Raw genomic sequence first — 72,089 nt, forward strand, 5'->3', positions numbered from 1 at the left:
AATTACTGCAATTTACTTTATCGCAATTTAAATTCTGTCATTTATATTATCGTCATATATCTTTACGCTTTATTTAAAATCGACAAACCGGTCATTAAACCGTAAAAACCCCCTTTTATAATAATATTACTATATATAATTATATATATTTTATATGAATATAGTTGTTAAAAATATAGCGTTAAACTCAGCTAGCTCCGTGTGGAACGAACCGGACTTACTAAAAACTACACTACTGTACGATTAGGTACACTGCCTATAAGTGTTGTAGCAAGGTTTAGGTATATCCACTATATAAATAAATAAATAACTTGTGTAAAATTGTATCGTATTTAATAGTATTTCGCAATAAAAATATAACTATTTCATATACACCTCTGCACACATCAATAACCTTACTGAGGTAGTGTGTGGTGTCCGATTTGTATGCTGATGTTATTTGATGGATATAACTTGTTAATAACCGTGTCATAACAGTGTAAGGATATCCGTTAGTACAAATCATTGATGGTATGATTGAAAGTAGTCTGAGAATCGTGTTTGTAATAATTCTTATTGTTGAAGAGGTGATCAGAGATATATTCTAGTCGACGGATTATTGAGTATATATAATAATATTCTTGCGAGAATTGTGGTTAAATTCTTAAATACCGGGTTAGTAATGGGTATGTAACTAAAAATTTGGGTAAGTTTAGTAAACCAGTGTTGACATTGTGGTTCAGTAATTGCGGGAATTGATTGAACAAGTGTTTTCAAGTAATGTGATGACGACGAATTGATGGTTTAGTGGAATTGAATTGGAAAATTCGATGGAGTCATCTAATGGGTATTCTCGTAACCTGATGATATGGTTTACATATGATGGATTAAAAGTGGATTTCCATTCGTCTTTATGATGTGCGATGTGCAATGGTCGTTCTAATGTAGAACTTTTTATGGAGAATTGACGGAAACCAAGATGCTAGTGATAATTGATGGGTTACATGGTGAACAGTTACCTATGACTGGGGAAAAAGTGTGAAAATTTATTAGAATCGATGACGGATCAATGTATTGTCTATGTGTTGTTTCCTGTTTAAAAGGAGTTTAACGGTAGATGGTATTGAACTGGTGAGTTGTTATCCTTTTATCTTAGAACTCGGATAGAAAATGACTTGTGCAGTTTTGGAATATGATTGACCAAGGGTACTTACATATGTGTGCAAGAGAAGAGTGTGATACTATGGTCAATTGTGTAGTAAATTATCTGACTATTGTGTTGTATGATTGGAATTTAGTGAATTAGATGAATATATGTTGCATGTACTTAAAAAATTTTAAGAAAGATAACTGCGTAAAAGAGATAGATGCTATGACAAAATGAGTAAATTGTTGATAACAGATGACATAGTGATTTGATATGGACCTTGATCTATGAAAGGACAGTGAAAATTGAGAATGCTGATTGTTAAAACTACGAACTTTGTGGTGACCATAATTATTATTGACGGTGTTTGTCATGAGAGTTAGTTATCCTTTACATCTTGTTAGAAACGGTGGTTGGTTTTAAATGATAAGGGTTTTGATTTGATTATTGATTTTGGTGAGTGAATTTGTTGATTTTGTTGATGTGAAAGACCCTGGTGGTGATTTAAACGACTATGTGTGTTAGAGTACATGTGTATCGTACGTTTGACTAGCACTTAGAATGGAGAACAGTTAATGTGATTAGAACCCGTGACTTTGTTTGTTGTGGTAGACCGAATTCCAAGGACAGAATCTCTTTAAAGGGGTAGATTTGTAACATCCTTGAATCGGGCCTAGTTGAAATGGTCTATATTGCTCTTGAGTGATTTAATATGCTTTTATTTTTAATTAATGTTTACTATTATTTAATGATTTGGTTAGGACCAGTTTGTGACAAGGGTCACAGAACATGTTTGTTTATTTAATTTAGACTTCATTTGGGTTGCCAAATGATTTACGAAAGATATCAGATAACTGATAAATACCCGTGTGTTACACAGTGTGGGAATTAAACCCATTTAGATCACTAGTGCAGCTCATTTTCTCCATTCTTCCATATTATTCCCAAACACCCCGTTCTTCATCTTCTCCACCTACACCAAACTCTAATTGCTAGATCTTGTTCTTGAGCTCAAATTAATCATATCTTCTTGTTCTCTGTGATTTTATGATCATTTTAAGGTAAGCATCTCTTTGATTCATGTCTTGATTCTTGCTTAAATTGAGTTTTTTGTGTTCTTGAGTAAAAGTGTGATTTTCATGCTTGATTCTTGATCTTAAGTGTTTGTTGTGCTTAATTGATGTTAGAAATATGTTATATATAGTTTATATGATGTTTTGGAAATGATTTTGGTGTTAGATCTTGCAAAAATCTTGATTTTTGGTCAAAAAACGCGAAAACATCGAGCTGGAATGTTCTAACAGCTCCCACACTTTTGACAGGTCACTCGTACGAGTGACCACGCATTTGAGGCTCAACCACGCAGTTGAGGACTCACTCGCACGAGTGAGGTCTCATCCGCGCGAGTGAGCACTGGTCAGTTTTTGGTAAAATTGAAAAGGATGTAACTTTCAAACTGTAACTCCGTTTTTGATGAATAAACTATCGTTGGAATCGTCTTGAAGTTTACTATCCAATTATATGGTTTTAAAAATCTAGATCAAACTTTATTTTCGTCAGAAGAAGACATTTTATTGTGTATGTCTTGTTTTGTACTCGTTTAGTGTCGTTATTGATTGAGTTTATGATGTAGGCTTATCATATAGTGAATATATGATGATATGTGTTAACTTACTATATGAATTGATGTTTATGTTGTACATTTTGAGTTAAAACCCCTTTAAACAGCTGCTGCTACTGTTCTTCATCACTCGCACGAGTGAGCCTTCACTCGTACGGTTGGGGTGGTCAACCGTGTTATGAACCGTGCATGTGAGTGGTTATGGAGAACTATTATTTTGGGTAAGATGATACGTACGATTAGGATGTGACTCATACGAGTCACTGGTCACTCGTGTGGTGAACCATACGGATCATTTAATTCTTTGATGGGTGTTCAGTCATAGACCAAACGTACTAGTAAGTTATCAACTGCACGGTTGAGTGTTCTCAAACGTCGAGTGAGAGTGTTACTCGTACGGTTGGTGGACCAGTCGCTAAGTGCTTAAGTGTTGGTATTTGGTGTTATTGTTTTGTTGTCGAGTTGTTATCGAGACATTATAACTGACTGTGTTATGTCTATTCTCAGGTGATAAAAACAACGAGAAGACTCGGTGACATTAGACTACCGAGTGATGCGGGTATCGGTGAGTGGGACTAACTGGAGAACATAGTATAGAGTAGCATGTTATATTATGATTGCCATGCTTGTTAGCTATACTTACTGATACAGTTAGTTAGTACGTTGTGATGACTACATGTTGGTTGATGCTTGTCTGCTGGAGCCTAGTGCGTCCTTATTATGTGGTGGCCTCGGTAGGAGAGATCAACCTGCGAGTTGGGTTCCTCATGTGGTGGCCTAGACAATCGTGATGTATATATATGTGAATGACGCATCCGTCGCGTGTGGATTATACATATACAACATGGTGATGGAGGAACTTCTGGTAAGCCCCAGTCCGATCAGCTGGTGGTTAATGGTTTGGCCGAGCCGCCGGAGTCTCTGTAGACGGCACTTGGGTGATGTTTGTGTGTTAGCTTTTGTGACATGATTAGTATGACAGTTCCTGTATACTATTACCTGTAGTTAGTCGTACTCACTTAGCTTCATGCTAATCCCCCACATCTACTTCCCTGCAGGTTTAGGTACTGCTGTTAGAATGAGAATGGACGGTTGGAAGATATGTTTGACAAGTCAGAAACTCTGATGTCGTGACTTTTGAGATAAAAACTATAAAGCTAATGTTTTAACGTAATACCGAAATTTATATAGTAATGTGTAATACAGAGGTCTGTTTTGTATTTGTATGGAAATAAATAAATAAATCTTCGACTGTGATTTAAAAAAAATATACGGTGTTACAACGCCATATCCTCCTCAACCCCTTGAATTGTACGCAATCGGATGTTTTCAATTCTCAAGACCTCGGTACTCGCATCTTTGTTTGAAGTGGCTTGATAAAGAACACTTTGCGGTGCAGGAGTGACACAACCAGACGTTATCTTCTGAGTGTTTGAAGTAAATGCTGTCTGAGGTGGTGCGTGTTTCTTATCAGCATAACCAATTTCAGGAGCTTTACACACCACGGGGTTTTGAACTCTCTCCAACCTTTTCAACCTCTCTTGAAATTCAAGCTCTTTTGCTTGTAATTTAGTAAGGAAAGCACTAAACGAGTTATCTAGAATTGCAAAGGACTTCTCAATATCTAGAATAATGGGATCCCATTTTGTCAGTAGACCCTCACGAAAACACTGTACTATCTTCTTATTTGGAAACACAATATCAACACGTTTGAGCTTTGTCAATAAGTGCGATATCTAGCAACTTCGTCTTTCAATGATTCATCAGGTTGAACGGCAAAATTCTTCCATTCTTTCTTTAGAACCTTACCCTTTGTTTTCCTATACTCGGCAGTGAAAGGACCCATCCTAATCCATCCGGACGAAGTCCATATCGATTATAAACGATTCACAATAGTTGATTACATCGCGAGGTACTTGACCTCTATATGATACATTTTACAAACATTGCATTCGTTTTTGAAAAGAAAATCTTTCGTTACATAGGACGTTGATGACATGCATACCATTTTATAATATATCTAACTATAATTGACTTAATAATAATTTTGATGAACTCAACGACTCGAATGCAACGTCTTTTGAAATATGTCATGAATGACTCCAAGTAATATCTTTAAAATGAGGAATTGCACAGCGGAAGATTTCTTTAACAACTGAGAATAAACATGCTTTAAAGTGTCAACCAAAAGGTTGGTGAGTTCATTAGTTTAACATAAATAATCATTTCGTAATTTTAATAGACCACAAGATTTTCATTTCTCATAAACATACGTCCCATGCATAGAGACAAAATATCATTCATATGGATTGTACACCTGGTAACCGACATTCACAATATGCATATAAGAATATCCCCATCATTCCGGGATCCTCCTTCGGACATGATATAAATTTTGAAGTACTAAAGCATCCAGTACTTTGGATGGGGCTTGTTGGGCCCGATACATCTATCTTTAGAGTTCACGTCAATTAGGGTTTCTGTTCCTTAATTCTTAGATTACCAGACTATATAGGGTGATATTCGATTTGATAATCCAACCATATAATGTAGTTTCGATTACTTGTGACTATTTCGTAAAAACAGTTATAAAAGCAGCGCATGTATTCTCAGTTCCAAAAATATATATTGCAAAAACATTTAAAAAGGGATTAATGAAACTCACCTAATGTATTTTGTAGTAAAAATACATATGGCTATATTGAACAACTGAACAATGCAGGGTTGGCCTCGGATTCACGAACCTATATCATTTGTATATATATATATATATATATATATATATATATATATATATATATATATATATATATATATATATATATATATATATTAAAACATATAATCGTAACTGAGCCAATTTATTTATTATATCCTTAATTTATATATATTATGTATATTTAATGTGTGTGTATATTCAAAATGGTTAATATTTATATATTTATATTAATATATCTATATTTATATACATAGTTGTTTAATGTTATATTAAAATTTAATAGTTTGTTATATGTACGAATTTAAATAAATAATATTAGTAAGTTTGATTTATATAGTTATGTGAAATATTAACAATTATAGTATATGTAATAGGTATATTTTATGTACAAAATATTTATCAGTTTAAAATGATAGTATTGATATTAATGATTTACTGATAATCATAATAATAACCTTATTAAAAATGATAATATTAATAATAATAATATTTATATTATTAATAATAATACTAATAGTTACAAAAGTGTTACTAATACTAATATTAATGAAAATAATGATAGCTTGTATAATTTCATAATAATGATAATAATAATGATCTTAATCATGATAATAATAATACAACTGTGAGTGATAATAATAATAATATTCATATTTGTATTTATAATCATAAAAAATGAAAATTTTATACTAATACTATATTAGTGGTAATAATAGTATTAATAATTATAATACTTGTAGTAATAACATTAATTAATAGTGATAATCATAATCCTAAAAATGATAATAATACTAAAAATAATAACAATTATATATACTTATACTAATACTAATACTAATATTAATACAAATGATAATAATAATAATAACAATAATATTCCCAATACTTAATAATAATAATGTTGATAATAGTAACAACAATACTAATACATAATAATAATAACAATAATAATAATAATAATGATAATAATAATAATAATATTAATAATTAAAAAGAAAACTACCTTCAAAAGGATTTGTTAAAAAGAAATGCCTAGGACGGGACTCGAACCCAAGACCTCTCGAACACCCAACAACATACCAAACCACCTAACTGTCTCAGCTTTTCTTCTTTTATTCCTAACTTAATCTATGTAATTCCGTAATCTGCTTTTGATCCAACAGCAATTCCCCTCCATTTGGTTCATTTACGGCCCAATTACATTACTACGGCCCAACCTTAAATTAAACAAGTCTCGGCCCAATGAAAGAAAAAATGCAACATCAGCCCAACAGCTTCTATTTATATTTCAAAAAAATTTGTGTAGCCGACTAGGTTCGATCCCAGGACCTCTCGCTCATCAACCCATAACACCCCTTAACCATTACACCAATTATGTTTTTCTGTTATACTTCAATATCCATACATAATTAACCTATTAACATGACAGGTCTACATCTTCTTCCTCATAATAATTAAAAACGAGCGAGATACAAACCAACATCACAACCAAATTCCATTTCGATTTTTAGACTTATGAATTTAAATAACAGCGACTTGTGTGATAATAGAAATCAAAAAAAAAATTAAATAAATAAATCAAGTGCTGCTGTGTGCGACGAAGGGAAAAAAGATAAATAAACTCCATATTTGATTTTTAATTCTAAGCCATTTTAGATCATAATTTCTACATGAAAAAGTTTATAAATCACACATTAAAACATATGAGATCATTAATTTGGTTAGAATCTCAACAGATAATTCTAATTCGTTCGAAGAAAAATATTTGACTTTTTATATTACAAACTTTGACTCAATAATTCGATAACGATTTAGAAAATTGAGACCTGAGATTTCACACACACGTTCACAAGATGAATTGCAAGGTATCTGAAATTTTACTTTTCTTCAAATTGTTCCGAATCAGATTGGAGGTTAAATGGGTTTGAGAGAATAAAAATATAAAAAAAATGAACCTGTTGTTCTTCATTTAACTTTATGTTGACTTCTCTCCCCTTCTTCAATCACGGCAATGAATGGCAATATATAGATAAAATTGATGATAATAATTGAATGATTTATTGTAGCAAACAGGGATGGAGGATCACGAGTATAACAGAAAAAGAAGAAAAAGAAAGGAGACAGTGATGTAAAAAAATCAAATGTATATCTGGTATCTATTATCAATAATCAATATCTATTTCTATATAATATAATATAATATAATATAATATATTAATATTAATATTAATATTAATTATTAATTAATAATAATAATAATAATAATAATAATAATAATAATAATAATAATAATAATAATAATAATAATAATAATAATAATAATAATAATAATAATAATAATAATAATAATAATAATAATAATATCCATATAATAACTATATAATAGTTTATAAATATTTTCATAAAAAAATAGAAATTATAAATTTTTACATACAATATTTATAAATTACAATATACATATAATAATTGTGTATAGAACTTTTATATAATATAATACACAATACAATATATATATATATATATATTTATATATATATATTAATCTACAATTATTTATATATAATTATTCGCTTATTAATTTCATACTTTAACTTATTTAATATCAAACGAGGTGACAGACGAGTTTTAAAATTATTTAATAATTGTGTTCCATATATACTTTATATATATATGTATATATAGATTCATTTTAAATAATAAAATTTTATTATATCTTATTTTATCTTACATATTTATTTCAATCAATTAAATCGTATATTACATCAAATTACATTTAAATTTTAATATTTATATATATGTATACATATTCAAATATATATTTATCTATTTACAAATAGCTGTTCGTGAAACGTCGGAAATAGTCACAGGGTAAATTAATATATGAAAGTAGTTCGAAATTTTGAGACTCAACTTAACAGACTTTGTTTATCGTGTTGGAAACATATTAAGATTAAGTTTAAATTTAGTCGGAAATTCCCAGGTCATCACAGTACCTACCCGTTAAAGAAATTTCGTCCCGAAATTTGAGTGAGGTGGTCATGGCCAACAATAAAAATGTTTTCATGACGCATATGAGTTGATAAATAGAGTTTTATCATTATTGAGTAATATTGATAAAACAATTTGATTATTCGAAGAGCACGAATGAAGCTATCTCCAAAGAGTGAAATAGGAAAGTAAAGATTCATCTTAACTTTTGACAGAGTCAGGGTTGAATTCCGGAATTCAAGGGATTTAAAGAAAATATTCGAAATCTAAAAGATTTGATTCTTCGGCAAGTAAGGAAATTAAGATCTCTATAATTAAATACGGTGATCTGCCCCGATTACTACGTCTGATATTACCTTTATAAATTTACCTTTTTCGTTCCATTTATTTTCACCACTTCTATACTAAATTCTCAAATTCAAAAGATTTATGAAAATGCTTAACCCTATTCTGATCCTTGTTCTTATTTTAACTATCGCAATGATCGTTCTTCTTTTCCAACTCTGACCTGAAGAATCTGTTTATTTCTATTATGCTCTAGGGATTATTGTATTTATAATCCTCCCGTGTCTTTATGTTGCTATACGTACTGATATCCACGGTTTGTAATTTCGGTGTTGTCATTGGGCTTTATATTTTCTCTTATATTTTGGATCTCTTTGCCTTTTTATTATTCTCCCGACCTCTAGTAACGCGAGTAATGGTCCAGAATTCGTAAGTATGGAATTTCGAATAAACATCATGTTCTAAATAAGAAAGAAGGTATTAGCACGATTTGATTTGTCAAATTATCAGAATCACTGAGTGTAGAACTATCAAGAATATATATTTTTGATATGTTCAGAAGTTACGCAGAATGAAAGAGTTATGTAACATGGCACGTGATGACGTTATGATCTGTGAATCATCACGTCTCATTAGAAACTCAGCATGACTTACTGTAATATAATCACGTTGATCAAGTGTCATTATATTATACTAACTCCTGCATCAGTTCCCAACATTACTTCAATAACATTCATATTTTAAGCTCGAAAGTTTACAGAATACAGAAACTAACAGTTTCTATATGATGTAATACTGATAGCACGAAGAGATTAATGATTTTAGATAAGAATAGTTATAAAAATATCTCTAGAAATATGGAGGATATTTATAATGAAAGATACGATAATATCTTGGAATTTCTAATATCGATGGATGATGAAGAAGATTTATCCGTAAGGTTTTAGATTCGGAAGCAAGGTATTCGCTAAAGATTTCATCAGAAACAGAATCATTTGGATTCTTTGAAGTCAAACTTATTCTTTGTGATTTGTCCACGGCTTCCTTCATAGTTTCGCATAATCTGCTTTTCGGTACAAAATTTTCTATTGAATGTTTCCAATATAATGATACACAGGAAGCACGAAGAGGTATATAATTTCGGACGAGAATATTTATGAAAATATCCTCAGAAATATCGAAGATATTGATGATGATATTTTGGAATTTCTAAGTTCGATGGTTGATGGAGAAAGATTTTCCGCAAGATTTTAACATGACTTCGGAGCAAAATATTCTCTAAAGATTTCAACGGATCCAGAATTATCTGGATTCTTTGAATATAGGGTATGGTCCTTGTATTTGTCCTTGGTCTCCTTCATGGTTAACTTTATCCGTTTTCTAGTTCTAACGTTTCTGAGCTTTTTCAACATATTATTCTTTATCATCAAGCTTTCGACGACTAAGGTCGTTTACGGTTGCCTACAGTTTCCGCTGCTTCATTCAGCCTTTTCAACATTCAGAGTATCGATTCGTAAACTGGGTGCCTTTTCAAAATTTCAGAAATGAAAATTGTAATTCTAGGAGATAATTGTTATATGGATACATATAACTGTTGATGTGGAATTGTTGCGAGGCTCACAATACAGATTTGCTGATCCCCGGTAATTGGTATGGCAATTCTTGTTACAAGATGCGAATGAGTACATGATGAGACTTCAATAGATAAATATAGTGATTTGTCGGAGAGATTTAAACCAAGGAGCGACGAGGTTGCTGGTATATCTGCTGGTAATATGGTGGAATATAAAAGGGTTCCCCGGTAACAATAAAAGAACACACATATAATTCAAGGTTATAATAAGGTTGTTTCGAACAAAAAGTCAAAGTTGATTTGCTGGAGCTGTGATAAAATTGACTAATTTGGAAAGGGATTGCAAAGTTATTTTGGGTAATAATAACGCTAAAGGGATTAACACAGCTATGTGTTAAACGTTTACTCAGTTTTCGAGAGTTTTCAGGTGCATAACAATATGCATCAATCTTTTCTTCCGAGGATGAAGTGCCGTTGGTTCCTCCTCTCATTTGAGGTGTTTTCAAGGATCATGAAAGGTTTGAACGCATATTATAATTGTCAAGATACAATGAAATTTGAGATGAAATCAAGTGGCAACTTAAAGAAATGTTTAGTTTCATATGTTATAATTAATATTTTAATTCATTTTAATTTTCCAATGTTATTAGTTCACAGTCGATAGTCCACAGTTGACAGTCCAATATTTCATATATAGTTTAATATATAATATTCGAATTAATTAATACGTGTCGTGACCCGTATACATCTCAGACTCGATCACAACTCAAACTATATATATTATTTGAGAATCAACCTCAACCCTGTATAGAGAACTTGATCATTACTGCATATAGAGTGTCTATGGTGATTTCGAATAATATATATAGATGCGTCGATATGATATGTCAAAACTTTGTATACGTGTCCCGATATTTAAAGTGCATAAAATAAATACAGGAATTAAATGACGATAAATAAAATGCGTAAAGTAAATAACAGAAATTAAATGACAATAAATAAAATTGCGAGAATTAAATTGCGATAATTAAGATGTAATCAGTTAGCTAGGAATGGTTAGCTAGGATCAGTTAGCGTGGATTCTTAACAAAATTTTCGATTAGTTAATTCGTTTGTTTCTAACAAATTTTAGTTTGTCATATGTTTTCTTCATTATGCCACTTGTTGGATTCTGATAGGTCAAAATCAGAATATGAAATTGAATAAAAATAGTTATTCTGCGGTGAACGGATACGTATATTGGTGGTTGTAAGTAAGATAGTAAATGATTGTTGAATCAGATTCGAAGAATGTACAGTATAACTTATTAATGTGAAATCTAAATATTCCTTGGGTATTACCTACCCGTTAAAATATTTTCATCATTAACAGTTTGTACAAAAAAAAATAATTTTAATTACAATCTTTATGAAAATATACTTGCATATATATTTTCCTCAGATGTAATCATGGATTTAATGAGTCAATATGATATTAGACTCATTTGATTTACCGTTAGAATAAGAATATATAATCTCTAAAACATTAAAGATTATATAATTGCCATGTCGAATGAAGATAAATAATGTAGAATGATTCGTAGAACGATGATTATACTCGAGGTACAGAATGAGATGTTGAGCATGTAATGTTGAAACTTATGTTGTTGGTTGTACTGTTGATGCAGGTGATGTTGCTGGAGCTGGTACGTTTTGCACCATTATTCTCCAAATTGATTACTCGAGCGCGAAGTTCGTTGACTTCTTGTATTACTCCGGGATGATTGTCGGTTGGAACAAGCGGATGAATAAGGTTGGAAATTTTGGGATATCATACAATCATTGTGAGATATCCTGGAATTGAGGGTAAATATGGAGTTTCGGACTGGTTCGATGATATGTGCTTCAGGTTCATCGCCAAGAGATAAATTCGGTTGGTGAAAAGGATCGCCTTCTTCGCGTCTCCATTGATTAAGTCAACTACGAACCCATCTCCAATTCATCCAGAATAAATGATGGCTAATTGGTTGATCCATTCCGGTCACACTGCTTCCGGAGCTTATGTGAACATCGATGTCGGAATAATTATCGGACTAACTATCGGAATAGCTATCGGAATCTGAGGGACTCGAACTGGTTAAGGGATTCATCTTGTACGATCAGATGAAGGATTTTCGATAAGAAATAGGTTATAGGATGTAGATTAGTACCCTGCAATACATAATTTACATATGCATATATAATTACTAAAATCCCGTAAGTTACGGAGAAATATACGGAAGTTGTCAGGCAAAGGTAAAAATAACAGATACGCTAAGATATGAATTTATCTATACACTGTCTATGCAATTGAGGCAGTAAGACGTGTCTAGACTTTAAGGATGATAAGCAAATAATTTTTCGACACTAAATGATAAGCAAAACTTTTGACATGCAGACACGGTCGAAGTCCAGACTCACTAATGCATCCTAGTGACTTATCAATTAGACACACTAATGCAGACCTGGTTCGCTAAGACCAACGCTCTGATACCAACTGAAAGGACCCGTCCTAATCCATCCGGACGAAGTCCATATCGATTATAAACGATTTACAACAGTTGATTACATCGCGAGGTACTTGACCTCTATATGATACATTTTATAAACATTGCATTCGTTTTTGAAAATAAAATCTTTCGTTACATAGGACGTTGACGACATGCATACCATTTTATAATATATCTAACTATAATTGACTTAATAATAATTTTGATGAACTCAACGACTCGAATGCAACGTCTTTTGAAATATGTCATGAATGACTCCAAGTAATATCTTTAAAATGAGCAATTGCACAGCGGAAGATTTCTTTAACACCTGAGAATAAACATGCTTTAAAGTGTCAACCAAAAGGTTGGTGAGTTCATTAGTTTAACATAAATAATCATTTCGTAATTTTAATAGACCACAAGATTTTCATTTCTCATAAACATACGTCCCATGCATAGAGACAAAATATCATTCATATGGATTGAACACCTGGTAACCGACATTCACAATATGCATATAAGAATATCCCCATCATTCCGGGATCCTCCTTCGAACATGATATAAATTTTGAAGTACTAAAGCATCCGGTACTTTGGATGGGGCTTGTTGGGCCCGATAGATCTATCTTTAGAGTTCGCGTCAATTAGGGTTTCTGTTCCTTAATTCTTAGATTACCAGACTATATAGGGTGATATTCGATTTGATAATCCAACCATATAATGTAGTTTCGATTACTTGTGACTATTTCGTAAAAACAGTTATAAAAGCAGCGCATGTATTCTCAGTCCCAAAAATATATATTGCAAAAGCATTTAAAAAGGGATTAATGAAACTCACCTAATGTATTTGGTAGTAAAAATACATATGGCTATATTGAACAACTGAACAATGCAGGGTTGGCCTCGGATTCACGAACATATATCATTTGTATATATATATATATATATATATATATATATATATATATATATATATATATATATATATATATATATATATATATATATATATATATATATATATATATATATATATATATATATATATATATATATATATATATATATATATATATATATATATATATATATATATATATATATATATATATATATATATATATATATATATATATATATATATATATTAAAACATATAATCGTAACTGAGCCAATTTATTTATTATATCCTTAATTTATATATATTATGTATATTTAATTTGTGTATATATTCAAAATGGTTAATATTTATATAGTTATATTAATATATCTATATTTATATACATACTTGTTTAATGTTATATTAAAATTTAATAGTTTGTTATATGTACGAATTTAAATAAATAATATTAGTAAGTTTGATTTATATAGTTATGTGAAATATTAACAATTATAGTATATGTAATAGGTATATTTTATGTACAAAATATTTATCAGTTTAAAATGATAGTATTGATATTAATGATTTACTGATAATCATAATAATAACCTTATTAAAAATGATAATATTAATAATAATAATATTGATATTATTAATAATAATACTAATAGTTACAAAAGTGTTACTAATACTAATATTAATGAAAATAATGATAGCTTGTATAATTTCATAATAATGATAATAATAATGATCTTAATCATGATAATAATAATACAACTGTGAGTGATAATAATAATAATATTCATATTTGTATTTATAATCATAAAAAATTAAAATTTTATCCTAATACTATATTAGTGGTAATAATAGTATTAATAATTATAATACTTGTAGTAATAACATTAATTAATAGTGATAATCATAATCCTAAAAATGATAATAATACTAAAAATAATAACAATTATATATACTTATACTAATACTAATACTAATACTAATACTAATACTAATACTAATACTAATGATAATAATAATAATAACAATAATATTCCTAATACTTAATAATAATAATGTTGATAATAGTAACAACAATACTAATACATAATAATAATAACAATAATAATAATAATAATAATGATAATAATAATAATATTAATAATTAAAAAGAAAACTACCTTCAAAAGGATTTGTTAAAAAGAAGTGCCTAGGACGGGACTCGAACCCAAGACCTCTCGAACACCCAACAACATACCAAACCACCTAACTATCTCAGCTTTTCTTCTTTTATTCCTAACTTAATCTATGTAATTCCGTAATCTGCTTTTGATCCAACAGCAATTCCCCTCCGTTTGGTTCATTTACGGCCCAATTACATTACTACGGCCCAACCTTAAATTAAACAAGTCTCGGCCCAATGAAAGAAAAAATGCAACATCAGCCCAACAGCTTCTATTTATATTTCAAAAAAATTTGTGTAGCCGACTAGGTTCGATCCCAGGACCTCTCGCTCATCAACCCACAACACCCCTTAACCATTACACCAATTATGTTTTTCTGTTATACTTCGATATCCATACATAATTAACCTATTAACATGACAGGTCTACATCTTCTTCCTCATAATAATTAAAAACGAGCGAGATACAAACCAACATCACAACCAAATTCCATTTCGATTTTTAGACTTATGAATTTAAATAACAGCGACTTGTGTGATAATAGAAATCAAAAAAAAAAATTAAATAAATAAATCAAGTGCTGCTGTGTGCGACGAAGGAAAAATAAATAAATAAACTCCATATTTGATTTTTAATTCTAAGCCATTTTAGATCATAATTTCTACATGAAAAAGTTTATAAATCACACATTGAAACATCTGAGATCATTAATTTGGTTTGAATCTCAACAGATAATTCTAATTCGATCGAAGAAAAATATTTGACTTTTTATATTACAAACTTTGACTCAATAATTCGATAACGATTTAGAAAATTGAGACCTGAGATTTCACACACACGTTCACAAGATGAATTGCAAGGTATCTGAAATTTTACTTTTCTTCAAATTGTTCTAAATCAGATTGGAGGTTAAATGGGTTTGAGAGAATAAAAATATAAAAAAAAATGAACCTGTTGTTCTTCATTTAACTTTATGTTGACTTCTCTCCCCTTCTTCAATCACGGCAATGAATGGCAATATATAGATAAAATTGATGATAATAATTGAATGATTTATTGTAGCAAACAGGGATGGAGGATCACGAGTATAACAGAAAAAGAAAGGAGACAGTGATGTAAAAAAATCAAATGTATTATCTGGTATCTATTATCAATAATCAATATCTATTTCTATTATATATAATATAATATAATATAATATAATATAATATAATATAATATAATATATTAATATTAATAATAATTATTAATTAATAATAATAATAATAATAATAATAATAATAATAATAATAATAATAATAATAATAATAATAATAATAATTATATCCATATAATAACTATATAATAGTTTATAAATATTTTCATAAAAAAATAGAAATTATAAATTTTTACATACAATATTTATAAATTACAATATACATATAATAATTGTGTATAGAATTTATATATAATATAATACACAATACAATATATATATATTTATATATATATATTAATCTACAATTATTTATATATAATTATTCGCTTATTAATTTCGTATTTTAACTTATTTAATATCAAACGCGGTGACATACGAGTTTTAAAATTATTTAATAATTGTGTTCCATATATACTTTATATATATATGTATATATAGATTCATTTTAAATAATAAAATTTTATTATATCTTATTTTATCTTACATATTTATTTCAATCAATTAAATCGTATATTACATCAAATTACATTTAAATTTTAATATTTATATATATGTATACATATTCAAATATATATTTATCTATTTACAAATAGCTGTTCGTGAAATGTCGGAAATAGTCACAGGGTAAATTAATATATGAAAGTAGTTCGAAATTTTGAGACTCAACTTAACAGACTTTGTTTATCGTGTCGGAAATATATTAAGATTAAGTTTAAATTTAGTCGAAAATTCCCAGGTCATCACAGGCAGTCCCCTCATTTCCACTCTCAAGAGCATTCCACAAGGCGTATGTGGTTAGATGCGTCTCAAACTAATAGTAAATCTCCTTAGAAAGTGACTGAGTGAGATGACTGTAAGCTTTGCATTCTAAATTGTAGTCTTCTCTTTCTGCTGCACTGAGTTCCATTGGAGTCTTGGACTCACCATGATCCTTAGTTGGAAAAGTATATGCAGCCTTTAAGAAATTATACAATCGAGAGTCTATTCCGTTTAATGAGATCAAAAACCTAGGTTTCCATTCTGCGAAGTCATCCAATGATTCTAACCTAGGTACACGACAAGAACTACCAATCTCATTTTCTGTCTTTAATAAATGGTGAAGACCCGATGAAGAGGCACCGACAAGAGCTGACTGCATTTCTGAAGTTTCAAAAATGTCTGACATTGTATCCGTACGGTTGCACTACACGATGCAGAAATGAACACGGTTGCACTACCCGGGAGCACAAGGTTAACACAGATGCAAGTTACACGGTTGTAGAGTGTAACCGGATGAAATTATACGGTTGCAATGTATAACCGGACGGTTACAGAGTGTATTCGTACGGTTGTAGTGTTACACGGTTGAAGTTTAAACGGATGCAAAAGACACGGATGCAGAGATGTATCCGTGCGGTTTCAGTATCCGGGTAGGGTATCCGTACGGTTGCAGGTTGTAACCGTACGGTTGTATGCTTGGTCGATTTTGGGCAGAAATCCGCACAGAAATTAGGGTTTATGGTTTGGGTTGATCTAGCACTCGATCTGGAGCAAAATCACTAATTGTTTTACGTTCAAAATAAAGTTTTGACCAGATTAACAAATTTTCTTAGCAAAAACAGGGATTAAAACGTAAAAATTATGAGATTTTAGTGTTTTTTCAAGAAAAACACAAAAACTCAACTTTTCTATTCGATTTTGACACAAACCGATCGTTCAATCAATCACACAAGCTCTGATACCACTTGTATGATCGTGTAAACAGGATTAAACGATCTTAGATTCAATAACGAGTGCGGAAAATCTCGTTATTGGGTTTTATACCAAAATACTCTAATAACCTTTGATCTTAAAGAAGAAAACGACTTTTGTATGTTAAAGATCGACTTAGATGAATGCTAGAACACCAGAGTATCGGTTTAGACGTGTAGGATAGGTTAGGATTCGTAACCTTAATAATGAACCCATAATACCCATTATATACACACAGCATGTGCAACCGTGCGGTTGCACCTTGCAACCGTGCGGTTGCCTTGTCTATCCGTACGGTTGCATACATGCAACCGTGCGGTTGCATTCTAACAGAGAAAGTTAAATGTTAAAGCATTTCAACATGATCATAATGAACTCGGGGACTATAATGCACCAACAATAATAATATAATAATTATGGCATGTTAAAAAAGTGTATGCGAAAGCAAAAAATTTTGTGCATCCTTTTGCGAATGAATGATAAATGAAATTCACTTTTATTAATTAAAGTGTGTAGTTTTAAACAAACGGTATATAGTAAGATAATTGAGTTTTGATAGCCTAGTACCTGAAGAAAATTGAGTTTCCATAAAATAAAGCTCTTATAAAATTATGATTTAAAAATAAAAATGTAGTCTAAGTAGTTGGAGCAATGATATTTTCACAAGAGCTTTTTAAGTTCAAACTTCGTTAGCAGCTTATCATGATGTAGTCAAGTAAAAATTTTGGTCACTGTTACAAGATAATCTTATTAGGTCGCATAAATCCGAATAAATATACTTCACTTTTTTCAGTATCCTGAATAAAAAAATCTTGACGTTTTTTAAAATGTAGCAATATAACTGTCGCTAATATACATAGAAGTGATTTACATATAAGTTATTATTATATCAAAGTAATGATTATAATTGTATAATTATTTTCGCAATGTTAATGATATTCTTTAAAACTAGGTTTAAGAAACATCCCGAAATTATGTTATTCGTTAAAATTAATAGAATACTCGTAAAATATACTCCGTAGAAGATATATATGGAGTATATCTTTAAACAATTTTATACTCTCTTAGTGATGATTAACTTACAATAAAAATACTAATAGTATCTTACATCCTCACTTAATTCCAAACAACTTATTTGTTATCAACAATGATTAGCTAACTAAATGACACTTCATGTCTTTATCCTTCTTTTTCTTAATACAAGTTTAATCTTCCACTTTATCAAAAAAAAAATATTATATTATAAAATGAAAAATCTCACTTGCTTTCTACACATCCATCCTAACCCTTTAGAGTTGACCGTTTTGAATAGAATTATTAATTAATTAATTATTATTAAGTAATTATTAATATAAATCCCACCAAATACTCAACCCAAACTTCTACAACCCAAAAAAATGGCTAACCAAAACCAAACTTCCTTCACATCAAATCTCACATTCATCTAAAAAGAACAAAAACCATGAGCACCACTACATCGCCACCATCATCTGATTCCGGTGGCTTTCTTGGATCACAAAACGTAGGTGGATTCGGGTATGGTATTGGTATCTCATTTGGCATACTTTTGCTCATTGTAACCATCACTTTAGCTTCTTATTTTTGTACAAGAAGTATAAATCCACAACCACCACCACAATCATCAAACGCTCGAAGGCGTACGACTGTTAGTGGCATGAACCGAGGACAACAAGACCCGAACCATTATGTTATAGACATGGGTTTAGATGAGGCAACATTAACAAGCTACCCGATCGTGGCATTTTCGGACGTTAAGGTCAAGAGAAAGGACTCGTGTTGTTCGATTTGTTTGGTTGATTATAAGGGGAAAGATTTGTTAAGACAACTTCCTGATTGTGGTCATCTTTTTCATGTGAAATGTGTTGATCCATGGTTAAGGTTGAATCCGACATGTCCTAATTGTAGGACATCTCCGATTCCAACACCACTCTCAACCCCATTGGCTGAAGTTGTCCCGCTGGCTATGAGGCGGGACTGACTGGATCATTATTATTAGTCTCAGTATCGATTTTATCCTTGGTGAGACTGACACATTTGTACATTAGGCACTCTATAAAAAAATTTCTTACTTTTTACATCTACATTATTTGATGTTACGTTTTAATATTTTTTGTGATACTGTAAATTTTGAGTAATAATTAAGTGTAATCAATCACATACAATCGTTTGATGCTTGAAGAGAAATAAATTCATAATAATATTATTTTAATATATACCGAGTACATTTTGACTATATATACATTTTTACTTTATTGATCCAAAAAAGGTTATTATAAAGTTTTATCTTGAGTATTTTATGTTGGGCGGATTACCAAAAAAGCCCTTGAGTAACTTAATCCACCGAGTAAACTAAAGAATATATCCAGTTCTTTGCTTGTTTATGGGAACCAATGGGAAAAACCAAGTTGCTTGCACAATGTTTCAATCCAAGTTTTTTTTTTTTAAGAATAAGATTAAGATTGTAATTTTAATGTTAATATCTAGATTTATATGGTTAATTAATAATTATGCATAAATGAGAGCATTCGATGTACTGTCAACATCATCGCGAATTGGGTTTCCTCATAACGATCGTGTGAGTGACGAATGACAACATTCGATGTCGATATCGCCGTTAAAAAAAAATTACGAAGTATTATTTTAAGTTTTCCAATATATCTAAGGTTTTACAATCAAAAACATTATTATTTTTTTGGAAAATGCGGCTCTAGTTATAAAAATCTTGTACAATTGAATAGCCACCGTATTAAAGTCAAATATAATGATTGTGTACAAATTACTTATGTATCTTAACAACAGCTCTTAAAAAATTGTGGTTAGCAAATTCCCTATTTTTTTTTTTTTTTTGTTATCTTGTTAACATATATCTATATAGTTATATAAAGCTCCAAAATGATGATGTAATCATTAAGCTAATTACTTTTTTAATTTTCATAATAATGATGTCATAATTATATATTAATTTAATTAAAAAATAATACTAAATCTTTTATAAAGGGAAATACTAATCTCTCCTGAATTGTTTTTAATTTTCTAAAAAAACTTAAAAGGCATTTATTATTACTAACATTTATTATTATTATTATTATTATTATTATTATTATTATTATTATTATTATTATTATTATTGAAAATATAAGTACTCAACTTTGAGCGAAATTTATTATTATTATTTACTTTTAATATAATAATTATAATTATTATATTATTAATATTCAAATATGGATTCTTTTTACGAAATTAATTACGTTACATATGTATGCGAAAATACATGTCTCTATATATTTGTAATTAAAAACAACGACAAGTTTCTTAGTCAAACGGGTCATTAAAATAAATGACTTTAGCATTTACATTCACTTAATACCTAACACATATCATTAAATTGTTTCGTTTAAACAAACTCGTGATATTACGGGTCATTTTACTAGTTAACATTAAAATTTAACATAACTCCTCACGTCCTTAACATAACAATAAAACAGTGACTATTTGAGAAAAAGAAAAAAAAAAAAAAAAAGAATAATACGGAGATTTTGGGCCGCAAAGTTCGCCAAGTGTTCTCAAAGCCCGATAACATTAAGTTGGCTTACAAATGTGTGATACATTAATTGTGAATTTGTGCATATTAAAGACATGCGTTTCTCGGTTAGAGAAAGAAAATGAAAGTGAAAAATAAATAGATTTATTTATCTGTCACTAAAATAGATAGAGAAAGAATAAATAAAAAGAACAAAATAAAATAAAATGACTAAAATGATATGGAAAATAAAAAATAAAATAAGAAAAAGGTAGAAAGTGTAAAAGAAAAAAATAAAAATAGGGAACAAAGGGTAGAAACTCACATCTACGGGTTTAGTTTTCGGTTTAAATAGTTTAATTGGTCTAGTTTGTTAATTTTTGAACTTGTGAAAGTAAACCGAATTTATGTCAAAATCGAATTGAAACCAAACAAAATTCAAGTTTGATTTTCGATTTAATTTCGGTTAAGATCGAAAAAGAAATAAAATTAAAATTTCATTAAAGCTCCCTTAAATATACGAGAGTACAAAATATGAATGATTTAATAATAAATTTTTTTTAAATATAACAATTTGTCGTCAAATGGTCATTTAATTTGGCAAGCGATTGAATGCGTTACCGGATATATGATTTGGGATAACAGAAATCTAAAGGTGTTCAATAACAAAACCTCAGCGGTTCCGGGCCTAGTCAACGAGATTCAACTAAAGACATTCGAGTGGATTTCTAATCGCAAGCACGTGTTTAAGTTGGAATGGCATGATTGGCTCGTAAATCCTAGTGTGTATAAATCGATGGATCACAATAGAGATGGCATAGGCTAAGAGCCAAGTGTTTAGTTTCTTTCGCGTTTATGTTTTCTGTCTTGGGTTTTTCTTGTATAGTATTAGTTTTCGAGTTATGTTCGAGTTCTTGTACAATCTCTAGTGTCCTTGCCCCTTGCCCCTCGCAAGGCTATGTACATGTATTTTCGTGGTGGTTATAAAATTGTTGTGTATTTTAATATATATATATATATATATATATATATATATATATATATATATATATATATATATATATATATATATATATATATATATAACCATTAAAAGTGTTACGGAGTACTTCTTAATTAAATTTGAGTTAACAAGACATGAAAAAATATCAGTGTATGTAAATTTCATTACGATCACATTTTTGTTTCAAAACACTAAATTATTCAATTTTCTTCAACCGAATTCAAAAAATCATACATATACTACATATTACTCCAATATTTATTTAAAAAATATATTATTACTAAGTTCAATTAAATTTTTTGGTAGTGAATTCTAAAAATTCAAAATTGACAATCGAACCTAAAATCATACGGAGTATATTCTATTCTATATATATTCATTTAAAAAAATGAATGAACAGTAAAATTCAATTGATTTTATATATTGTATTCGGTTTCAGTTTTAGTAGATTCGAACACTGTTTTTTAAAAGTTAACAGTACCAATTACTAACATGTGATCTGCATAACAATTTGTATTATTTATGTAATTATGTATTACAATTCCAATAAACTTTTAAATAAACAAGTTTGTAAATGTGGGTTGGTATGTATATGAGTACATCTATTGATGACATTTGAGTTGTACAATCTCATTCTCATCTCATACTGAAAGAACCCAAATTCAATGGAAGGAACTAGAAGCAAGGTGTTTATGGTACCTTTGTACTCATTATTCATCATCATCATCATAATACCTTCTTCTATCTATGCCACAGATTTCAAATACTGCAGTGAGTTTCTTTAATATATTACTCCACTAATTTTTATGTTTTTTATTTTACAGATTTTCAATTTTGTTATTTTTACTCCAGGATTAATATGTACACAACTCAATTGTGTTATGTACACCATCATGCTTTACAGTGTTGTACAATACAATATCATCACCCATTAGGTTTTACTTTGTGCTCTGGGAGTATCAGATTTTGATGATAAATTTGTAAAAAAAAATCAAATATAAACATAGTTAATGGAGTAATCTTTGTAGCGGTGGAGTATAAAGTTCCAAGCTTTGTTTAAATTTTTTTATCATAATATAATTTATTTATGTTATTTTAGTATTTTAATAATAATTGTGGAAATAGATCATCTTTGCTACTCGAGTTCAGGTTAAAGCATCATTGTATTTAAGTTCCAGGCGAGCTGATAGGTCTTATTTGTGTGACAAATTGGTACAACAATTTTGATAATTCATTGTGACTTTTAGGGCTAAGGCTATAATTCTTTAACAGCTTAAATTGAGCTCACTGCCTACTTGTGTCACAGAACTTTTTTGAAACGGGTGTTTTCCCTATTCGTCTACCTAGGAACGGTGGTATTTTTACTCAGGCGTACGCTATCTAACTTGGTTATCTCGTTGTCGTTTCGAACCATTTCTTGGCCACCCAAAGATATTTTGATATCTGATGCTAGCGAGGTTTGAACCTGAAACCTCTGGATATCAAGACTGAACTACTAGGCTATTTTGGGATTCAACGAACTTCTGAATGTGTATAAAATTAGCAAAGTATTTTCTTTTTCCAGTACATAAGCATCTAACATTTCCATATTTTATTGAAAAGTTAACATAGATCATCAATAAGCAAATAGAAAAATACTTGATTTTTTATTTTGGCCTTTTACTATGTTAGTTGTCATCAATATCATTGTTGTAAATCTCCTTATTTCTCCCCGAGATCTCGTTCTTAGAAGGTAGCCGAGACGAGATGTCCATCTCGCGAGATTTCTCGGTCAATGGGGTCAAACTTGGTTAAAGTCACGATTTCTCGGATTTTCTGGCTCATTTCTCGGGGTTTCTCGTAAAATCTCGCAATTTCTCGAATTTTCTCGCTCATCTCTCGGATTTTCCTCTAAAATCTCGTAAAAATGTATAAAAAGTCAACGTAAGTCAACGTCCGAGATCTCCCCGAGACGCCGAGATCTCCCCAAAAATGTCCAAACGAGATCTCGCAGATCCGAGTTCTCCAACCTTGATAGTATGACTATATAATGATTTTATATACGATGCAGATAAAAAGAGTGAGTATGCCGTTAAGGTCAGTGGAGTCGATATCGTTCCTGATCCGATAACAAGAGGCAAAGAGACCTCCTTCACAATTTCTGCAATTACAGGTATTATTATTATTATATTTGTTTTAATTAACATTTGAGGTTTATCTAAAGCACTGCATATTCATTTTCATGTTTAAATAGCTATATCATGTATGAGTTCAAGGTTTAAGTTGTTATGTTTCGACATTGAGCATCATGTAAGATGATGAAAATAACTAAAATGCGAACCCAAGAATCATTTGATGAAAATAGCTAAATGTGTTCTCAATGTGACAACTTCTAACCAACCACTACTGTAAAAGTCAGCTGAGTCCCCTGTTTTGAACTAGCGGGTCCCGAGTTGCCCAAAAAAGCCTCAAAACGGTCAATGCTAAAATGTTGGTTCGAAGTCGGTCTGAGTCGGGTGTGAGTCGGCCTTGGTAAAAACTGGTGAAAATCAAAGTTAGGTAAAATAAATTTAAATTATACTTTTAAAAAAAATAGATTTTGTGTCATATATCTATGTTTTAAATATTTATGTTTGATGTCCAGTACATATATGATTAATATATTAATTACTAACTGTCATTTTCTGACTCGTTCCCGACTTGACCAACTCGTCGCTCAGAGGCCCAACCGACTCGTCCCCAACTTTTACAACCTTGCTTTTAATAGAGTATACACAACCAAATACTATCTTCTAAGTCTGTTATATTACACTTTCTTCAGATTCTGATTTTGTTTTTTAATATTGCAGATAAACCGATATCTGGAGGGAGCGTTGTGATTAGTGTTGCTTACTTTGGATGGAGTGTGTATAGAGAGACAGGTGACCTCTGTGCTACTTTATCTTGTCCGATTCTAGCTGGCGATTTCGTGATTTCGAAATCTCAACTCTTACCGTCATTAGCTCCCCCTGTAAGTCATTTTGTCGTCTAATCGATCTGTTTTTGCAATCGTTCAGCGATACATCTGTCAAACGAAAATTACAATTACAAACTTCGATTTAATACACAGTCTTATTAAGTTGTTTGACCGTTAACGGTTAGTCAAATGTATTCGATACCCACATTGATAACAAACAAAGTAATAAAATAATTATGACGACAATGCGCAGATGGGATAATCTCCAAGATATGATTTTTGAGCTTCTTTCGTGACGGTTCGTAGGGGTGTCAAATTGGGTACTTCAACATGTGTACTGGGTTGAGTTGACCCGCCAACTTTAACAACTTTTTATACATAAATATATGCTTAAATGTGATTAGCATGGTTGTAAAAGTCCCCCGACTAATCGGGATTTTGAATTAGTCGGACACTGATTTATTCGGCCAAAGTTGTAAAAAGTCCAATTTAATCGGTCAAAGTCGAATTTACTCGCTCAAAATTGGTCAAAGTAGGCCAGAGACATTCAAAGTCAGTTTGTGACTAGTCCCTGGCTAGTCTCTGAGTTGGCTGATACAAGGTCCCGACCGACTAATCCCTGAGATTTACAACCTTGGTGATTAGTATAACCATTTATTTATTGTGTTTATTACAACATTGATGATAAACATTACAGTAGATATTAAGTTATAAATAAAGCTATTAAAAACATTATGTACAGCATTCGACCCATAAAACTTGCTTTAGTCATATATATTTTTATCTTACTCTAAATATTGGATCAACTCCACCGATTAATATGGAGAAAAGCTTCGAAATAATTGATGTGTTTCCTTTATGACTGCATATACTTGTAATGAAAAAAAGTTTCGAAATAATTGATGTGAACTGTCGTTTGATCAATGTAGGGTTCATACACACTAACATTGAAGATTCAAGATGGCAACAAAAACGAACTCACATGTATCAAGTTTAATTTCAGCATCGGCTTCTTCGGTTCCAGTGAAGGACTGAATGACTGTTAAATTCTTAACATATGTGTGTATCATTGAACTTTTAATTGTACAGCATCTGTGGATGACTTGCTATGTATCAGTTCTGGTTATGTACAGTGTAATTAGAGGATTATGAGTCTTGTATAAATAAACCATGTACATTCTCCAATTTTTCTTTTTTTTCTTTTTCGAGTTGATAAATTATTTATAGTTTATGGCTAAATAAAACATAATGATATGAACATCAACAGTAATAGAATGATAACGACATTACCGTCTAATTCCAGGTGGAGGGAGGTTCTAATTTTGTGTTGTGACACGCTCTTTTTTTTTGCGGGAAAAAGAAAAAATGAGTGGCAGGTCGATGGCTTTAAATCCCGAAAGTCAAGGGATTTGTAATTTGTGGACGTATAAGGGGATCGAACCTCCGTCCATTTTGCGTAGGCTTTCAAACATGGGGCCGCAACTTTTTAGGTGTCAGATATCACTAATCTGATCTATTAACACGTTGGTAACGTATTCGTCGTTTTTAAAGGCCCCGCAAAGTTTATTTAGCGAGAACTGAACTTGAGTATCCTTTGTAGATTCTCAAGCACCCAAGTATTAGGGCACTAAAACGATTAATAATTCACACTCCACACAATATGTGGGTCGATATATTCATATATTTATAGGACGATTACAGAAGATTACAGAATATGTAAAATAGGAATTAATACAAAGTATAACTAACAAATAATACAATTCTAAATTTAAAAGATATAGACAGATCATGGACTTGTCCTCCAAGATACGTGATCAGGTCATGATCACGTCATGATCTCCTGCATGTCTTCTAGTGCCCTAACACCCCCTTAAGCAAAGAGGTGGTGATCCAACACGAGTTTGGTTTGAAACTATTCAAAGCAACGAACTAAGCAGGCTCTTGATAGCGCCTTTTCTAAGATTGTCCTAACTCAATGAGTGGTGTGCAAAACGAGCACGTCATACGGTGCTTCTTCTAAAGTTCTCCTAACTACACACGTGGTGGACAAACCTAGCACATCAACGATTTAGATCGGTGTTGATATGATGGGCAAACCTGGTAAAATAACATATTAAAGGAGAGAGAGTGTTGGAGGGTTGTTAGCGGTGTATGAGTAGAAATCTCACTCACCGGCTCAAACAACAAGCAAACACTCGAACATGAGAGGGGTGGTGGTGGTGGTGGTGGTGGTGGTGGGTGGTGGGGGGGGGGGGTCCAAAGGCACAGGAAAGACCCCCATTTTCATAGCGCCTGAGGAACGATAGTTTGATCGAGGAATGGGGGAGGGGCGCCCATTCCTAGCCACTTTTGAAAAGCTTCGCTCAAGACGACGGCACACTTGAGGGCCTGACTCGGTCTCAAGATCTCTTGCTCTCATACCATAAAACGTTACTAATTCACAACACAATATGTGAGTTGATACATTCATATATTTATATGACGATTAGAGAAGATTACAGAATATGTAAAATCGGAATAGATACAAAGTATAACTAACAAATTATACAATTCTAATATAAAAGATATGGACAGATCTTGAACTTGTCCTCCAAAATACGTGATCATGGTTAGAGTGCTCCCAACGGTGACACCCCTTCCTCCCCAGGACTAGCCGCCACATCAGCACTTCCTTCTCAAGACTAATCCAGGACTAAATACTACCAACAATGACATACTTCCTCAAATAAATTGGGACCCAATATATTAATTAATTAATTAAATGTACAACTAAAAAAGAAAAAGGTACCACACATTTAAACATATTCCTCCGTCCACAAATATTTGACAAAAGGACATGGAAAGGGACGAGAAGGAGGACTAAAGCCTGGGTGGCCCCCTGGACTAACCGCTGCCATTGGTGTCCAGGAGAGCAGTGGCAGAACTTAACCTCGACCCGAGATGGGGCGAAACTAATCGAAGGGGGATACACACTTAAAAAAACCTTATTTTTTTGTAATTTTTTTTTTTAGTGTAAACTATTTTTTCCCCCGAAATCGAGCCGGGGCGGATAGCCCCTTTTGTCCTATATATGTTCCGCCTCTGTAGGAGGGCTAAAGACTGGGCGGGAGTCAAGTAGTAACCGTTGGGAGGTCCCTCATAATCACGTCATGATCTCCTGCATGTCTTCTAATACTCCAACAGGCACCTCTTGGGTTAACGTGTTTTTTTTTTTTTTTTTTTTGAAAAGCAAGTAAATTATATTAATATAAACCGGATAAGTACAAGTCCCTATAAACTATACAACGAATATTACAACTCGATTACATTTGATGACTATGATCATGCGAGTATGCGAGATTCGAATAGTTTCAGCCGATTCCTGTTCTTTGTGTATCCGAGAAGATGTAGGAGGATGGGTTTATGAGCCATTGGTGCCACTCGATTGGTGATTTTTTTGCTCTTTTTGAGATCCAAGAATAGCTTTGTGTTTGTATTTCGTTGAGTATGATGTCGTGGTTCCAATCTTTCTTGCTAAAGACTTTTAAGTTGCGGTGTTTCCATAGGATGTAGATGGTGGACCATTTGGTGGCTTGCCAAATTGAGGTACCGGTTTGATTGGAGGAGAGGTTTTGGTTGATTGATGTAATGTCGGAGAAGTTAGTTAGTAAGTTGTTGGGGAGCTTCCACCATTGTAGAATGGAACTCCATATTTGAGTGGTTTTTGGACATAGAAAGAGGATATGATCTATGGATTCGATTTGCGCTTCGCAAATTGGGCACAATATTGAGTCAAGGTCGATATTTCTTTTGTCGAGTTCGGATCTAGTTGGTATTCTACCGTTTATGACACGCCATATGAAAATGCAGATTTTTTGTGGTAAGAATTTATTTCTAGGTGTTGGTGTCGAACTGTGTGAAGTTGCGAGTTTTAAGTTATCAAGGATATGAGATAGCATTTTTGTAGAGAAGGAACCGGAAGGGTCGAGGTTCCATTTCCATGAATCCGGCGCCTCGGTAAGGGAGATGGATGATATGAGATTGTTTAGTTCAGTTAGCTCGCGAAGTCCACGTCCGGTAGGTGTACGAGTCCAAGCCCATGAACCGTGTGTGATTGTGTTGGAGAGTGTGAGACGGTCCGCGACTGAAGCGTTTTTGTTTGAGTCGAGCATGTATAGCCTTCGGAACAGGTTGTTGAGTGGTTCCGTACCACACCAAATGTCGGTCCAGAATTTGGTGTTCGAGCCATTTCCAATGCATTTGTTGATCGAGGATGAGAAGCTAATTCCGATGTTGTCCGCGATTTTCCCTGCTTTAATGATCTCGTTCCAAATTGTTCTACCTGAAACTTTTCTAGAAAAATCGTTAGTGCAAACCCCGCCCCCCGCCCCGTAAATACTCGAGATTATTTTTACCCATAAAGCGGTTTTTTCGTTGTGGAACCTCCACCACCATTTACAAAGTAAAGAAATGTTTTTACAAAATAAGGATCCAATGTTAAGCCCTCCTTTGTCATATGGTGATAAGATTAATTCCCACTTTATCCAATTAATTTTGTTGTTTGATTCGGACCCGCCCCAAAAGAATTTTCTTCTAATTGCTTCTAGAGAGTTAATGACTTTGGTAGGTGCGTGAAATAGGGAGAAATAATAGAGTGGTAGGCTTGAAAGTACGGATTTTATTAAAGTGAGCCGACCGCCATAGGATATGGTTTTGGCTTTCCAATCGGAGAGGCGTTTTTCGAATTTTTCAATGATGGGGTGCCATGATGATGCTTTAGTAGATGGGACACCAATAGGTAACCCGAGGTACGTGAATGGGGTAGAGCCCGCCGAACAGTCGATGGCCTTGGCCATATCTTCCACTTCCGGTTTGGGAACCCCGATCCCGTAGAGGCTACTTTTTTTTAGGTTAACTTTTAAGCCAGAGATGTTTTCGAAGCATTTTAACAGTTTAGCGATGTTTTTAGAGTTTCGTTTGCTCCATTCGCCGAAGAAGATTGTGTCATCTGCATATTGAAGATGGGAAATAACAATCTCGTCATGTCCGACGCGGATACCTCGGAATTGGTTTTTTGTGATGGCACGTTTGACGAGGATGTTAAGCCCTTCGGCTGCAATGATGAACAAGAATGGGGAGATTGGATCACCTTGGCGGATGCCCCTACCGGGGGTGAATTCACGTGTGGGGGAACCGTTGATTAGAATAGAGATTGTGGAGGAGGAGAGACATGCTTTAATGAAACTTATCCATTTGATTCCGAAGCCTAAGCTCTTCATAGTGTTGAAGAGGAAGTCCCATTCTATACAATCAAATGCTTTTTCAAAGTCTACTTTAAAAATAAGACCTTTTTGTTTCTTACGTTTTAGTTCGTCTATAATTTCGTTGGCAATGAGTACACTATCTAGGATGTTGCGACCTTTTAGGAATGCCGTTTGTTCGGAACCTATTATTTTATGGATTATTTTTGCGAGACGGTTAGAGAGAAGCTTTGTGAGGATTTTGTAATAGCAACCGATGAGGCATATCGGTCGGTATTCGTTAAATCCTATAGGATTAGATTTTTTAGGAATGAGTGTGAAGAAAGATGCGTTGCAACCCTTGGATATCTCAGAATGCAACCAAAACCAGTCAAGAGCCGCAGTTAGGTCCTCTTTTACTAGCCACCAGTATTTTTTAAGGAATTTCATGTTGAATCCGTCGGGGCCGGGAGCTTTAGAGCTGTCGCATCCTTGTAGGGCATCCCATATTTCCTGTTCTGAAAAGCGGGCCTCGAGTATGAGATTATCCTCGGGGGTGATGTAGGAGTGATGAGGTTCATTTTCAAAAGGGCAATTGCCTTTACAATTTTTAGATTGGAACAGAGAGTCGAAGTATTTGAGTGCTTCGCTTTTGATGATGTTTGGGTCTTCTGACCATGAGCCGTTAACCGATATACCTCGAATATTGTTTTTGTTTGCGCGTCTTTTGATGTAATTGTGGAAATATTTGGAGTTTTCATCGCCTTCAAGGTTCCATTTAATTCGTGCCTTTTGTTTTAACATGTTGTTCTTCTTTTTGACTTTTTCGATGTGTTGTGATTTATTATTGATCCAGTTTTCTTTTTCAGTTTCGGAGAGAGGTCTAGATTCCGCTATTCTTTCAAAATCATTTGAAGCGTTGTGTAAGGCCTTAATTTCGTTGTCAAGGTTGTTTAGGTGTAGACTACATTTTTTAAGTTCAAGCTTAACGTTTTTTAATTTATTTCGGAATATACAATCGGGCCGGTTACCGTTGACCGGGAGGAGCCAAGTGTTTTTTATGATTTCATCTACGTTGTCAATTTTTAACCAAGTGTTGAATACGCGTGTGGGTTTAGGACCGAAGTTTACAAATGAATTTTTAAGGATTATGGGGCAGTGATCTGATAGGTCGCGATCAAGAGTTTTCGAGGAGATGTCAGGCCATATTTGCAACATGCTTTCGGAAATAAGGAAACGATCAAGCTTGCTGAATTTTTGTTTGTTTAAGCAGATGCGCGTGAATTTTTTCCCGCCTAGCGGTAGATCGATGAGGTTGGTATTTTGGATGAATTTATTAAAGTTGTCGGCCCAGGATTGTTTGTAGATACAGTTTAAACGTTCGGACTTAGATCTAACCTCGTTGAAATCACCAAAGATGATGTGAGGGACCTCAATGGATTCGACGAGGTTATGAAGTTCGGACCAGAATCTAAGTTTTTTCTGATGTGAGTGGGGACCATAAACGTTGATGATGACCAGGTCGGTATCATATCCCGTCCATTTGCCCTTAATGGCGAGGAAAAATTCCCCTTCGATAGCTTGCTCAAACAGAAAAGTGGAGGTATCCCATATTAGTAAGAGACCACCCGAGGCACCGATTGCATCTTTTTGAACAAACTTGAAGTTTGAATTGTGCCAAAACGATTCGATGAGAGAGTCTGGGGTGTTACCGCATTTTGTTTCTTGAAGCCCAAGGATAATTGGATTTTCTACGTTACAGATGTGTTTTAACCAATTTATTTTGCCCGAGTTATCGAGGCTACGGATATTGAGAGAAATACAACCCATTACAAAGAAAAAATTACGAGAGGGGGATATGGATGATATAACAGCTTAGTTATCGGGGATCCACTCGATGCCGATGCCCCTTCCAAACTCCTTTGTGTCCGTGGATTTGCTGGCAGCAGTGGTATTCTCGGTCGAATGGACTACTTGCGCCTTGGATTTCGATTTTGGTAAGGTGCCTGAGTTTTTGGAAGAAGAACTAGCTTTGCGATTGAGATTAGCAAATTTTATTTTTTGGCCACTACGTGCACAGTGTTTGATATATAGGAATTTAGACCTGGTTTTTTTAGTGCTTGAGTCGTTTTTTGGATTGCGGATATGATTGGAGTTAATCGGGTCGTGTTCGGCGTGGGTTCTAGCAATTTTTTTGAAATTAGGATTGTAAGGTATCATGTTTTTTCTTTTGTTTGGGCCATTTTTCTGTTTCTTTTTGATGGTAGCGATCTCAGGATTAGCAAGAAATTCGTTGGAGTAGATTGTTTCAGTTGTTGTCGGATTGGAACTTAGGTTTCGCTGGTTAGGGTCGGTGGAGGTAGATGGGTTAAGGTTCGGTTGAGGTGAAACTGCCGTGTTTATCTCAACAGATTTACGTGGAGAATTGGCTGTTGTTGGGTTGACTTTGGGTGATGGGCTGTCCAAATTAGTGGGCTTTTTGTCTTGAAGGGAGTTTATTAGGGCTATTGGGCTTGGCGGTGGGCTGCCATTTGATTTGTATTTTTTGTTTTGAACGGAATTTATGAGTTCTGTTGGGCTTATGGGAGTTATAGGTTCCGACGTGTTGTGTGAAGGGGTGTTATTGCGATTTTGTTTGACCGAATCATAAGAGTTTAAACTGGATGATTGTTCCGATTTGTCGTTGTTGTTAAAAGGAGATTGGTGTTGGCTGCTAATCGAGAAGGGGATTGTTTCAACTTTTTTTGAATGTTCGGAAGATTGGAGATGACTTGGATTGTCTGAGACTTTTGGTGTGGTGACGGGTGAGTTATGTTTGCAATTTTCGGAAGATTGTGAAACATTATCATCGTCTTTGTAACTATCTTTATCCGAGTAGTATTCATCGGACAACAGATCATCGTCATCCCAAGTCGAGGACACATTGTCTTTAACGTTAAAATCGATAGGTTGGACCGAATTCTCGATTACAAATGCAGAGAATAGTTTTGAATCGTAGTGAATATGGGCGTGTCCGTAAATGTTAGGATAACATTGTGTTAATATGAGGACTTTGCCGATCGATAGATCTTGGGAGCCATTTGCCTCAATACAACAGTTTTTCATGTCGATGATTTCGCCCCAACAACTTGCAATTTTACGAAAGGTAGTTTCAAACCAACAAGATATGGGGACCCCCCGGATGTCTAACCAGACTAGGCGACCCGGAGGTGTGTATATGTCCGGTTCCCATGGTCTTATGTTATCGAACCAGTTCCACAACGGATGTTTTTTACCGAAGCTTTGAGGGTTGAGTACATCAAAACCGAGCTTGATATCCTCGAAAATTAACAGTACATCCTTGCCACCAAGGTATTTGGTTTCGAAGCCAGTTAGGTTTTCCGATTTACATATTTCGTCTAGGTATTCAAGGTGGTCAATATTTTTAATAGAGCCGATAAGGGCATGTCCAAGAAGTTCAGTGACGTTATCGTCTTTAGGAATACGAATAGAAAATTCTTTTGAAGGGTCAATATACGACTTACAGTGGTAATTAGGAGGTTCGTTGCGAAGTGCTTCTGTGAATTTCCTTCCATCGGTTTGCTTGTTGGGATCAAATGGTTGACCGGTAGATGAGTTGTTGGTGACGTTGGTGCTGCCTGTAGTTGGTTTATTGCCAGCAGGAGATGAACCGTTTCGATCGTGAGCCTTGTAAACCGTTAGAGTCTGACCGTCAATTGCGATTAAATTGAGTCTTCTAGTAAACTGATCTATGTTGTGTGGCAGGATGTTTTTGAATCGAACGAAGCCATAACGCTTACCACTTTTTAGGGTTTTTTTGGGGATGTATACCTCAGATATTTCGCCGTGTTTTTTGAATAAACCCCAAAGATTTACAGCATTCCATGAGTCAGGAAAATTGAAAAACAAGAAAGAGGTGATAGCTTTGGATTCTGGCAGTTTGTTTGAAGATGAAAGGTTGTGGATTCCGTAATTTTTTATTAGGCTTTTAGCGTGCTCTTGATATTTGAAACGGTTGTAAATCATTTGGTTTGCGTCTTTTAGAGGGTTAACAGTAGGTATGTAATTCTTGGGTGGATTGTGGTTTAAAGGTGGGAAATCAGACAAAAGAGGGCCATCGAATATAGGGTTTGGGTGTGAACCATTAACTTCTGGATTTGAAGCGTTGCCGGCGGTTGGGGGGTAGTTGGGTGAGTTGCCGTGATGTTTGTTTCTGCTGCGATTTACGTTAATCCGAACCCCGACGTTTTCGGGTTGGTACTTTATGTTGTTAATAAAGTGAGAATTGTGAGCCTGGTGTTGTGATTTATGTTTAAAAGAAAGTTTAGGGGTGAACGGAGATGTAAGGATTGGATGCATGTTTGAAGAATCGATTGTGAAAGCAGTTTCCGGTGATTATTGCCGGAGAAGAAACGTTATCGGTGATTGTTGGGAAGGTGAGAGAGAGAATTCATCAAGTCAAACTTTTACAGGTAAATTGTGTTATATCACCTTATCAGTGAATCGTGTGTTTCATGGTTTTTGCCAACTAGTTTTGGGTTAACGTGTTTCATTTTAACACAAACATAAAGTTGTAAAGCTGATGCTTATTCAATCTGTATAGTTCATGTTGTATCCATAGTTCGTATTGTATACATATTGACTAGATTTCTTCCAAATCAACTAAAGATGGTTATTAAATCCGATTTTTAGTTTAAAGATTTAATCTTGTTAATGTGAATCAAACTCGGATGTATAGATACAAAAATGGAAAATGGCATACAAGAATCAAACAATAGGTTACTTGGGATTTTTCCCCATACAGAAGTGAAGCATCTTTCCTTTCCACATGCACAAAGACCACAAGAAAGATGGACTTTACACTTTACTTACCTCCATATCCATCAAAAATCAAAATCTTAATGTACCAACACACACAAACAAACAAAAAAAAAAAGGAATTTTATTTTTATCACAAACCAAGAACACTATACCAATCCCTCAAAATTTAAGAATATATAGGGAACTTAAAAAGTTTCTTTTTTCCTTCTTAAGCTACACACCAACAAACACTTTATCAAAAAAATATGAATTGTATACATCCACTAGCCACACTTTAGGTGCTTAATGTATACCTATTATTTTATGAGATGCAAGTCAATCTATTATTTTATGAGATACAAGTCAATGTAGCATAACATTATCACGAGAACTAATTCGTCAATTTTAAGGTTGTGAGTTCGAATCTTGCCGTGGACTATTTGTAAATGTGTGTTTGTCGTTCTAAAGAAAATGTTTATAAATTCAAGATTAAAATTGATAGATCCACCATCTTTAGCATTGATGTGTACAACCTATCAACGCGAAAAGAAAATCTATCAACAAAATTGGTATTCAAATTTATAAATTATAACATTAAAAATTAAAAAATACAATCAAAATGGATATAATCCTACACTTTTAGGAAAACGGAAAGATTGACATAGTTTTGATAACAACATTAGAACAAAAACAGATTTCTATCAAACAGTAACAACTAAATAAGTTATATTACTATTAAACATCAAAAGTTAGACATATACACAGTTGGCTTTATCAAACTGTTCCCTAATCCCTACCATAAAACAAGGGAAAAGTCAACACAAAAAGTCAAACTTTCCAACCCATCTACATTTTACCCTTAAACAAAAAACAGTCAATAACAAAAAACATTAGAGTAAAAAAGTAGTTGTTGTTGTATTAGAGTAAAAAAGTTAGAAACTTTAGCCCTATAACTCACGGAGCATCTACGTGGCAGTCTCTTTTACTGATGCTGCTGACGTGGCAGCCACCTGGATACCGTCTGCAGCAGCAGTGTAGTGGAATTCGATCTGTAACCTTTGATGAAGTGGCGTCGAAGAAGAAACCAAACCTTTCTTGATATCCGTTTGCAGTTCCCTTATCGGTATCGCAGCTAAAAAATTCTTGATATAATCCTTGCAAGATTCTTTCCCATAGCAAATAACCTCGTTTTCTTCCGTTGACTTTTCCGTAGAACCCTCGACATCACTGACGTGTTCCGCTGCCTGAGGCTCGGGCAGTTTGAAAATTGCTGAACTTCGATCAAACTTCAAGATATAAGCTTGATTACACCCTTCAAAAAGACGTTCACCTAACGTGTCGATAATATAATAAGCATCCGAGTCAACTTTCAGCACGAAAAAATGATCATTCCAGCTCACTATATAAACTCGAGGTTCACGTTCGCCATCGTTGGACGCTTCCGCTTCACAACTAATCTCATCCCACATGTTATCGAACGACATCGCTCCATGTAAAAAGTCAAAACTACCCTCGCTTACATCATCAGGATGAAAAAAACTAACAAATGACTTCCCCGGAATAACGACTATTGGACGTAAACCAGCTTCGAGAATGGTTTCGAGATCAAAATGCGTATCGGGAAATCGAATGATGTAATTTTCATTATCACAAAGACGTCTCCACTCGTACGAACCTTCTCGTATGAGCGTATCGAATTGCGATTTAATTGGCATTAAATGGCGATTTTTTTGAAACCAATCGGCTATTACTGCCACGAGGGCGGTACATGCGCTCTCTCCTGCCGCTTGTTCGCTTCTTTGATCGATGGACGCGAAGAAGATGTGCGTCGTAAGCTTCATGCACCCGTCACGGCTGATAATTTCCCTTTGTTCCCAGTTCCCGACTGCAAAACTGTCGTCTCCAAACTCAGATACAGAATGTCGGTTCACACACGAATCTTCATCAGATTTATGCATCTGCTAGTGAAACAATTTCATACAGTACATCAGAATATGATATGATATGATTCTATATGTTAAATTAATAACCATAACCATATTTTTTAAACAAGATACGAAATTGAGCATTACCATAGTGTGAAAGAAATGACGAATTTTAGACAAATAATATAAATGCCAAAGATGCAGAGCTTTTTTATTGTGCATTTTAATAAAAAAGCAGAAAGCTGTTTTTTCAAAAGAAAAAAAATGTAGTACATTAACAAGATGGTTTAAAAAACCCAATCAGAGGTAAACAGAGTTGCAGAACTCGAAATTACTCAGCGAGTACTCAGTTTTTGCAACTCGGAGGTACTAGGCGAGAACACGGTCAAACTTGGTCAAATTCGGCTAAAACATGGGATTACTCGGAAAATCAGTCAAAACTCCACCAAAACTCGACATTACTCGGTCAAAATAGGTGAAACTCAAACTTGGTCAACATCCGAGTACTCCCAAGTACTCCAAGATTGTCGAGTACTCCTTAAAAAGTCTCGACAGAGTACTCCCAGAGTAGCGATTATTGCAACCATGGACGTAAATATTTGGTTCTCAAGTTAAACAGCAAAAAGATTTTACCCCAACTAAAGATTCATCGGAGCTGAGTTGGCGTCGGTCAAAGTCAATATCGTCACCACCTTCTTCAGCATAATCTTTCTTCAAAAGTGGTTCACCCTTTTGTTTCGGTGATTTAAAATCCAATTTTCTTTTCTTCCATGGTAAGATGCTACGTTTTGAATTCTGAATTACACTCGTTTCAGAAACCGAAGCACTCGAATCGTCTTTCGGTGAGCAGCAAACTTCATCAGATTTTTGGTTACTATAGTAAACATTATCCTCAAAAAGAGACCAACCCGCCCAATTTGCATGCGCCAATGACCCGTAGCTAAATGATTTCCGAATATTAGCATTCTCCATTTTGCCCTCGTATGATTCATCAAGTGAATCTGAGTCAGCAAAATTGGGATAGTAGTCACCTTCATCACTCCTGCTTTCGCTAATTTCGTGATCGTGATTATGATTATTCGTACGAGTAGCTTTTTTACCTCTTTTGATAGAGACGTACTCGCGAAAGTTTTTGACTTTTCTTAATCCGGCTTTGAGAGCAGAATGCTCGTCTCTCTCTCCTAATGAAGTTTCTGATGTTTGACTTTGACTTTGACTTTTAGTTGACTCAACTGGTTGAGGTGCTATCAATTCCATCAAGTTTAGTGATATCTGCAACATTCAACACGGATTAAACTTAAAATCTTCTAATGTAGCATAAAATATGTAGCATACTTCAATAACACATGGAGTATTTTCAAAACGGGTAGTGATCCGTACACCACTAAATGCTTTAAAAGATTGTACGGTACAACATTATAATGCATGTTAAGTGGTGCAAGGATAATTTTGGTGGTGTACGAATCATCACCCTATATTTAATCGATGTACATCGATTAATGTAAAAAAGCATGGACTTTTGTTCTACCCCTTTCCTAAAGAAATTTGCAAGAAACTTCATTCTAAAATGTCTAATGGAATTTGCAAATATCTTATATTTTTTGCGACATTAAAGGGCATTACTAATTACTAATTACTAATTACTAATACATTATAGTTAAAAACAATAATGCACTTATAGTACCTACATTTAGAGAAGGACAAGGTTCGGTTGATCCCGAAGAAACAGTTAGCGGAATGTTGAGCTCAAATCCCTCTTGTTTGGGAGAAGAAGCAAATTCAGCAAGATCCAAAGATGCCTTTCCGATTACGGGAACCTTATTCTTCGGTCCCGTAGTTGATCCCTGGTTCAAGGCAAAAAAAATAAAAAAAACAGAAAACAAAAAAAAATAACCAATATATTTAGTAATAGTAAATCTTTTTTTTAAAGCTAAGATTGCATTATTAAGGCCAAATAGCCAAATTATAAATCTTACTACTATAATAAGATCTCCTTCTACCATACATTCTAAACATCCATTTTTTGGGTCAATGAAATTCCAAATGCCATTTGATAACATAGAATCAAATGGTTAAAAGAATCCATTTCAAGCAAGTTACACAAAAACTGTTTATGAATATGTTATTGCAAGATAACATAATTATTGACTAAAATAGGTTACAAAAGTTTCCTAAATTTTGGTAAGAATAATACCTAACCAGTTTCATATAACTCAATTTGAGTTTTCAATCAAAAAGGCTTTTAGGGATCAAATATCTGATGTATGCCTACCACAAAAAGCTACTAATTCACCTAAATTTGTTAGGATACATAAACCAAATCACTAATTAGAATTCATTTTATTATATCTGTAATCTGTAATAATATTAAACCAAAATTTTAACAAGATATTAAAAGATGCAAAATTAAAGAACTCACATTCAAGATTGTGAACCCAATCTCCCAAGGAAGAAATTCATTATCTTTATACCCAGAAAAGGTACAAACTGCAACAAATTCTTGATCCCATAAAACGACACCGTTTTGATCATCAATTTCTCCCATTTTTGTAACATCCCTCTTCACTGTTCTTCTAAATGAACCTAAACTGTTCTTGGGTCCTTTCCATTTGATTTCAACAACCCCATGATCCCACAAAACGACACCGTTTGGATCACAATTCTTCACTACCAATTTCACTTCAAATTTTCTTGACACAATTGGGGGCCATGGCCTCCATTTCATCATCTTAACAACCATTGTATTTCAAGATTTGATGATGGGTTTGTTTGTAATTTGATAAAGATTGAAACTTTACAGATATTTAGGAAGTGGGTGTTGTTTTTTCTTGATCTTTAAATGTTGGTTTTAGGGATCTTTAAAAAAGGTTCAGTGTGGGTTAATTTGTGATCTATATTGATGTTTGAATTTATTTATTTTAAGAAAAGAAAAAAAAAAAAAAAAAAAAAAAAAAGATGGTTAGATTTGAGAATTGGTGAGTTGAATTTGCCGTTGTTTTCAACGTGGATGTATTTGTAGAGACAGCTCATAATTTCATAGAAATGCAGAGTAAGTTAGATTTAGAAAGAAACCATCATGTGTGACATTTTATTAATATATATTTTGTTTTATTTAATATTTAATATATTCTAATATATTCTAATTATTTTTAATATCTTAATCTTAATAAGGAAGGATGTAAATATTTTTAGGGAAATGGCAATTTCTTATAGGAAAACAACTTGAAAATTGAGTGGAAGGACTAAAAATACATGTGGAAATATCAACTCTCTCTTTTCTAGAAGAAGGGCAAAATCCAAAAAAAAGTAATCTATTTTACCATTTTTTCTATTTTAAGTAATCTATTTCATTTCACTACAAAAAAAGGAGTCCTTTTTCAAAAGTTAAGCAAATAAAGGGGTGTCGTTAACTTTCTTCATTAAATGTCATTGTGGCACTCCACGTCACTCAAAGCCGCCAATGTGCCATTTCATGTCACCTATTTTTTTTTCTTCATGTCATCTGTTTACATTTAAGAGCTTTTAAAAAAATCTAAATTAAATGGGTTTCTTCATCTTCGGTCAATCCGATTCTTTTCCAAGATACAGATGACTTCACCGGAAAACGCATGTACGGGTAAATTACACGCCGGATTTTGCAGGGTTCATGAGCGAAAATTAGAGTTACGAAGTTTAGGGTTTATATATTGGGTTGTTGAAATTACGAACAAGGCGATTGATTTTGGATATGAAAAGTCTAAAATGATGAAGAGCACGAAGATGATGAAGAACACAACATCTTAAATAGATCTCAAGAAACCCACTGGTAGGATATATTTTCATGGTGATTCCAAGTAGTACTCATCATCATCATTGCTTCTTAATAAACCAATCAAACTTTGATTTTTGATAAAAGTTGAAATATAGATCTCAAAAACATGTGTAATGTCAATCGTTTACAGTATGCCTTTTTTCCAATCGTTTTTGATTTTGTATATTATGATTTTGAGATATTTTGATATTTTGATACCCTGCATATGATGAAAATAAGAAACCCATTTAGTTTAGATTTTATTTTTTTACAGCTCTTAAATAAACAGGTGACGTGGAAAAAAAATTAGGTGACATGGAACGCCACAATGACATTTAATGAAGAAAGTTAACGACACCCCTTTATTTGCTTAACTTTTGAAAAAGGCCTCCTTTTTTGTAGTGAAATGAAATAGATTACCTAAAACATGAAAAATGGTAAAATATGTTACCTTTTTATGGATTTTGCCCTTTTTAGAATGGCAAACACAAATAATCAATTATACACAGTCTACCACTCAAACTTCAAGATTGAACTTAATTTGATACCGATAAGCTAAAGGCCTTTGTTTTTGAGGTAACAACATAAAATAACATAGTAGCTGTCATATATAGATATTGTTACAAGACGTTAAGACCAGATGTGAAGACATGAGAATGCATATGGATACATTATCACCATAACTCTTTAAATATGTCTATTATGTATTAAAATTGTAAATTAATAATAAATCCTTTAACTATAAATTATTAACATCCTCTAATATTTATATTGATATATTGATATATACATTTTAAAAAATGTCACCTTTTTTCGTAAATCGTGAATTCATCTCTCCTAGACTTGAAATATACTTTGAAGTGTTTAAATAATTAGAAGATAATCTAGTTACAGCCTGTATGTAACAGGATTACATGTAAAACATAATTACACCACGTACATATGAGAACAACCTCCCTTAACCATTTTTGGTGTGAAAAATATTCGAAGAGTGCAAAAGGCATATCCAGTATTTATTATGACATAAAAACGCGTCAAGATTGAGTTTTAGATAAGAGTTCGTGGAGATCCAACATTATCGTCCACTTTATCATTTTAGTTGATTATTTCTACATGATCAAATGTCAAATTATCTATGAGTAAAAACAAAAAAAAATAAATATAAATATTATTCTTATAATAAAAGCTTCATTGATATTTGAGGCTATTTCATATATCTTTTATTCTTTTATTTTTAATTTAATCAATTATACAGAGTCTGCCACTCAAACTTCAAGATTGAACTTAATTTGATACCGATAAGCTAAAGGCCTTTGTTTTTGAGGTAACAACATAAAATAACATAGTAGCCGTCATATATAGATATTGTTACAAGACGTTAAGACCAGATGCGAAGACATGAGAATGCATGTGGATACATTATCACCATAACTCTTTAAATATGTCTATTATGTATTAAAAATTGTAAATAAATAATAAATCCTTTAACTATAAATTATTAACATCCTCTAATATTTATATTGATATATTGATATATACATTTTAAAAAATGTCACCTTTTTTCGTAAATCGTGAATTCATCTCTCCTAGACTTGAAATATACTTTGAAGTGTTTAAATAATTAGAAGATAATCTAGTTACAGCCTGTATGTAACAGGATTACATGTAAAACATAATCGCACCACGTACATATGAGAACAACCTCCCTTAACCATTTTTGGTGTGAAAAATATTCGAAGAGTGCAAAAGGCACATCCAGTATTTATTATGACATAAAAACGCGTCAAGATTGAGTTTTAGATAAGAGTTCATGGAGATCCAACATTATCGTCCACTTTATCATTTTAGTTGATTATTTCTACATGATCAAATGTCAAATTATCTATGAGTAAAAACACAAAAAAATAAATATAAATATTATTCTTATAATAAAAGCTTCATTGATATTTGAGGCTATTTCATATATCTTTTATTCTTTATTTTTAATTTAATATATGAAAAAATGGATGTAGTAGTAATTTATGACCTTTAAATGTAATTGTGTTTTTATAACTATTGTTTACTTGTTTATGTTTGTGTTTATAAAATAGGGCTTAGAGGCGAATTATACTATACGTAAGGTTAGTTTCGACTACAAGTCAATTTGATCATGATAAGAACCGTTTAAGAGTTTTATTTTACAAAGAAATGTAAAATTTTTTTACTAGAAATGGCAGATTATTATTTATTACTAGAAATGGTAAGGTTTCTGGACTAATCGGGAGTGAATATGTTTTACTTTTGTATACGCTCCTTAATTGAAATATTTTGTGACGTATCCAAACATTTCCCTAGTCACCATTAGATATCAACATGAGACTTTTTACAAGGATCTCACGGCCACAACTACTAGGCTCTTAATTATTGTTAAACGATGATCAAGCGTTGACAAAAGAGTATACGACTTGAGTACAAAGTTGGTGATTACAGGATTTGTTGATTGTTTACTCTACGATAAATGTGCAAACCCGATCGAGATTTGGATCTGCGGCAAACAATCGATGGTTAAACTCTCTCTTAATGAGAAATTAGCAATAAAATGGAAAATTTCAATTAGGACCGATTGGAATTTAATAGGAAGTTTTTTAGGTTCAACTGAGATGACTTCTGCAAAGCAAGTTTATTGTGTGTGAAAAAGATGTTCAAATGAGTAGTTAAAAGAAACCCAAATCAAAAAATATTGGTTTTGAGTCAAAGAAGGTGTCAATCAAGTTCGAAAACCCATAAATTAGATCATTGTGAGAATGAACCAAAGGTTGAAGCCAGGACGCTACCGAGGAATATTTGGTCATTAATTTAATTTACAAGCTATTCGCTTGGATATTGCTTATTTGGTTAACATCTTGTCTCAATTTGTGGCTTAGAGATATCAAGGGAGAAATTGTGAGTTCGAGTCTCATAGTTGACAAAAAAAGGTGTGTGCGTTTCCCGTTCCAAATAAAAAAGACAACCCATATGAATGATGTACATCATATCCTTCGGTATTTGAAGCTGAACAAGGCGTGTTGCTCACTCGAACAAATGCTTTCAAATCACTGCCTATTGTGATTCTAATTAGCTTGGGTGTCCTTAATACACTTTTCTCCAGAACATGCTACATTATTCTTCACGGAGTTGCACCAATTTCATGGAATATCGAGAAATGGTCCGTTGTTTCCATTTGAATGTTGAGATTGAATACCGCTCCATGGCTTCAACCGGGTCAGATGTTTATTAAAAGATTTTAACAGTGCTTAAGCTGTTTAACTCCGTTGTTTTGTGATAATCAGGCAACTCGACACATAGCAAACAATGTTGTGTTTCATGAACGTACCAAGCATGTTGAAATTAATTGTTACTCCGTACTTTGTTCGTGAACGAATCGAATATCAAAAACACAACCAACTACAGTCAAAATCAAAATGCAAATTGTTGATCTTCTTACAAAGGACAGGGACTCGACACTCAACGACTTAGTTCCTACTTGACAAGTTGCACTTAAATCTCCATGCTTCGACTTGAGGGGAGTTATTGGAATTCAAATATCTTCCATATATCTCCTTATCTTGAGGCTTAAGTATATGAGTATTCTTATTATTTGTGTTGTTCTACAATCCTAGTTTATCCCTTAAAGCTTCGTATATATAGGTTGATTGTGGTGAATGATAAAATAAGAACTTTTCATTCAGTTACATTCTATACAAGATGATCGCTTGATGTCATGATATTATTACAAGAAGTTGCATGTTCAAACGTCAAAAGCACTACGCAGCATGAAGTAGTCACTGGAAAGGGTTTCGAAAATGGTCACATATAATAACTTGCATAGACCACGTACATTTAAGTAAAAATACTAATCCTTCACAGTAAAAATATTAATCCTTCCGGATAACCTGAACAGTAAAAAGCAAATCAATTTACCCATTTTTTCAATATTAACTAATTGTTTCCTGAAGATATTTAAGGTGAATTATGGTGTCATTTATGCCTTCGGTTTTTAGGGATAACAGATATAAACTGTATCATCTCGTCAACTAACTGAGTAATAAGAGCTGAACCGAGAGCCCAGTGTGCTCCAACTGTTACGATACGTTCTTATATGATAACAGCGCTTCAACAAAGTAATATTCAAACTCTCGATTTTTATCAGAAATGATGATTGAAATGAAAGCATAAAGTGAAATCAAACATCTAACACATTACCTGATAATGAAAAAATTCGAAAAGAAAAAAAGGTGGTTCCTAGCTTTTCATAAGTAATAACTATACATCAAATTTTGAGACCGAAAACAATAAAAGAATGGCCTAACTCTAATTACAACAGTGGTGGATAATGTATCTTTACAAAGATGACGAATTGCTAGTTCGGATATTTCAAATAAACTAAAAAATAAATGAAGAAGAAGAAAAAAAACGGTGAATAATAATGATTTACTGTTCTACCTTAATCGAAGGCTAAAATTCTTTCCAAAGTCGCCCTCTTTCATCATTGCCACAAATTCACTATAATCTATCCGTCCGTCCTGAAATTGTAGAAACAAACCGGGTCAAACATTTGAAACATAGTTAAAATGGAGCGGGTCAAACGTAACATGAAATTAATTTAAGTGCTTGCAAGTTACATCTTAAATTGCTTTTTTAAGAATATAAAAGGATAAAGAATGTTTACGGGCAGGCCCAGCCCGTTTTTACCCGTGAAAGAAATTTACCAGTTTGGGCCTGGGCCCGTTATTCACCCGCCCAATTTGTCACCTTCAGCGAATTCGTAAAGGATACTAAGAGGTGAAAATAAATAATGAAATTAGATATAAATGATGTACATTATCTTTATCGATGTCACTCATGACATCATCAAGGTGTATATCACCCAAACCAAATTTCTCAAACGCCTGTTGGAGCTCATCTGCAGTGATATATCCACTACCATCTTTATCAAAGTATGAAAACGCAGCGTACATATGATCTTCCTTATGGATTTTATTCATGTGGAGCATTGCAGCAACAAATTCCCCATAATCTATGGTCCCACTATTGTCGATGTCGGCCTAAAATATTAGTGAAATAAATAATAACTAATTAATTTAATTGAAAATTAAAGTTCAATCATGCTATAAAGATACGCCCTTGTACGATTAGTATCGAGGTGGATAATGCGCAATTCAGTTGGGTTGAGTATGATGTCAATAAGCTTTCAGGTCAAAATGGGTAGTTTTATATGTTTTAAAAGACAAAATTACATGAATAGTCCCTGTGGTTTGTATGAAATTGCACTCAAAGTCCCTAACCTTTTTTTTACTCCTCGTCCTGATGGTTTCAATCTTTGGCACAAATAGTCCGTCCGACTCACAATTGGCATCATCTAGGTGGAATATGGGTGGTTCATTTGGGTTGGGTAGGATGTCAATAAGCTTTCAGGTCAAAATGGGTAGTTTTATATATTTTAAAAAACAAAATTACATGGATAGTCCCTGTGTTTTGTATGAAAATGCACTCCGAGTCCCTAAACTTTTTTTTTTACTCCTCGTCCCGATGGTTTCAATCTTTGCATGGATAGTACCTCCGACTAACGATTAGTATCATCTAGGTGGTATACGGGTGGTTCATTTGGGTTGGTAGGGTGTCAATAAGCTTTCAGGTCAAAATGGGTAGTTTTATATGTTATAAAAGACAAAATTACACGGATAGTCCCGTGGTTTGTATAAAGTTGCACTCCGAGTCTCTAAACATTTTTATCACTCCTAGTCCTCCTGATGGTTTCAATTTTTTGCAAGGATAGTCCCTCTGGTTGACGATCGTTAAACTTTTCCGTTAAGTCATGGCATGTTTGAGGATTTCACTAATTAGCTAGCTATCATAGTATCATGCTTTCATGAAATATGTACTTTAAAGTTCAAATCATGTAGACTACTTGGTAAAAACATATTGTAATGATATTTACCGCTTCCATTAAGTGAACGATTTCTGAATCATTCAAATTGGCGCCAACTTTTTCCAAGCCTTTCTTTAGTTCCTCCAATGTGATCTGGCCGCTACCATCGGCATCTATCATTTTGAACATTTCTTTTAGCCCAGCTATTTCTTCTTCAGATAAACTCTCGGCGATAACCTGAAAATCAAGCGAAAGGTTGTTTAATCATAAAGTGAAGCCAGTGTTGCAGAACTCGGCGTGTACTCAGTTTTTGCAACTCAGGGAGAACTCAGCGAGTACTCGGTCAAACCTGGTCAAACTTGGAATTTCTCGGAAAATCGGTGAAAATTCGGTCAATAATCGGTATTATTCAGATAATTGGTCAAAAAGTGAAGCCAGTGTTGCAGAACGCGGAATTACTCTACGAGTACTCGGTTTTTGCAACTTGTCAAGTACTCGGTCAAACTTGGTCAAATACGGTCAAACTCGGAATTACTCAAAAATTGGTCAAATACGGTCAAAATTCGTAAAAAACTTGGTCAAAACTCTGGATTACTCAGAAATCAATCAAAACTCGGTCAGAATCAGTCAAAGTCAAATTTGGTCAACATCCGAGTACTCGTACTCCCCAAATTGCCGACTACTCCCTAAAAAGTCCCGACCGAGTAATGCCTGAGTAGCGAGTTTTGCAACCGTGAGTGAAGCAGCTATTAATTCAACACAACCATATAATATACACTATCGATTATGGCAAAAAGATTGCGAAGAGATTATAGTAAAAAAAAAAAAAAAATCTCACTCTGATAGCTATCTTCTTAATTTTGTTCATGGCAGAGAATTGCTTGAGACGAGAAAGAACAGCAGAATCAAGAGGTTTATCAGGAGCTGTACCGTTATCTTGAACCCAAGGGTGCCCTACAAGAAAATATAATGGTGATCAAAAACACATTACATGTTTGACTAGTCAAAATGAAATAAAGTTTTAAAACACACGAAGGACTTCAGGTGCTGTAAGTCGCCTTTTGGGATCTCTGACCAGCATTTTTCGAACCAAATCTTTTGCACTCTCAGATATGCTTGGCCATGGTTCTGAAGCAAAGTCAAGATCACCTTTCAACACCTGCTCGAATATTCCTTGTTCCGTTTCTGATTAAGCTCAGAATTCAACAACAAAAAGTAAATGCAACTATAAGATTAAATCATTATGAATGATGAATATTAGCTATTAAAAGACAGAAGTGGAAAAAGATCAGATTTTTACCATCCCAGAATGGTGGGACCCCACATAGTAAAATATATATGATAACGCCTGCACTCCAAATATCACATTCTTGACTATAAAATTTACGCAGTACTTCTGGTGCCACGTAATAAGGGCTCCCGACCATATCAGTGAACATCTCACCTAAATGGATACATATAAGAAATATCACTTCAGTTTGGGAGGAGTCCTTATAATAGAAGCTATATGAAGAACAAAGAAATGTAAATTGATACAAAAACTTAAGATGTTCACTGCAGTTAAACTGTGGAAGGCAATGCTAATTTATTTTTTTCAACGGCAAACACACGCACCCATTTTTTCCACGAGGGGACTCGAACTCATAACCTCAAGGTTAATGAGACTCAAACTTATCATTTCAAACTCATCATTTCAAACTTAGTGAAAGGCTACAGCCAAGTTGTTTTAAGCTGTAAGGTAATGTTCAAGAGTTATTGAACACATTCAAGCCTCAACATCGATAAACCAAACTATTACACACTTCAGGAAACCCCTGCTTAGGGTGTGTTTGATAAAACAGAATGATTGAGCGCAGAATGATTCATAATCTGAATGATTCAAAGGTTCTGGAAGAAAGTGGTTATGAATGACAATAAGTTGTTTAACGTTTTAAATGAATTAAAAAAAAAATCAATATACTTGTTTGATAAGTGTTCAGGATGTAATTTAAGTAGGGGATTACAGAAAATATAGGTGCTTAATGGTTAAGATAATGTTTTAACTCTGAATGGTTCAACACTGAAGGCTAAACCATTCAGTATGATATGTCATTCAGAGGTCAAAAATAAACACGCTGAATACTGAATTGCTCAGCATTCAACACTGAACCATTCAATTAAGAGGTAAACATACCCTTAGACCTGCAGGACTGATTTACCCGACAGAACATGTTCACTAGAAGTGGAAAAGGCAATGAATAAGAAAAGAAGAAAAAAAACATGCGGGACAAAACACTTCAAAGCATGCTAAAAAGATGGAACCACATGAAAAAATCCGATTAACTAGTAACAAGTAGAAAGAAAACCTAGGATCAAAATGTGTATGTTTGGCAGGGACACCCCGACCCTATGTTTCCTTTGGAAACCCACCAGAACCACCCCGAAAGAGTCGGATGCTGTAAAATTACCTCCACCGGGTCCCCACACATGTGACATGAGCAATCATCATCGCCTAGCTAACAAACTTTTAGGCAATGTCAAACACATGGTAAATGATAGGTTCATAAAGGGAGAAAAGAGTGACATTATAACATTCACTAACAACCATCAACCTAAAAAACACAAATAGATACTTATATGAATTCATGTAGCACTTTTGAGAGGATCCAATGTCTTTAGCCACCAACTGAGCGATATATCTTTCATTTAAATAAATACACTTCATTTCATTCAACGATATGCTTCTTATTAAACATTATACGTCATTAGATTTCCTGTTACTCATTGCTTCATACAGTTCTGCTGCTTATACAGTCAGAGAAGCTGATAACTTACCAAAATCAACTTTCTTATATGATTCCACACATTTCTTAATAACCATAACCATAAATAATTAAAACATAAAATAAAAAAAATAAAAACTTAACGAAATACCTGGCTTAAAAAACATTGAAAGACCAAAGTCAATCGTTTTAAGGGGAGCCTCTTCTTGCTCATTAATAAACAGAAAATTTTCAGGTTTCAAGTCTCTATGCATAACCCCTAACGAGTGACACGCTTCAACAACCCCAACGATAATCCTAGTCAGCTCAGCAGCCTTCTTCTCCGTATAATGCCCTCGTTGTATAATCCTATCAAACAATTCCCCACCTGCACAAAGTTCCATTACAACATGAACAGCAACCGCATCCTCATAAGCACCCACAATCGATATCACATTCGGATGCCCTGCTAAATGATGCATTATCTGTATCTCCCTTCTAACATCTTCTACATCCTCTTTCGTAGTCAACTTCCTTTTCGCTATCGACTTACACGCAAATTCCTTTCCGGTTTCTTTCTCTACACACAAAAGCGTTGTCCCAAATTGACCTTGCCCTAATTTCTTCCCCAAACTATAAATCTCCTTCATATTTTCAGTTCGCCTCTGCAATACCGAATTCTGAACTCCAAAACTCTGCACTCGTTTGATATTACCTTGTGCCGCCTTCGGTTTATCCTCCGGTGCATTAACCTCCGTTTGCACCTGAACGTTTTCGACCGCTCTCGATGTCTCCTGACCTGGCATTTTAACAGTATCAGGCCGTGTACTTTGCACAAAATATGATTTTTCAAATGCTTTATATTTCATATCATTCGATTTATTATCATTATTCTTACCTTTGGTTGATTGTTCATTTGAATTTGAAGGCGGTTGCGTGTTTTCGGCCGGTCGACCCTTCCAAACGGCAGCTGTAACAGATTGTAGGAACCCACTACGTCCTGTATTAGGACCTTTATTATGATTATTTCCCATTGCACCAGATACGAAACCCTAACCCTAACAAATTCAAATTGTTACAACATCATTTCAAATTGCAATTGATGCTACAATGTCGTCACACAGCTACGGATATATAATCCGATAATTTAATTATACGTTAAACATGTAGCATATGCAATATATTGGCGGTTAGGTATGAGAATGAAATTTGAGATTATTGCGTATTTAAACATGAAATTGAGGGAATTGTGTAGTAATTGTGTAGCGAATTGAACGTTAGTGACGATTAGAAACCCTAATTCCTGAAATTGGGAGAATATTTATCGAAGTGGAAATTAGGGAAAATGAGATGACTGGAAATGGAGGGAGAGAAATTGGGGGGAAATGAAACAGCGTTTGGGAAGATGGTAACTGAGTTAACTCGTCGAATTCCGTTTTAGTTGTAACAGAATTTTAAACGGAAATTTTTAAATAGACAAAAATTAGTTATTTGTTCTCGTTGACCTAAAACTTTTATTTTTTTCTTCGTTGATATCTCGAAGTATTAAAATATCCCACATTAAAATATCCCACATGGATGAGCTTGAAATTAACGATCTTTAGTATTTTTTTCGTTAAGTGAAATCATGTATGTGACATGTGAGGGTATTTTCGTCAATTCACATTTTTTTTTTACTTCTCTTTCATCTCTATCTTCTATAATTCAAGGTCTTCTATAATTCACATTTACTTTTTACTTCTCTTTCATTTTCATCTTCTATACTTCGTTAGCTTTATTGGCCTTAAACTTTTCTTTCATATGTAATTCTTGTTGACAATTTTTTCTAAACTGCCACGTGCATAATTTAAAAATAACACCACTTACACAAATATTAACCGGGAAGACACATTCTTTTCAAGCTAAAAGCAATTTTTCAAGTTCACATATATATTATAAATGACCTAAATTGTAGAAGGAATTAGATCCGTGACTGGACTTTTTCGAAAAGGTCTTTTAATAACCTACTGAGCTGGTATGTTTGGTGAATTTTTGTTTATTTTTGAGTAAATTATACGTAATTGAAGCGAGGTGTTTTGAGCAGAATTTTTTTGAACATTATTTTCAAAAACATGACTTTGAAACACAGTGGAATAATTGAACCCGAGTCTTTAGAGATTGTGATACAACTATGTTAATACATATCTCTTAGTATTGTGTGTTCGCTAAACGATCATTTCTACTCTAGGTTGAGTTCCTTGTTCACACGTTTACACGTTTGTTTGTAAACTTTTGTTGCGCACCCAAATGTGTGTTTATAGCCCCACATTTTAAACTTTACATTTTTTGGGGATGAGAATACACACACTTTTATGTTTATTATACTAAGTACATACTCTATGCATGAGTTGTGACCGAAAAGCCCTTAGTTCAGGTAACACTTAATTACCGGCAGTGTTGTAAATCTCTCGAGATCTCCCCCGAGATCTCGTTTTTAGAAGGCAACCGAGACGAGATGTTCATCTCCCGAGATTTCTCGGTCAATGGGGTTAAAACTTAGTCAAAGCCACGATTTTTCGAATTTTCTTGCTAATTTGTAAGTATTTCTTGTAAAATTCGTAATTTCTAAGATTTTCTCGCTCACTTCTCGGATATTTTTGTAAAATCTCATAAAAACGTATATAATTATACATATATTTATGTTTTTATGTATATTTTTATTAAAAAAAAACTATAAAGTCAACGTAAATCAACGTCCGAGATCTCCCCGAGATTATTTCGAGATGCCGAGATCTCCCTAAAAAAGTTCAAACGAGATCTCCCCGAGATCGGAATTCTCCAACCTTGATTACCGGTTTAGGTAAGAGTGAATTTATTGATAGTTCTATCGGGTTTGACAGCGCGCGGGTTAGTCATGCTAACAGACAACTGACATTTAGTACTTCGTAACTTTCACACCTTGGCTAGTTGTACAAACAAAGGGTACTTTATTATCGTTTTTTAAATGGTGATATCAACATCAAATGTTCTCATTGTCACACCCACACACGCGTTAGGAGGAAACCCAATTCGTGACGATGTTGGCAGTACCATCGAAGGTTAGGAAAACCCCCATAGACCTTCCCACATTGATGTTGGCAGTACCATCAAAGGTTGGAAACTCCCTTCTTGGAGTGAGAATCGAACCTGGGTTGGCAGTACCCCAAGTTGGATTTCACCTCATACCACTCAAGCCAAGCTTCAGTAGTGGTACTTTATTATCGTTAAGCATAGTTATCGAGTGCTCATGGCATAGACTTTTTATGATATTTCCAAACAACTAAATCTCGAGGTCTACTTTTATTTATTGATACCAATAAACCTCTGAACGCACCAACATCCGTGTTGACTTTTTAGCATGTTTTATTCTTAGGTCCTTAGCTTGCTTCCGCACTAGAGGTTGTGTATGACTACATTTCATTGGTGTTCCAGTTCATCTTATTTAAACATTACATTTCACATTGAATTACTTTTAGTACATTTATTCTGATATTTGTATTACTATATTCGAGTAAGCTTATATTTTGAAATTTTTTGAATAAATGAATACGAACTTTTATTAAAACGTCTCATATAGAGGACCTTGACCTTACTTTAAGACCTCTTGCTATCGTGTCACATCATAACGATTTGACAAAGACATTGCACTTTTTGTCATCTAAAACTTGGTATCACCAAGAAGACTTGTAATTTATGAGGGAGGCAGTATTAGTTATAGGTTGCCAAACTTATGTATTGTCATAAAAAATACATGAAATAAAACAATACGGTAAATGATAACATGAGTTTCAAGTTACTTATGTGTTGTTGTCAACATGAATATTGATAAATCATTAAAATATTTATATCATTGTTGGACCCCCCGCCATCCCAAAAAAGCATGCCAGATTCACAAGTCATATGAAGCATGCATAATGGTCGGTTTTTATTTGTCACCCCGGGTGTATTGTTCTTTTAAAGCGGCGGGAAAATTCCTCCACTCCCAATGCATACAATCGATACTCCCGAGCATACCCTTGAAACCATGTCTCTCCTCGTGTGCACTATATAATCGTGCAACATCATGTGCATTGGGAGATCTCATGTATTCACTTTTGTACAAAGTGATGGCACACATACAAAAGTAATCTAGACATATTGCCGACGATTGCTCGCTCATTTTCAAAATATTCACCACAAATATCGAGAGTGGTTCCATACACCAATAGGCGTATAGTCGAAGTAATTTTTTGCAATGTAGTAAAAGTTTGCCTACCGATAACATCATGGCGTTTCGTAAAATAACTAAAATATTCAGGAATATCATCACTAGAGAAATTAGTTATATACCTTGCGCTATTCGGAAGAGTAATTGTATTCGCATGCGGAAACTCCTTTTAAATTTCTTTGGCAGAACTTTGGCGTCTCACAAAAATAATCGTTCCATATTCGTTACGCGGCCTCCTCGCGATCTCTAGGAGTGTAACCTCGAACTCTAAGAATATGCGACGCGAACTCGACTTCGGACTCATCGTCTTCTAATTGTTGAATAAGTTGAACAAATCGCATATCCTCCGAATCAGAAGGGGTACCACGTAAATATGAGCTCATTTATAAAAATGTAAGATTTTATAAAATGTTAATAAAAGTGTAGAGGAATGTATAGTTTGGTGTGTAAAAAATGATAATGGAAATGAGTTTATATCGATAAATTAAAAGGCTTAAAAAAGTATATACATCCGTTACCAACGGGTATATATGTGCAACCAATCAGACGCCGCCACCTAGCACTTGACATTTCGTTTTTGTCCTTCAAAAATTTGACTAACGCCCCGTAGTCAAATTATAGTCAATACGCATAGAGTCGTCAAAGTACTCCAACTCATATGATGTGCCCTTGTTTGACGCCTGGTTAGAATCAGTCTTAGTATCACTAAAAAAATGAGAATTTTTTTGAGAAAAAGTAAAAAATTAATAAATGTGAATCGGGTCCAGTTGATCGGGTTCGAGTTTCCGCGCGAACGTGTGTGTTACGTGTAAATGATGAGGGTCGTTAAAATAAATCATCCGCTAATGCAAAAATCGTCATTCAAAAAAAAAATTGAACCATATGTTATGAAGAATTGGATTTGTCATTTGTATGCGTATTGTACATTCGTTAACTGTAACACCGTATTTTTGTTAAATATACAATGGAAGTCTTGTTTACGAAACAAACCTTCATATACAAACATAAACATAGTTAACAGAACTTCATTTGTAATTAAATTGTTATCAAACAATCGGTGTTACGTTAATATCCAATTTCATATACAAAAGACAAGACATCATAGTTGGCTTTGTCAAACATATCTTCAAACGCCCACTCCCGTCAAACCAGCTACTACGAAGCAAAATCTGGAAGGAAGGAGATGAGGGGGTTAGCTGAATCTAAGTGAATGGAACTATCAACAAGTCTAGCATACAATAACAACTCATACAACAACAACAAAGCTCTAGTTGGAGGAACGGCGGCTGATAGCGCTTCAAATGAACATATATTTAGGCACAATATCCTTCCAATATGTAAAGCTTTTAGTTGTAATTGTTCTATTTTTATGTAATATTCATTTAAATAAATAAGTGCGAAGACAAAAGAAGAAAACGACGATTTGAAGACGCAAATGACAAAAAAAGCTCAAATGTACAAGATATATTTCAAGTGGTTCAATTTAATGATGAGAAACGTCTAAAAATTACAAGAGTGCAAGCCGCGAAACGCAAAGTACAAGATATCTCCGCGTACGAAAGGACGTTCGAAAATCCGGAACCGGGACCTGAGCCAACTATCAACGCGCGACGCAACAGAGCTAAAATTACAAGTCAACTATGCACATAAATATAATATAATATATAAATAATTCTTAAAATTATATATATTATATTATATATTAATAAAACGTCGGCAAAACTAGAAAACAAAGTGATTGGGCTGGATCCAGCTGGCCATGCGATCGCATGGCCTGGCTGCCTTATTCCCATGCGATCGCATGGAAGGGAATTGGTGGCCAGGTCCTATAAATTCAGCATTTTTCGGACGAGTTACGGACCATCTTTTTCTTTTCCTTTCTATGTAACGTAAATATATATATTTATAATATAATTTTAATTTTAAGTTAATAATAATAAGGTTATTTTAAGAATGTTTTACGGGTTTTAAGTCGAAATTCTGTCCGTGCAACGCTACGCGATTAATCACCACTGTAAGCTATGTTCTTCCTTTTTAAATTAATGTCTCGTAGCTAAGTTATTATTATGCTTATTTAAGCCAAAGTAATCGTGATGTTGGACTAAAAATTAAGATTGGGTTATTAGATTTTGTACCATAATTAAGGTTTGGACAAAAGACCGACACTTGTGGACATTGGACTATTGACTATTAATAGATAGGGGGTATTGTCTAATCGAATGACAACTCATTAGAATCTGTCGAACCTATCTTCAAATTAGTTGATCTAATAATTATTAAAATAATTATGTATGTTCTATTTAGTGACGTTTATATGACATCTTTTACGATCATTTAATTAATTATTCGAGTTGGGTAATTGATTATTCATTCTGATCAAGTGGGTAAATTAATATTCATATCTCATTAAAACAGGGGTGGATTACATACAAGGATAATTGGTGTAATTGTTAACAAAGTATTAAAACCTTAGATTACACGCAGTCGATAACCTGGTGTAATTATTAAACAAAGTATTAAAACCTTGTTACAGTTCGAATCCCTAATTAGTTGGAATATTTGACTTCGGGAATAAGGTTAATTTGACGAGCATTTTATAATTATGACCGATGGACTATTATGGACAAAAACCAGATAGGTATCAAATAAACCAGGACAAAGGACAATTAACCCGGGTAACAATTAATTAAAATCAAAACGTCAAACATCATGATTGCGGAAGTTTAAATAAGCATAATACTTTTATTTCATATTTCATCATACCTTTATTTACTGTCATTTTAATTACTGCAATTTACTTTATCGCAATTTAAATTATGTCATTTATATTATCGTCATTTATCTTTACGCTTAAAATATAAAATCGACAAACTGGTCATTAAACGGTAAAAACCCCCTTTTATAATAATATTACTATATATAATTATATATATTTTATATAAATATAGTTGTTAAAAATATAGCGTTAAACTCAGCTAGCTCCCTGTGGAACGAACCGGACTTACTAAAAACTACACTACTCTACAATTAGGTACACTGCCTATAAGTGTTGTAGCAAGGTTTAGGTATATCCCACTCTATAAATAATTAAAACTTGTGTAATATGTATCGTATTTCGCAATAAAAATAATACTATTTCATACACCTCCGCTCACACATCAGCGGCCTGGCCGGGCACACAACCACTAGCTGATCAGACTAGAGTCTACCGTTAGTCCTATCACTGAATCCCCAATATAATTATCCACACGCATGTGATGCGTCATTCAGCAATATACTCAACAAACAGTGGTCAGCAGGACCCAACCTAAAAAGTCGAGATTGACCTCCTTGAGTACGGTCTAACAAGTCGAGATCCATCTCATGAGCGGAACCTAACAAGTTGAGGTTCGATCGACTAAACAGAACCTCACAAGTCGATGTTCTATCAACGGAGCACATACAACTAGCAACAACATAACATGGCAACTAATAACAATAAATCGATGTAGCACAACTTGCTACTTTATACTACACCCGGAGATAATTTTACTAACCGATTACTAGCAAGAACTCAGTGGTCTAATATGTAACGACCCGTCCTAATCCATATGGATGAATACAATAATATATGGTTACATTGCGAGGTTCTGACCTCTATATGATACATTTTACAAACATTGCATTCGTTTTTAAAAGACAAACTTTCATTACATTGAAAGTTGACAAGCATGCATACCATTTCATAATATGTCCTAATCTATAAATGACTTAATAATAATCTTGAATTCAATGACTTGAATGCAACGTCTTTTGAAATATGTCATGAACGACTCCAAGTAATATCTCTAAATGAGCAAATGCACAGCGGAAGATTTCTTTAATACCTGAGAATAAACATGATTTAAAGTGTCAACCAAAAGATTGGTGAGTTCATTAGTTTATCATAAATAATAAAATTCATCATTTTGATAGACCACAAGATTTAAACACAGTACACCTATCCCGTGTACAAAACCATTTTTCATAATGCTTGGCAGAGTAGGTTCGTATCCTTTTCTCCCTTGTAGGTTACCTCGCGATTTTTAATAACCGTGCACATATCTCGTGTACAAAATATAATACACATAACCTGTGTATAAAAATCATTCTCTCGATACATAACATTTAATTTGATTTCATTGCTCAACATGGTAACCGACCTTAACATATAATGCGCATCAATAATATCCTCAAAAACAGAACATCTCGTCTGTATAATATATAAACTTCGAAATACTAAACACCACTCCCACTAGCTCTTCCCTCTAGTGAACAATCTGGGTGGGGGTGTTAAATCCGGTAGCTACCTTTAGGATTCGCTTGAATTAGGGTCATACCCGTTTCTAATTCTTAGGTTACCAAGCAATAATAATCAGGGAAAAAATATTCACAACAATTAGTGACAATTATCACGTCCAACTAATTCAATAATAATCCACAAAACTTCTGTCTGCATAATAATTCATTCGAGGAATGTTTTGCTTGTGTCTATCTCGTCAAACATTTATAAAAGTATTTCATGTATTCACAGTTCAAAATATATTTCAAAAGTATTTAATAAAGCAGTTGTAAAAACAGCGCATGTATTCTCAGTCCCAAAAATGTAAAGAGTAAAAGGGAGCAAATGAACTCACGATATGATATTTTGTAGTAAAAATATGCATACGACGATACTGAACAATGCAAGGTTGGCCTCGGATTCACGAACCTATATCATTTATATATATATTAACACATGTAATTGTATTCGAACAAGTTTATATATATTATTATTAGTGATATAATTGTTATATTTAATATTTTATAAGTTTTATTAATTAACTAAATATATTTATTTTATATATACTTTTAAAAATATTATATAGTTATGTTATATGTTTTAAATATATTTTTATATAATTAATTTTTATTTATTATAATGTTAATAATAGGATTAGTATTAATAAAAATGATACTTATAATAATAATGATAATGCTAATAATAATGTTAATATTGATAATAAAAATGATAATAATACTAAAATATAATTTTTTTTAATAATGATAGTAATAATGATAAGATAAAAAGGTTGTATTATTTTTACAATAAAAATACTAATTTTGATAAGAATTCTTAATACTAATAATACTTAATAAGAATACTTGTTAATAAATATATTAATGTTAATAATAGTAATAATAATAATAATGATAATAATAATTATAATAATGATAATAATGATAATATTAATGATAATAATAATAAAATGTATTATTTTTATAATAATAATAATAATGATAATAATAATAATAATAATAATAATAATAATAATAATAATAATAATAATAATAATAATAATAATAATAATAATAATAATAATAATAATAATAATAATAATAAAATTTTTAGAATACAACCTTTGAAGAAACAAGCTTCTAAGAATAAAACGCCACTGTCCGGACTCGAACCCGCGACCTCTCGTTCCCCGACTACACGCCCAAACATTACTCTATTACTTAATTTCTCTTTTAATTCCTAAAATAAATCCTTTATCTTTTCATCTTATCTTCATCATCATAACCAAATTATCATCCTAAACATCGATCATATTCGTGAATCATAACCTTACTCGCATCATCAATGACATCATAATATCTTCGTCACTGTACCATCTCATCCTCACTACATCATCTTGCTAACACCACATAATCATCATCATTCGGTTATCACTAAACATCTCATTATCATCGAATCATACACAGTCTCATTCTCCATAACATCATACGGTATTAATATCTCATCATGATCATCTACATCATCAATCACCATAATTGTTTTCATTTATCCTTTCATACACACTTGTGTCATCGTACAAAAATCAAGGAAAGGAAAGAAGTGTGGGTTTGCGAGTAGTGGCCCGTTCTACATCAAGAGTCCACGTGAAATTTATACAAGTAATCGGCCCAAAACAGATTCACAAACCCAAAATTAGCTAAACCCAATTACCGTTTCACAATCCAATCAAGTATACGGTTTTTAATAGAAAAAGGAACAAGATATGAACACAAGTGAAACAACAAGTGGAAGAGGTGGGGTTATTGTTTGTTGGCCATAAAAGGTTGCCTAGTCCCACTTGTCAATTGATTAAACGCCATAATATTATTCATCTTCTCACATCACTAGTCTCTATCATCAACAAATATCTTCTTAACCATCTCTCATCGTGGTATCATCTTAATTATCCTCACCATCATCGTCCTTACTGTTAACAGAAATTAGGAGCTGAAACAGGAAACTATAACAGCCGTAAATGTGGCTGTTCGACAGGAACAAAAGCAAACGGAAGCAACTGTAGCAAGAAGTAGTTGCAGGTTTGTTTGGGTGTCGCTTATGCAGAAAACAGAAGGGAGACTGATAAAGCCATTTTCATACATATATTTTGGGCGTTATCTTGTTCCATTTGCTAGTATTTTGAAGACTTTGATTAAGATATCGAGTTATTTGAGTTTAAAATGAAGAAAGTGTCAAGATATGGTTCGTTGGCTCATTATTGTTGATTTTATTGAAGATATAGCCAAAACGAAGTTAGAGTTGAAGATAAACGTGCCTCGGGTGAAAAAATCAGTTTCCATCGCTTCAGGATGAGGTTTATCGCGTTTTGGTCATCATGATACGTGATGAAGTTCATCAGAACACGACATGGAAAAAAGGGCATTCTGACCATTCTGTCGCGTTTCAATGGGCTTTGTCGCGTCCTGGTCATCGCGTATCGCGATGTTGTTATCGCGGATCGCGATGGGATGTCGCGGATCGAGACGTGGGTCGGTTTCAGCTGTTTTCCCAGCTTCTATAAATAGACAAATTTTACCCCAATTTAGGGCATGCAGTTTTATTTACGAATTTTCTTTCACAGCAACATTAGTTACGAATTTCCTTGTCTTTCTTCATTATTTTACAAGGGTTTAAGCTACAATATCATTCTTGGTTAGTTTAATCTTTATATTAACTTTTATTACTTTTATTAATTTGTTCTTCATTCAATTCAATGATTATGTTTAATTATTCTTCTTATTTATTTATTCTTTGCTTTACCATGAGTAGCTAAATATTTAGTATTCACTTAGATGCATGAACCTAGGTGATGGATTGCGATCTTTTGGTTAACAACAATTAATTAAAATTACACAAGTTTATGTCTAGCTAAGATCCACCGTTATTAAAGCTTATTGATTGTTAAATCACAGAAGTTATTGATTAACTAACGACAGTTAAATTGATTAATAGCTTTTACTAGATTATTGAATGTGAATAATTTAGGAATACGTGAGATTTTATGAGGGACACCGATAATAAAATTAATCGTATAGTGGTTGAGCTTGAAATTAGTTGCAATAATTGTGAGGTTGTAAGGGACACCAAACCAACCTAAGTTAGATTATAATCTTGAGTAATATCATGGTGAATTGGTTAGTAACTCTAGGTTAACGACAGTTATACTTAGGTTACTAGTCTTAAACTGTAGGAATCGACAAATAAATACAGTGTCACATCATTGTAATTGTTTACTTAACGAATTTAACCGAGCAATCCTAGCCTAGGGAATTGTAGCTAAGTGGATACCTTTGCTTCTTATTGAGTTAAGTTTAATTTACTTTTGCGTTTAATCAGTTTTACAACAAAACTCCCCTTTTAAATCTTAGAATAATTAATAGTTCAAGTTTTCAATTACCTGCTCTCTGTGGAACGAATTGGTCAAATACTTGTTTAATTACTACACGAACTGGTTATAGTTGCCTGTATTGTGTGATAATCGATAGGTATTTAGCTAATAATTTAGAGTACGAAATTGCACATCAACTTTTTGGCGCCGCTGCCGGGGAGCGGTGTAATTATTGGAAATTTGGTTAAGCTTTTGATTATTCGATCCTTTTGTGAGAAGCAATTCTTGCAAAAGTTCCTTTTCTGTTATTTTTGTTTGATTTTACGCGCGGTTTTGTTGTGGTGTGATCGCAGGTTAGGTACAAATAACTCTGGAACCGTCTAGAGTTTACTACACACGCAGCAAAGCTAAAGAAGAACAGGAAATCGCCGAGGATTTCGCTGAGTTACCTTTTTATATTTCGGATTTTTAGTATATCAAGGAAGAAGTTAACATGGCTGAAGGAGCAGGAGGACAGACTATGGAAGCATTGATGAAAGCCACAAGGGCTGGTAACGGACACGCCATCAGGCAACCACCAGTCACTACAGATTTTGAAGTCAAGGGACAGATTCTTAATATGATAACTCACCAATGTCAATTCAGAGGTACACCGAAGGAGGATGCATTCGAGCATCTTCGTTCCTTTAAAAGCATTTGCAACTTGTTCAAGATTGCAAATATCGCGGAGACAATTATCTATTTGAGGGTTTTTCCTTGGTCTTTGAAAGATGACGCCAAGGATTGGTTAGCCTCATTGCCTGAAGGTGAAATTGATAGTTGGGCTACAATGGAAGATAAATTTTTGCAACGTTTCTTTCCAGCTGCAAAGGCCGCTCAACTGCAGAGCGAAATTAATCACTTTGTTCAGAAGCCACATGAGACACTTTATGATGCTTGGACACGGTTCGGAAAAATGTTACGTAATTGTCCTCAACACGGGTTGAACAACTTCAATAAGGTCCAAATTTTCTACAAAGGTGTTAATGTGCCGACAAGGAAAGAACTTGATATTGCTGCAGGTGGTTCTTTGATGAAAAAGACTCCGGATGACGCTTATGAAATCATCTCAGATACTACCACGCATTCGTATGATTGGCATCAAGAATTAGATCTTTCTCGCTCTTCTTATGTTGCTAGTACCGAAACTAGTGACGAGCTTGCTGCAGTTAAGGCTCAACTTGCGACTTTTAAGAGACAGATGGAGTCAATGACTAAAGAGATGCACGCTATGAAAGTGGGTTGTGAATTATGCCAAGGACCGCATCTTACCAAAGATTGTGATCAATCGTCAATGGAGGAACAGGCTAATTATCTGGGTTACGTTAAGAAGGGTGATTTTGCCTTAGTGAATTTCCGGGTGGGAGACAGTTTTTCAATCAGGCGAGTAACATGGGCGGTAAAAATTATCAGAGTGGTAATCCGGTTTATCAGGGCAATCAGAAGGTATATCCGTACAGGCCGCCTGGGTTTAATAGCAGAAATCAGCAAGCACCACCTAGGAATTTCCAGCAGCCTATGCCACCAGTTCAGCAGCCAGAGAATAAGATGCCTCCTTTGGAGGAGTTGCTACGGGGTTTTATTATAAAAACGGACGAAAGTATCACTGCTTTGAGGCAAGATGGGGAATCTACAAAACAGCAAGTTAGAAATCAGCAGGCTTCGATTCAGAACATGGAACGGGATGTGGGGCGTATTGCTCAATCTTTATCGGAGAGACCACCGGGTGCTCTCCCAGCTAATACGCAATCCAATCCAAACAACAAAGTGCCTGCTAGGAATGAGCACGTGAATGCTATAACCACTCGAAGTGGTTTGGTTATTAACAAGGAGACTCCGAAATCTTCTCCTATTGTTTCTTCTAATGTTTTGCAGGTACCTATTAATGAGGAGAAAAAGGAGGAAGAGCCTGAGTTAGAAAAGTCGCTTGACGAAGAGAAAAAGGAAGATGATCCGCCGGAGATCATAACTAAATCACCGCCATTGAAGGAATACAAAGCGCCAATTCCTTACCCGAAAGCGTTGAAAAAGGATAAGCTCGCGAGTCAATATCAGAAATTTGCAAACATGATTAAACAGATTAGCGTGAACATGCCACTCGCGGAAGTGCTCCAAGGGATGCCTAACTATGGGAAGTTTCTCAAAGATCTAATCTCCAAGAAAGGTAAGTACCATGAGGTATCCGCCGCATTCCTCCATAAGGAATGTTCGGCCATCTTGAAAAAGAGCAAGATGTTTCCAAAATTGGGAGACCCGGGTAGTTTTCTTATCCCTTGTGTTATGGGTAATTCGGAAGTGTACGATGCACTTGCCGACTTAGGTGCTAGTGTTAACCTTATGCCATATTCGTTATATCTTAAACTTGGCCTAGGAGACTTGAAACCTACAAGAATGGGGATTCGCTTAGCGAACCACTCTTTTGATACCCCCATTAGAATAGCCGAGGACATATTGGTAAAGGTTGAGTCACTTGTATTTCCAGTTGATTTCGTGATTTTAGAGATGAGAGAGGACACTAAGGTGCCCATTATTCTAGGTCGACCATTCCTTAACACCGTGGATGCTATTATCCACGTTCAAAAAGAACAACTTAGCTTAGGTGTTGGGAATGAGAGGGTGATTTGTCACATTAATAAAGCCATGAGACACCCTATTTCAACCGATGATGAATGTTTTGCTATTGATGTTATTGACGATTGTGTTGAGCATGATTTGCAGGAATTTTTAAGTGTAGACACGTCAGATGTAATCATGATGGGTGAAGTCAACGGTGACTTTGACCCGAAAGTTGAGTTGGAGGAATTACTTAAAGAGGATAAGCTTAAAGAATCGGAATCATTTGAAACTATCCGGTTGAAAAATGAATTTCGTATAAAAACATCTCTCGAAGAACCGCCCACCATGGAGCTTAAGGAACTTCCACCTCACATGGAATATGCTTATCTTCAAGGTACGTCCCAATTGCCGGTTATTATTTCTTCGACACTTACCGGCGACCAAAAGGGTCGGTTGGTTTCCGTTCTTAAATCCCACAAAAGGGCAATAGCTTGGAAAACCTCGGACATATCGGGCATCAATCCGGCCTTTTGTACTCATCGAATCCTAATGGAAGATGATTTTAAACTCGTGGTACAAAGGCAACGTCGTCTAAACCCGAATATGAAAGAGGTCGTAAAAAAAGAGGTGGTTAAATTACTCGATGCCAGGTTAATTTATCCCATCTCGGACAGCCCGTGGGTAAACCCTGTTCAAGTTGTGCCCAAAAAGGGGGGCACGACTGTTGTTCTCAACGAGAAGGATGAACTTGTCCCTACTCGTACCGTCACAGGATGGAGAGTTTGTATAGACTATCGTCGTTTGAACGACGCCACTAGGAAGGACCACTTCCCGCTTCCATTTATCGATCAAATACTTGAGCGTTTAGCGGGACGGGAGTTCTATTGCTTCCTAGATGGATTTCAGGCTACTTCCAAATCCCCATTGATCCGAAGGACCAAGATAAAACCACATTTACTTGTCCTTTCGGTACCTTTACTTATCGGCGAATGCCATTCGAGCTATGCAATGCCCCGGGCACCTTCCAAAGGTGTATGGTCGCCATCTTTCATGACATGATCGAAGACTTCATGGAAGTTTTCATGGACGATTTTTCTGTCTTTGGAGATTATTTCGATTCGTATCTTGCTAATCTTGAAAAAGTGCTCAAAAGGTGCGAGGAATCAAACCTTGTTCTTAATTGGGAGAAATGCCACTTCATGGTGAAGGAAGGCATTGTCTTAGGGCACAAAATCTCTCGTGCAGGTATTGAGGTTGATAAGGCCAAAATTGATGTTATTTCGGGCCTTCCCAAACCTACAAACGTTAAAGCCATTCGTAGTTTTCTTGGTCATGAGGGATTCTATAGACGGTTCATCAAGGACTTTTCTAAGATTGCCCGACCATTGACTAAACTCCTTGAGAAGGATGTTCCCTTCGACTTTAATATCGAATGCGAGAACGCTTTCAACTTTTTAAAATAGAAGCTCACACACACTCCTATCATGGTATCTCCCGATTGGTCTCAACCTTTCGAGCTTATGTGTGATGCTAGTGATTTAAAGCTAGGCGCGGTTTTAGGTCAACGCCACGTTAATCACTTTAAACCTATTTATTACGCGAGTAAGATACTTACGGGGGCTCAATTAAATTATACCACCACGGAAAAGGAGCTCCTTGCGGTCCTCTTTGCGTTTGATAAATTTAGGTCATATTTGGTGTTGTCTAAAACGGTCGTTTACACTGATCATTCGGCCCTTAAGTACTTGTTCTCTAAACAAGATGCTAAGCTTAGACTCATTCGTTGGATTCTTCTTCTCCAAGAATTTGACATTGAGATCAAGGATAAAAAGGGTGCCGAAAATTTAGCCGCGGATCATTTATCTCGTCTTGAAAACCCAAACCTAGAGGAACTCAATGAATCTGACATTCATGATACATTCCCTGATGAGTCCCTTATGGGTATCGAAATTGAATCCGAAACTCCTTGGTTCGCCGATATTGCTAATTATCTAGCCGCGGGCATTCTTTCCAAAGGTTTAACTTACCAACAAAAGAAGAAATTCTTTGCGGATATTAAGTTTTACTTTTGGGATGCCCCGCATCTTTTTTGAATTAGGGCGGATCAAGTGATTCGTCGTTGTGTTTATGGGAAGGAAGCTCAACAAATTCTAGAGCATTATCACCAAGGACCCACAGGTGGGCATCTTAGAGCTAATTATACGGCTAAGAAAATCTTCGATTCGGGATTCTATTGGCCTACCATTTTCAAAGATGCTAGTGCCTTTATCAAAACTTGTGACGCTTGCCAAAGGGCGGGAAACATCTCCAAAAGAGATGAGATGCCCCAAACGAGTATTCAAGTTTGTGAGATATTTGACATTTGGGGGATAGACTTCATGGGACCTTTTCCCGCATCCAACAAATGTAAATACATCCTTGTGGCGGTTGACTACGCGTCAAAGTGGGCGGAGGCCAAAGCTTTGCCTACTAATGACGCAAGAGTCGTCGTTGACTTCCTTAAAAATCTCTTTTCGCGTTTCGGGCTTCCAAAGGCCTTGATTAGTGATCGCGGTACGCACTTTGCAAATCAACTACTCGAGAAGGTGCTTAAGAAGTATGGAGTAACCCACCGTTTCTCCACGGCTTACCACCCTCAAACGAGTGGCCAAGTTGAGAATACTAACCGTGCACTAAAACGCATTCTTGAAAGAACGGTGAAAAACAATCCTAAGATTTGGAGCCGAAAGTTGAATGACGCACTATGGGCATTTCGAACTGCGTATAAAACGCCCATTGGTACTACACCATTCCGTCTCATTTATGGAAAAGCGTGTCATTTGCCCGTTGAAGTGGAGCATAAGGTGTATTGGGCACTTAAACAGTATAATACGGACTTTAAGGAAGCGGGAGAACATCGGTTTTTGCAAATTCATGAACTTGAGGAATTGCGAAACCATGCTTATGAGAATTCACGCATTTATAAGGAGAAGACGAAGTTATGGCATGATGCGCGTTTGAAGATGAGAAAAGAATTTGAACCGGGCAATAAAGTTTTGTTATTTCAATCTAAGTTTAAATTTTCCGCCAGAAAGCTTAGGTCACGATGGTCCGGTCCATTCATGGTAAAGAAAGCTTTTCTGGCCGGGCACGTGGAATTGTTAGATAACGAGGGTAGAAGCTTTAAGGTGAATGGTCATCGGTTAAAATTGTATCATGAGGCATTCGATAACACCGAGAGGGAGGACCTCACCCTCTACCCGAAAGACACATGAACGTGGCATTGAGTCGAGAAAACGACTCGTTAAAAAATCAATTTTGTAAAGTTTGTATTTGTTAGGCAATTTGTGTGTATTTTTGCTTTAATTGGTAAACCATGAAAAATCCAAAAACAATATATAAAAAAAAAAAAACTTGTCACGGAACGCGACAAACACCCCCAGAACGCGACAGATTGATCAGTATGAGACCCCATATGTGTCACGTTTGAGCCTATTTTATCGCGTTTGAGTCGCCTTTGTCGCGGAACGCGACACCTTGTCGCGAAACGCGACACGTTCAGCAGAATCAGGTTAAATACGTTTTTTCCAGTTTTTTTTTTCATCACCACTTAATTTCTTTCCATCTCTCTGCTCTCAATACACCATAACCCATCAATTAAACCTTCGATTTACTCACGAATCTTCATCTAATCCACAATAACAACATGGCTAGGTTATGATTTAACATCTTCTTGCTTGTTTTCATCTTTTTCTCATGTTTAATTTTAATCTTAACTAGGGTTTATGAGAAAAATAAGTGTGGGGGTGTGTTTATGTGTTATTGTTCGATTTTTATTGGAGATTATGTATGCTTAACATGTTATTACTTCGATGTTCATGCCTATTGTTCTATAATTTCATTCTTTGATTTCTAGGGTTCTTAGGTATGATTAATTGGGGGTTTTGAATTTGTGAGTTAAATTGATATGTTTTGAATGTTGTATGATTGTTAGTTGAGTATAAATACCATGAATTCATGCTTGAATTGTCTAGATTTTGATTTTGATTTCTAGGGTTCATGTGTAATTAGGGATTTTGACTTGGTTGACTGGGTTTGACTCAGTTTGACTTTTGGATTGTGTTTAACATGTGCTGATGATATGTATGCTTTGATTACATGTTTGGATTGTTGATTTACTTAGTTAAAGGTGCATATGTTACTGAGAGGATGACGTCAGTAGATTGATTTGTGTTGATTTAATTCGACATCCATGCTTTGAATTGTTTATAACTGTGAGGATTTTCATGATGATTGAGAATGATACTTGGGAATTTGTTATAAGTGCATGATAGTTGTTGGAGTCTTATATGATTTATGCTTTTGGAGTGTTTTTAAGTGACCATTGACATTGTGTGCCTTAGGTATATGTTTGAAAGAATGCAGGTTATCGCTAACGCTAACATGTCCTTTAGGATATATCTTTTTGTTTGTCATTGTATTTGTTTTTCAGACAGGAGGACGTGGTAGTGCTAGGGATGCTTCAAGTTCCGGTACTGCAGCCAGTGCAGCTCAGGAGGTTCAACCGCAACCTCCAATTCCTCAAACAGAATTACATGTGAATTTACGGTTTAATGGTCGATCGGAGGTTACTAAGCAAAGAAAGGCGGATGTTCAAGAATTGATTCGGAAAGAATTTGAACCGCATCGGGTGGTTGATTGGAATGTTTTACAACGGGGAGGTTTATATGCTACGGTTATGGAATATTTTCAATTGGAATGGCGAAGTTCTGTGTATAATGATTGGGTTGCTTTCTTTGGTATTCATGAAGTAGTTTACCGGGAGTTGGTTATTGAATTTTACGCTACATATGTGATGAATCTTCACCCTGAAAACATTGATGATCCAACGTTTATGACTTTTCGATTGGGTGGGGTTAACCGTTCTATGTCATTATTTCAGTTGGCTACTTATTTGGGAATTTATACCGATGAAGAACGCACACGAGTTAGTTTTCGAGATTATCTTTGGGGTGCTGAAAGGGTAATTGATATGATTGATCCTCGTGAATTTGATGCAGCTAGAGTTTGGGGGGAGATTGCTTCCGATTCTGAATGGAGCCCGAGTAACTGTCCTTGTGTTAACATCATGGATCTCGCTCTTCGTGCAATTCAACGAATGGTTTCGCATACTGTTACACATAGAAGAAGTGGGAACGAGAAGGTCTCTTTACCGGACCTTTGGTATGTGAACCAATTCCGAACCAGGACACCTACTTCAGTTGGTTATGGAGTGGCCTATTTTCTTAAACATCAGGGTAGTGGACTTCGTTCTACGGGAAGCCCGATTCGAGGTGGTCATTTTATCACGAGGATTACATCAATTTTTGAAATTGATAGATCGGATATGGAACGAATTGTTTCTGAAGCAGTTGTGTTAGGAGAAAATGTTTTTCGAGGGGCGAGAGTAATATCTATTGAGCACGGCCAGGTTATTCCATATAGGGTTCGACGTCGTCGTCCCCGAGATTTGCAGGGGGCACAGGAGGAGGATGAAGAGATGGCCGAAGGTGGTCAAGATGCAGGTCAAGGTGTCGGGGGTCAACGGTTTACCAACCGAGATTTAATGGATCAGATGCGTAATATGCAGCTTTATAATGAGGAAACCCGAGCATGCTCGGAGAGTCAGATTGCATATGGCATTAGTGAAAGTGTGTATCATCACGATTGGCATCGACACAACATGGAGCTTGTTTCTCCTAATACCATCTTTACTCCTTATGGCACTCGTATTCCATGGACTCCGGAGTCGACAGGTCCTTATCGGGTATATGATCGCACAGCAGCTCAGGAAGTTTGGGAGGATATGATCCGACGAAGAGGAGCAGGTTCTAGTTCTCAGTATGATGAAGGTAACCAGGGAGGTCAGTCAGGTAGTGGAGGTCCTTATGGTGGGCAGTATGATGGATCTTATGGAGGGTATAACCCTTGGTGATTGGATGCGGGGGTGATCGTGTGGTGACAAGAAAAACAAAACTTTTTAATATCGTTTATTTGTTTTTTTAATTTTGGATGACTGTAATCTTAATTAGGATGATGGTAATTGTTAGTCTTAAACTTAATACTTTGGATTTTAAATGGGGCGTTTCGGTACCGTGGTGGTACCACCCCATTAATTATGGTTGTGGTATGTATGTTTTCGTTTCAGGTTTCACGGTGGTTGTGCTTTATTATTTTTCAAAGTCTGGCATTAAGTTCAGCATCTTACTTGATTATGATGTTTTGGTGATCGAGTGGATGCCGATGTTCTTATGCTGGCAGTAAGTTCAGCGCCATCGTGCACCGTGTTTCCGCGATCTACGGATCTAAAAATCCGGGTTTTCTTTTCTTTTCTTTTCCCTTTTTCACTATTTTGTCCTCTCGAATTTATTTTTGATTTTCTGATTTCATGTAAATGAGGGCATTACATGATCTTAAGTGTGAGGGGAGAGATAAATTCTCGCGGATTTTGAAATTTTTGCATGTTTTAATTGCCTAGCGATCAAATTTTTTTTTTAAACTTTTCAAGGTTATGATTGAGATGTTTACCCATGAGAGCACCCGTAGTGATTAGGGATTGACTTGGAATTTTTGGTTTTGGCCGATGAGGTTTATTAGTTTTAAGCAAATTGTTGGTGGTTTGTTAATTATGAATGGACCTTTCTGACCATGACTTAGGAATTTTGAGTATATAAGTGCTTGAGGAAAGACAATTGATGAAAGGTGAAAGTTGAAAAGGGATAAATGTTGGATAAATTTGGTTAAAAATGTTAAAAATTTAATCTTATTTTATCTAGTTTAGTATTTGTTTTAAAAATGACAATGCAACTTATTTGTGTCAAGAAATGAAGAATAACGGTATTTAGGGTTTTAGGGTAAAATGCGAGAAAAATGGTTTAATTAGAAATTAGGATATAAATGGCTTCATATTTTGTATTTATGGCTTTTTGACTCTCTTAAAGAAGTGTTATACTCATAAGTGCTAGGTATGTAAGCTTGAAGAGGAAAAATCACAAATCTCTGACTCCAATGGACCCTTTAAGGGGTGGCTGTTGCTGACTATGGTGTGAATGGTATTGCTTATTGTCATGAGTTAAAGACTTCCAACAACAAATCATTCATTATCATTGATCACATCATTATCCATCCGCTACATCATACATTGCGGGTTCTACAAAGTCACAAATTGAAGACGAGGAAGACATTCAAAGAGAATGTTCATGTTTAAAAAAAAATAAAATAATGCTTATGAGATCCGAGCTTAAGTAGTAGTTTCTAAAACTCGAGCCGATAGATCCTTTGGCGTGCTAGATCACCTAACCACCTAAGACCTTTTTCCGGTTTGGGATCGGTTGGTTAAAGGTTCGCTACACGGGTCAAGGACGTTACTATCTCAAGGCAAGGTGATCATCTTTAGGTACTCGTCTCATACTTATGCAGTAGTGATCATCTTTGGCTCATGATGTGGGAAATACCTAGTAAGACTAGACCTTGGGAAGAGTTACCTTTGCGGGGTACGTTGGATAAGAGAGATGTGACCAGTATGTGAATAGCTTGCATATTTAGAAATTATCAGCATGAAATGGAATCGAGAGAGTTAAAAAGTTAAACGGATTTCCCTACATAAACACAGGTATGAATCTATTTATAACTGGATCTTTGATTAAATTGTGAAGTATTGGTATTTGCAATAGCGCCTTAAATATTGTTAGTAGGCTATCTTGATGCGAATAAGGGTCATGATTACAAATACTAAACCTTATAACGTAAGATTGTTTTTATCATTTGTAATCATTTTACACCAATTGTATTTGAATGTTTATTGGTGATTAGTTATTGAGGTTGGAAAGTTAAGTCTTAAGGGTTGATTGATGCAAAGAAAAGAAGGATATTGAAAGCCTAGTAATGTGATTTTTAGGGGAAGTTAAGTGAAAAGAGTTTAGGCTTTGAGATGAAAGGTTT

At 34.2% G+C, this 72,089-nt stretch overlaps 4 protein-coding genes across 5 annotated transcripts; 2 read left to right on the forward strand and 2 right to left on the reverse strand.

Annotated features, from left to right (window-relative positions):
• Positions 1-19,270: 19,270 nt before the first annotated feature.
• On the forward strand, positions 19,271-19,807 carry LOC139877930 (RING-H2 finger protein ATL70-like). Its single transcript, XM_071865330.1, has one exon. The coding sequence runs from the start codon at positions 19,271-19,273 to the stop codon at positions 19,805-19,807; it is 537 nt and encodes a 178-aa protein (XP_071721431.1).
• A 3,185-nt stretch (positions 19,808-22,992) lies between these two features.
• On the forward strand, positions 22,993-26,366 carry LOC139877841 (uncharacterized). Its single transcript, XM_071865247.1, has 4 exons — positions 22,993-23,123; positions 24,403-24,504; positions 25,181-25,341; positions 26,217-26,366. Exons 1-4 carry the CDS (start codon positions 23,018-23,020, stop codon positions 26,331-26,333), a joined length of 486 nt encoding a protein of 161 aa, XP_071721348.1. The 5' UTR covers positions 22,993-23,017; the 3' UTR covers positions 26,334-26,366.
• Positions 26,367-35,981: 9,615 nt separating this feature from the next.
• On the reverse strand, positions 35,982-40,144 carry LOC139877584 (uncharacterized). Of its 2 annotated transcripts, XM_071865019.1 has the most exons (5): positions 39,651-40,144; positions 38,920-39,075; positions 37,865-38,503; positions 36,265-37,264; positions 35,982-36,099 (listed from the first exon to the last, which is right to left on the reverse strand). In XM_071865019.1, the coding sequence occupies exons 1-4, from the start codon at positions 39,969-39,971 to the stop codon at positions 36,272-36,274; spliced, it is 2,109 nt and encodes a 702-aa protein (XP_071721120.1). In that variant the 5' UTR covers positions 39,972-40,144; the 3' UTR covers positions 35,982-36,099; positions 36,265-36,271. The 2 variants fall into 2 exon arrangements, with proteins under 2 accessions (XP_071721120.1, XP_071721119.1); XM_071865018.1 differs by lacking the exon at positions 35,982-36,099 and having other exon boundaries at positions 36,230-37,264.
• Positions 40,145-45,248: 5,104 nt separating this feature from the next.
• Positions 45,249-51,076, reverse strand: LOC139877586 (calcium-dependent protein kinase 20-like). Its single transcript, XM_071865020.1, has 8 exons — positions 50,548-51,076; positions 49,822-50,448; positions 48,209-48,352; positions 47,941-48,093; positions 47,747-47,862; positions 46,978-47,145; positions 45,860-46,084; positions 45,249-45,562 (listed from the first exon to the last, which is right to left on the reverse strand). The coding sequence occupies exons 1-8, from the start codon at positions 50,681-50,683 to the stop codon at positions 45,479-45,481; spliced, it is 1,653 nt and encodes a 550-aa protein (XP_071721121.1). The 5' UTR covers positions 50,684-51,076; the 3' UTR covers positions 45,249-45,478.
• Positions 51,077-72,089: the final 21,013 nt, after the last annotated feature.

Source organism: Rutidosis leptorrhynchoides, chromosome 11 (genome assembly GCF_046630445.1).
Source record: "Rutidosis leptorrhynchoides isolate AG116_Rl617_1_P2 chromosome 11, CSIRO_AGI_Rlap_v1, whole genome shotgun sequence".
Lineage (NCBI taxonomy): Eukaryota > Viridiplantae > Streptophyta > Magnoliopsida > Asterales > Asteraceae > Rutidosis > Rutidosis leptorrhynchoides.

What these genes read in the sequence shown, in the direction of transcription:
- LOC139877841 (XM_071865247.1), top strand. Translation starts at nt 23,018, where the DNA reads ATGGAAGGAACTAGAAGCAAGGTGTTTATGGTACCTTTGTACTCATTA. An exon ending in CACAGATTTCAAATACTGCA is followed by an intron (nt 23,124 to 24,402) that starts GTGAGTTTCTTT and finishes TATACGATGCAG; the next exon opens with ATAAAAAGAGTGAGTATGCC. An exon ending in TACCGTCATTAGCTCCCCCT is followed by an intron (nt 25,342 to 26,216) that starts GTAAGTCATTTT and finishes TGATCAATGTAG; the next exon opens with GGTTCATACACACTAACATT.
- LOC139877930 (XM_071865330.1), top strand. Translation starts at nt 19,271, where the DNA reads ATGAGCACCACTACATCGCCACCATCATCTGATTCCGGTGGCTTTCTT.
- LOC139877584 (XM_071865019.1), bottom strand. Translation starts at nt 39,971, where the DNA reads ATGGTTGTTAAGATGATGAAATGGAGGCCATGGCCCCCAATTGTGTCA. An exon ending in TTGGGTTCACAATCTTGAAT is followed by an intron (nt 39,076 to 39,650) that starts GTGAGTTCTTTA and finishes GCCTTGAACCAG; the next exon opens with GGATCAACTACGGGACCGAA. An exon ending in CCGATGAATCTTTAGTTGGG is followed by an intron (nt 37,265 to 37,864) that starts GTAAAATCTTTT and finishes TTTCACTAGCAG; the next exon opens with ATGCATAAATCTGATGAAGA.
- LOC139877586 (XM_071865020.1), bottom strand. Translation starts at nt 50,683, where the DNA reads ATGGGAAATAATCATAATAAAGGTCCTAATACAGGACGTAGTGGGTTC. An exon ending in GGTCCCACCATTCTGGGATG is followed by an intron (nt 48,094 to 48,208) that starts GTAAAAATCTGA and finishes GAGCTTAATCAG; the next exon opens with AAACGGAACAAGGAATATTC. An exon ending in TTAAGAAGATAGCTATCAGA is followed by an intron (nt 47,146 to 47,746) that starts GTGAGATTTTTT and finishes CTTGATTTTCAG; the next exon opens with GTTATCGCCGAGAGTTTATC.